A 72,089-nucleotide genomic window follows, 5' to 3' on the forward strand; every position below is an offset into this window, starting at 1 on the left:
ACCCGGCCACTGAAACTACAATTTTCTAATGTTATATAAAATCTGAGTCATGGCTATCCTTTACTCAAGAGGCTTATATCTTACATAACAACAAGGTAAGATCTCACAACATTACTTTTTTTTTTTTTTGCTATACAATGACGCAAACAACCTTTGTGACATCAGTGGACTCCATTTTTAGCATTGCTTTCAAGAGGTAATTGCTTGTGAGAGAACCTAATGTTAAAATCCAAGTTACCTCATTTAGTGTATGGAAACATGAAATCTAATTTTACTTTGGGTTTAAACTGAAATTACATGTGCATATAGAGCTGATTCTTCAAGATACTTATAATTTATGTATTGATAATGAAAATTGAGTGGTTATCAGATTTTTGACAATGTCCAAGGTGTTTCTACATTTGACAATGTTCATGACTGATGTCCATCAACAGGTGCCTATTAAAAGATTCCTTTGTTATTCATGTTCAAGTAGTAACAAAGGAATTTCAACCTTTTTCCTTTTTTTCGTTAAAGTTTCAATAATGTTTATAGATCTTTTTTATTTTTATTTTATAAAGAAGGTTCATAGTGCTTATGGATCCTTCAGAGCCATTACTGTTTGGAAATGCGAGCCTTGTTCATGCTATGTGATATTCAATGAGTCATGAGAAAGTGCTATTTCATCTAATGCATTCTACATCATTGTGATATACCATGACCAAATTCCATCTACACCTCAAGTTTCTTATCTATATGATTTTGTAATTCAGTTCGCATATATTTAGATGATCAATTGCATTAGTTAAATGTTGATGTGATGGAAACTTTTTTAAATGAGTAAATGAATTTTCTTCTTTTTCTGAAAGTTGTTTTCCTTGTTCTTATTGATAAAAAAAGAATAGCAAAAACAAAGAAAAATAGGAGAGGCAAAGAAGTGTTGTCCCCTTGTTACCCTTGTCACTCTAGCAGTCTAGCTTTGTGAATTTTAATTCATTGTTTAGAATCATATTTTTGGGTAATTTGAGCTGATTATTGTACTCTCATGTATCAAATTTGAGTCTGTATTCCCTTGATTAAAGTTCATTGCCATGTTTTGAATATATGTGATATTATTATTGGCGGTTTTATGTGTCCTTCAAAATTTAATGGCTGTAAGTTTCTCTGTAAGCTTCCAATAGTTGGCTCTTTACATAGTCGGTTTTGTCAAATTCTTTATTATATGATGATTGCTGCATAACACTTGTTTATGTTGTGGAGGTAGTATGAATACTGGCAAGTATGTTATTTTCATTGTATTATGTTTATGAGAATGAAGGAAGAAATTAGTTGTGGAGGTAGTATGAATACTGGTGAGATGATTGCTGCATCACATGTCCTTATAACACCTTTTATTATTGTGACATGTTACTTTATAGTTGCGACTTATGATTGTGATTTGTAAGTTAGATAATTAGTTACCCATTTGAGGATTTCTATGTGGCCATACATAGATATGGTGTGTTTTTGGTGGCATAGAAATTGCTCAAATTATCCCATTTTGGACAATTCAAGGTTAGATGGATAGTATGCTTTCATATAATCTATTTAAATGTTCATGCCTGATCCGTGGTCCATCTCCCCATTTCTCTCTGGATATGTTTCTTTCATTCTGTATCCAATGCCAAATATCTTTACATTGTTTTAGATATTTGACATCGAAATGTAATGTAAGATCAACTTATCTGGAGAGGCATGGGGAGATGTTGCCAGATTTTCAGCGTATACGTTTAAATGGGAATATGAAAGTATTACAATCTATCCAACCTTGGATGGGTAGCTAATTTAGGATTTAATTGAGTGGTGGTCCCTAGAAGGTGGGAACCGCTGTTATGACCATGACGAAGCTGTCCATTTCTTATAGACAACAATATGGGTGGCCTGGCCATTTGGACAGGCCAGCATTTATGTATTAAACATTAATGGATCAGACCCGGATATTCATAGAAGCTATCCAGATGTTGAGCGGGGGTCCTTGGAAGGTGGGAACCGCTGTTATGACCATGATGAAGTTGTCCATTTTCTATGGACAACATTGGAGTGGCCTAGCCATTTGGACAGACCGTGTTTATGTATTAGTTAGAAATTGTTAGAGCAGACCCCAGTATAACCCTAAACCTAAACCTACACCTAAAACTAATACCTAAAACTAAACATCATGGTGGGGACAGTGCCTCCGACCGCTGATTCCTTCCTGGGACCCACCATGGTGGTTATTTGAGATCCAACCTGTTGGTAAGTTCACACAGACCTAGACCTGAAGAAGGAATAACACATCAAAAACTTTTGTGGCACCAATTCGTTTCGAGGTCTACTTGAGCTTTGGATCTACACCAAAACCTAAACCTAAAACTAAACCTATTCTCAAATCCGAAAACCTATAACCTAAACCTAAACCTTAACCTAAACCTAAACTTATAACCATAACCTATAACCTAATCCTATAACCTATAACCTAAACTCAATTCCCTAAACCTTAACCTATAAACTAACCTAAACCTAAACCTATGACCTACACTTATAACCTAAACCTAAACCTATAACCTAAACCAAAACCTAAAACCTAAATGTATTCTCAAATCCCTAAACCTAAAACTACACCTAATCCTAATCTCAACTCCCTAACCTAAACCTAAACTTGAAAACCCAAACCTAAACCCGATCCCGAACGCAAACCCGATTTCCTAAACCTAATCCTTAACCTATTCTCAATTCCCTAAAGTTATAACCTATAACCTATAACTTATAACCTAAACCTAAACCTTAACCTAAACCTTAACCTATAACCTTAACCTAAACCAAAACCTATAACCTAAACCTTAACCTATAACCTATAACATATAACCTAAACCTAAACCTAAACCTATAACCTATAACCTAAACCTAAACCTAAAACCAAAATGTATTCTGAAATCCCTAAACCTAAACCTACGCCTAATCCTAATCTCAACTCCCTAACCTAAACTTGAAAATCCAAACCTAAACCCAATCCTGAACTTGAACACGATTTCCTAAACCTAAACCTTAACCTATTCTCAATTCCCTAAAGCTATAACCTATAACCTATAACCTATACCTATACCTAAACCTTAACCTAAACATATAACCAAAACCAAAACCTTAACCTAAAACCTAAATGTATTCTCAAATCCCTAAACCTAAGCCTACACCTAATCCTAATCTCGACTCCCTAACCTAAACCTAAACCGAAACTTGAAAACCCAAACCTAAACCCGACCCCGAACCCGAACCTGATTTCCTAAACCTAAACCTCAACCTATTCTCAATTCCTTAAAACTATAACCTATAACCTATACCTAAACCTAACCTAAACTAAACCTATAACCTTAACCTAAACCTAAAACCTAAATGTATTCTCAAATCCTTAAACCTAAACCTACACCTAATCCTAATCTCAACTCCTTAACCTAAACCTAAACTTAAAAACCCAAACCTAAACCCGATCCTAAACCTGAACCTGATTTCTTAAACCTAAACCTTAACCTATTCTCAATTCCCTAAAGCTATAACCTATAACCTAAACCTAAACCTAAACCTATAACCTTAATCTAAACCTAGGGCTGTACATCGAGCCGAGTCGAGTCGAGGTGGGCCAAGCTTGGCTTGACTCGTCCATGCTATACTCAAGTTCGAGTCGAGCTAGTGGTTTGAGTCGAGTCGAGTTTACCTCGGTATGGTAAGGGAAAGAAAAAGAGGGAATAGAGACGGGTAGGGTCAGGTAGGGTTTTTTAGTAAAAACTTTAAAGTTTTAATATATATTATATATACTTAATATTAATATATATTATTAAGATATATTACTCAAGCCGAGTCGAGCTCAAGCTCGAGCTTCAAGTCGAGTTGAGTCGAGTTGAAATACACCATGGTCGAACTTGGCTTGAACTCAACTCGAGCTTTAATAAACAACCTTGACTTCCCTTGAGTCGGCCTTTTAAGCCAAGTCAATCCGAGCAGAGTCGAGCCAAGTCGAGCGAGCTTTCGAGCTAGCTTGACTCGTGTATAGCCCTACCTAAACCTAAAACTTAAACCTAAACCTAAAACCCAAATGTATTCTTAAATCCCTAAACCTAAACCTATACTTAATCCTAATCTCAACTCCTTAACCTAAACCTAAACTTGAAAACCCAAACCCAAACCCGAACCCGAACCCGAACCCGAACCTGATTTCCCAAACCTAAACCTTAACCTATTCTCAATTCCCTAAACCTTAACCTATAACCTAACTTAAACCTAAACCTATAACCTACACTTATCACCTAAACCTAAACCTATAACCTAAACCTGTAACCTTAAGCTAAATGTAAAACCTAAACCTAAACCTAAAACCTAAATGTAGTCTCAAATCTCTAAACCTAAACCTAAACCTAAACCTAAACCTATAACTTACAATATTAACATAAACTTATAACCTAAACCTATAACCTATAACATTAACATAAACCTTACTTATAACCTAAACCTATTCTCAAATCCCAAAACCTATAACCTAAACCTAAAGGTATTCTCAAATCCCTAAACCTAAACCTACACCTAATCCTAATCTCAACTCCCTAACCTAAACCTAAACCTAATCCCGAACCCAAACCCGACTTCCTAAACCTAAACCATAACCTATTCTCAATTCCCTAAAGCTATAACCTATAACCTATACCAGAACCTAACCTAAACCTATAACCTAAACCTATAACCTTAACCCAAACCTATAACCTAAACCTATAACTTACAACATTAACATAAACTTATAACCTAAACCTATAACCTATAACATTAACATAAACCTTACTTATAACCAAAACCTATTCGCAAATTCCAAAACCTATAACCTAAACCTAAAGCTTAACCTAAACCTAAAGGTATTCTCAAATCCCTAAACTTAAACCTACACCTAATCCTAATCTCAACTCCCTAACCTAAACCTAAACCTAAACTTGAAAACCCAAACCTAAACCAAATCTCTAACCCGAACCCGACTTCCTAAACCTAAACCATAACCTATTCTCAATTCCCTAAAGCTATAACCTATAACCTATACCTAAACCTAACCTAAACCTATAACCTAAACCTATAACCTTAACCTAAACCTAAAACCTAAATGTATTCTCAAATCCTTAAACCTAAACCTACACCTAATCCTAAACTCAACTCCTTAACCTAAGCCTAAACTTGAAAACCCAAACCTAAACCCGATCACGAACCCGAACCCAATTTCCTAAACCTAAACCTTAACTTATTCTCAATTCCCTAAAGCCATAACCTATAACCTAAACCTAAACCTAAACCTATAACCTAGACCTAGACCTTAACCTAAACCTAAACCTTAACCTATAACCTATAACCTAAACCTATAAACTATAACCTAAACTTAATTCCCTAAACATTAACCTATAACCTAACTTAAACCTAATCTTATAACCTACACTTATAACCTAAACCCAAACCTAAACCTAGCCTATAACCTTAACCTCAACATAAAACCTAAACCTAAACCTAAAACGTAAACGTATTCTCAAATCTCTAAACCTAAACCTAAACCAAAACCTATAACCTACAACATTAACATAAACTTATAACCTACAACATTAACCTAAACCTATACTTATAACCTAAACCTATTCTCAAATCCCAAAACCTGTAACCTAAACCTAAACCTTAACCAATAACCAAAACCTATAACCTAAACCTAAACCTTAATCTATAACCTAAACCTTAACCTATAACGTATAACCTATAATATAAACCTATAATCTATAACGTAACCTCAATTCCCTAAACCTAAACCTATAACCTAACCTAAACTTAAACCTATAACCTACACTTATAACCTAAACCTAAACCTATAACCTAAACCTAAACCTAAAACCTAAATGTATTCTCAAATACCTAAACCTTAACCTACACCTAATCCTAATCTCAACTCCCTAACCTAAACCAAAACCTAAACTTGAAAACCCAAACCTAAACCCGATCACGAACCTAAACCCGATTTCCTAAACCAAAACCTTAACCTATTCTCAATTCCCTAAAGCTATAAATTATAACCTAAACCTAAACCTTAACCTATACCTATAACCTAAACCTAGACCTTAAACTAAACTTAAACCTATAACCTTAACCTAAACCAAAACCTATAACATATAACCTATAACCTATAACCTAAAACCTATAACCTAAACCTATAACCTAAAACCTAAACCTAAACCTAAAACCTAAATGTAATCTCAAATCCCTAAACCTAAACCTACACCTAAGTCTAATTTCAACTCACTAACCTAAACCTAAACTTGAAAACCCAAACCTAAACCCGAACTCGATTTCCTAAACCTAAATCTTAACCTATTCTGAATTCCCTAAAGCTATAACCTATAACCTATAACCTATACCTATACCTAACCTAAACCTATAACTTAAACCTATAACCTTAACCTAAACCTAAAATCTAAGCCTAAACCTAAAACCTAAATGTATTCCCAAATCCTTAAGCCTAAACTTAAAACCTAAGCCTAAACCTAAAACCTAAATGTATTCTCAAATCCTTAAACCTAAACCTACACCTAATCCTAATCTCAACTCCTTAACCTAAACCTAAACCCGATCCCAAACCCGAACCCGATTTCCTAAACCTAAACCTTAACCTATCCTCAATTCCCTAAAGCTATAACCTATAACCTAAATCTAAACCTAAACCTATAACCTAAACCTTAACCTATCCTCAATTCCCTAAAGCTATAACCTATAACCTAAATCTAAACCTAAACCTATAACCTAAACCTATAACGTTAACCTAAACCTATAACTTAAACCTAAACCTAAAACCTAAATGTATGCTTAAATCCCTAAACCTAAACCAACACCTAATCATAATCTCAACTCCTTAACCTAAACCTAAACTTGAAAACCCAAACCTAAACCCAAACCCAAACCCGATTTCTTAAACCTAAACCTTAACCTATTCTCAATTCCCGAAACCTTAACCTATAACCTAACTTAAACCTAAACCTATAACCTAAGCTTATAACTTAAACCTAAACACATAACCTAAAACTGTAACCTTAACCGGAGTGCCCTGGACCAGCCAATCCGCTTCCAACATATAATGGGTGTTTCCCTCACCAAAGGCCCACCTTAATGTACATGTTGCATATCTAGGAACTGTGAACATACTCGACATGTCTCGAAAATAATCAATGGACCCAATGGAATAACATCCTATCTAATAGCAATTTTGTCACGATCATACATCCAAATTCCAAAACCCCGAAAACTCTGTCTACATAGCAACTGATGTGCGAAAAATGATAAAATAAATTCTCTCCACCTAAGGATCACGATTTGTACTACTTACTCTTCCAGAATATTATTGTGTTGAGGCGTGAGAGATCATATCTTCAAGATTGAGGAAAGTACGATTGTCCTTGTACACAAAGTGACAATGGAATTATTGAGAGCAAATTTTGACCGATCAAGATTATTTATGTCTCATTGAAAAGGTGATCAAATGATCTTCTTAACGAACTTAAGTTTCCTCCAATTCGAGTTATGATGAGGAAGATTCGACTCATTTTCCAAAACCACGCATTGTCGAACGGACAAAGACGTAAAAATTCTAACTGCACTTTAGCCTAGTTAAATGGGATCCGATTGAAGAAATTTCATTTGCATTGAAAAACTTATCAGATGACATTTCCAATGAGCTTAAGATCATCGAAAATAGACCATCGATCAAATTATAGACAACTAATTTCATATACTGAATGATCGTACTTTTGACGAGTCAAATGGGGTCCAATTGAAGTGATTATAATATTGTTAAAAAACTTATCTGATATCTTTCCAACAAGAATAAGATTACTAAAAATGGACGGATAACAAACAATATATAAATATTTAAAAATTTTGTAGAAAAAACTAATCATTACGTTTTTATATATACCACACACATATATATAATAAAAATTAATGATTACTTTTATAAATATATAAAATTCATCATTACTTTTTAACTTATATATATAATATATTATATATTATATATTATCTTACTGTTTAAACTACTAGCGCCCACAACATAACCCTATGAGTTGCGGATGTTGGCAGTAAAATGTGGCTGTCAAAGCTTATATAAGGAACCCGATGAACGAAGGAAGGAGGAGACATAGAGGAACAAGGGAAGTGAGCTAGAGAGGTGTTCATAACCCCAAGTGTATGGTCACAATATAGTAATAATCTTGGTGAGACCGAGGTCAAATCCACAGGGACTAATCTCGTGTGTCGTCTGATAGCGACTAGAACTAGAACTAGAAGAAGATGAAAATCTAAGTCCGAAAATATTTGAGAGAGTAATTGTGATTACAATGATTAAAACTAACATATTCAAAGGTAGTAACTAGGGTTTCCAAGGATCCACTGGTAGAAATCAGGGAGATCTATGCTTAATTCAAGTCACACAATTGGAATCGGATTCCCATCCTATCAAATTGGAAGATACCTCAGTAAAATCAATTCTGAACTTCCTTTGACCTACTTCTCAATGGATGAGAGGTGCAAGAACTGGAAGTGATTCCATCACAAAACCATGCCCAGGAGACAAGGCAAACAACAGGATTTACCAATCTCATCACCAATGTGAGAGAATTGTGAAAGTTGTGAGACGATGGTGAACAACATGATTTCCTAAATTCACAATCTCAATACATGAAAAGAACATACTCAAAGCTATCACAGATCCATTGTAATTTGAGTCACAATAAACCATTAAAAACTGAAAGTATTCCTTACAATCAAACTATAATCAAAGAGAGTTCAATATAAATATGAATCAAAGCAATAGAAACATCTCATCACACTACAAGCTTCACCTCTTACCCCTAGCTAAGAGGTTTAGCCAACCATAGACATGATTGAACTAGAATCTCTTAATAAAAGCATAAAAACAACTAAGGAAATGAAGAAAAACTCTTGACGATGACTTCTCCACACTTTTGCTCCACTCCTTAAACCCTAGATAATGCTTAGGGGTGCCTTAGGGACCCCTATTTATAGTTCTAGGCCTTAGACTTTCGTACCGAGTGAAAATTTTTGGAAACCGTCTTAAATTTTCGCAGTCTACGCAAAAAATTACGTAACCCTCGACTGGTCGTGGGACACCCTCGACTAGTCAAGCAGGATGAAGAATTGAATGTTTTACTCACTGGAGTTCGAGTCGAGACACTACGACTGGTCGAGCAGAGTCCAGGATTGGTCGAGCCTATGCAGGACTGGTCAAGCTGAAGCCAGGACTAGTCGAAGATGGCCGATTTTCACTTCAAAACTCCAATTTTCTTCATTCTTGACTTGGTTTTCTTAGATCTTCAGTATGTACATTCTTCATTCTTGGTTTCATCAGACCCAATCTTGACTTTGGTGATTCTTAAGTGTTAAATCCATGCTTTTAACATCCTTTTCAATCCAGACTCTTAAATTTACCTTGTAACACAAACATGATTAAAATAAAACATTAAGCATTATCATGTTCATAAAACCAAGTAATAGATGGGATCCAATATGCAATATTTGACCCTCAACACAATCCTCAACAAGCATTTTGCTAGTCCCAAGCAAAGTATGTGAAAATTGAACCTTAATATGCAATGTTCAAACCTTTTTTCTGAAAATGATCTTTTGTGTAATCAAGTATGAATGAGTAGACTCAAGATGAGAAATTGAGATTTTGAAAACATAGAGTTGAGTCACATAAGCAATCAATCAAATAAGTCCTTTATCCATTAGGTCAAAGCATAGTTCGTATATCTAGTTTTTCAAAGTGCTCAGTGAAAATACTATCTTTTCATAATGTTAGCCATGCTCATCACTTCAAGATTGGTTGAAAACTCAAGTACTAATTCCGACCTTAACCCCTTTTCCTTCTTTTTTCAGTTTTTGATTTTATATCAATGGTCATTTGTATTTATTCAGTCTTTTGATCTTTTCCTTTTTTTTTCTTTTAGACATTACATCTTTTTCAAAGACATTTTTCATTCCCCTCAAAGACGTTATCATTCTTCATTCTTTATAGCCTCTTTGTCGATCTCTTATTTTTTAACTGGTTCTTTCTTCTTTTAAGGTGGATGAAATTCTTCAAACTCGGTTCTCAATATCTTTCAATGATCAGCATACTACAATCAGAAAATCTAGTATTATTCATAGAAAACAATTTGAATAACATACTATTTAAACTTACTCTTAATCAATTGAATGCGGGAACTTAAGTGATAAATTACTTAGATGACTAGACTCCAACAATTCAAAAATTCAATCTCTATCTTATCATCATACTCAAAACATTCTTAAATACACAACTTATCACTTTCCAAACAGATAAACAGTGAAATTTTTTTAAAAATTTTACAAATTTTACTCAAAACTGAGAAAATACTAATTAGGTTACCTAATCTCCCACCCCCAACATAAAATCTATATTATCATCAATGTAAAAGAAATAAGCACAATTTACATAAAAATAACATACTTGAAAGAGAGGTGATGGAAAGATAATACCTGATGAAGAAATTTTGAGGCGTTTTCCAAAGGATCTCAGCGTGAAGGTAGGTTATCACAAGAGTTAACAACCAAAAACAAACTATCTTAGAACGATGGAAGCAAACTATCCTAGAACGGCAAAAGTAAACTATCTTAGAACGGCAGAAAGCAATAAACCTAACTACACCTCTGTCAGACTAGGAGATCAATCTTGATAAACATGATCATTCAGAGGTATGAACATGTCCTCTGAATCAAATTTCTCAATAAATGGCTTTAATCGATGTCCATTCACTTTAAAATCATTGCCATTATTTAGATTCCAAATCTCGATAGCCCTATGAGGATAAACATTAATCATAATGAAAGGGTCTGTCTAATGAGATTGGAGTTTACCCAAAAAGAGATGTAACCGAGAATTATACAAGAGGACCTTCTGACCTAGTGTGAATGATTTTTGAAGAATGTGTTGGTCATGAAACACCTTCATCCTGTCCTTGTAAATTCTCACGTTCTCATACGCATCATTCTGAATTTCTTTGAGTTCATTCAACTGAAGTTTACATAGTGAGCTAGCGTTGTCCAGATTGAAATTTAAATTTTTGATCGCCCAGTAGCCTCTATGTTCCAACTCTACAGGCAAGTGGCAAGCCTTCCCATAGACAAGTCTAAAGGGAGACATTCCAATAGGGGTCTTAAATGCGGTATGGTAAGCCCATAAGATATCGGTCAATTGGATTGACCAATCCTTATGATCAAGGTTAACCATCTTTTTCAAGATGTGTTTAATTTTTCTATTGGAAATCTCAGCTTGCCCACTTGTTTGTGGGTGGTATGAAGTGGTCACTTTATGGGAGATGCCATATTTATTCATTAAGTTTGCAAATGACCTATTACAAAATTGTGAGCCCCCATCACTAATGATGTCTCGAGCTGTTTCGAATCGGGAAAGGATGTTCTCCTTTAAAAACTTAATGACCATTTGATGGTCATTGTTCCGGCACGAAATCGCTTCAACCCATTTAGTGACATAGCTACTGCTAGTAGAATGTATAAATTCTCAAAGGATTGGGGGAATGGTCCCATGAAATTGATGCCCCAACAATCAAATGCTTTAATGATCAGAATGGGATTTAAAGGCATCATATTTCGATGGGACAATGCTCATAACTTCTGACAACGCTCACATGCTTTGCAAAACTCATGAGTGTCCCTGAACATAGTGGGCCAATAAAATCTACACAACAGAATCTTGGCCGTGGTCTTTTTAGTAGAAAAGTGACCACCACAGGCTTGAGAGTGACAGAAGGAGATGACACTTTGGTTTTCATTATCTGGCATACATCTCCTTAAGATTTGGTCTAGGCAATATTTAAACAAATATGGATCATCCCAGAAGAACTTAAGAACTCGGTGAAAAATTTTTTCTTATCTTACATAGTCCAATGTGTCAGCGTGAAACTTGTGGCAAGATAATTAGCAATATCAGCAAACCAAGGTGAATGAGAGACTTTGAACAATTATTCATCAAGGAACATGTCATTTATATGTGTCATCTCAAGGGAATCAGAGAGATCAAGGCGGGAAAGATGGTCAGCCACCACGTTTTCTACTCCCTTTTTATCTTTTATTTCCAAATCAAATTCTTGGAGTAGGATGATCCATCTAATCAGGAGGGGCTTAGCATCATTCTTAGAAAGAAGATACTTGAGTGACGGATGATCTGTGTAAATGACGATCTTAGATCTGATCAAGTATGACCTGAATTTGTCCAAAGCGAACGCTATGGCTAAGAGTTCCTTTTCCGTAGTAGAGTAGTTCACTTGGGAAGGATTTAGAGTTTTACTTGCGTAATAAATAACATAGAGCTTTTTTTTTCTTTTTTCTAGCCTAAAATCGCCCCAAGAGCATAGTCAGACGCATCAGACATAAGTTTAAAAGGAAGACTCCAGTCGAGTGGTTGCATGATAGGTGTCGTAGTTAACATGCCCTTGAGTTTAGTAAAATCTTCCTGGCATTGCTCAGTCCACTTGAATGATGCATCCTTTTGAAGTAAACTACATAAAGGATGAGAGAGGTGACTAAAGTCCTTTATGAATCTCTTGTAAAAATCGACGTGTCGTAGGAAGGAATGCACGTCTCGTATGTTCCTGGGTGGTGGTAGGTTAGAGATAAGATTAATTTTAGCCTTATCTACCTTGATTCCTTTGGAGGAGATGATATGTCCAAGGACAATTCCCTTTCGAACCATGAAGTGGCACTTTTCTCAATTTAGTACCAAGTTCTTTTCCTCGCATCGCTTTAGCACATTTTTTAAAATTTTCAATCATTCGCTGAAGGATGGACCAAAGACCGAGAAGTCGTCCATGACGACCTCTAAATATTTCCCCACCATGTCAAAAAAAATACTCATCATACATCGTTGAAAGGTGGTGAGGGCGTTACACAATCCAAATGGCATCCTTCGGTAAGTAAAGGTGCTGTAAGGACATGTAAATGTGCTCTTTTCTTGATCTTCAAGGGCTATCTCAATCTGATTATAGTCCGAATATCCACCAAGGAAACGGTAATAGGAATGACCAGCTAACCTTTCTAAAATTTAATCAATGAAAGGCAAAGGAAAGTGGTCCTTCCTCATGACGATATTCAACTTCCTGTAGTCAATGTACATTCTCCAACCAGTAGTTACTCTAGTTGGCACGAGTTCCTTGTTGGCATTGGCTATGATGGTGATTCCAGACTTCTTATGAACCACCTGAGTTGGACTCACCCATTGACTATCGGATATAGGGTATATGATTCCCACATCCAATAGTTTAAGAACCTCGGCCTTAACCACTTCTTTTATGTTTGGATTTAATCTATGTTGTGGTTGTCATGAGGTCTTAGCATTATCATCTAGATGAATGCAGTGAGTACAAATCAAATGGTCAATTCCCTTGAGGTCCGCAATCGACCATCCAAGGGCTCCTTTATGCTCAATGAGAGTAGAGATGAGCATACTCTCCTATTCTTGCTCAAGGTGGGAAGAAATCACCACCAAGTACATCTCATCTTGACCTAAATAGACATATTTCAAATTAGAGGGCAAAGGTTTTAGGTCAATCTTCGGTGCCTTGAGGTTTGACGGTAGAGGTACTACATCAGTTTGGGGCAATTTTTCAAATTGTGGCCTCCAACGATTAACTTTAAGTACCGGCACATCATCAAGCATGACACTCATCTCCTTAATCATATCATCATTTAAATCATGGGAGTGGGCCAAGCACATCTATAGATGGTCAGAGGATAAGGTCAGAAGTGCTCTATCTTCCACGAAAGAATCAATTAAGTTAATATTGTGGAAATCGTCTTCATCCTCTAATTGTTTGCTTTTGTTAAAAAAAATATTCAACTCTAATGTCATATTCCCAAAAGACATAATCATGACTACATTCCTGCAATTAATGATTGCATTTGATGTGGCAAGGAATGTGCGACCAAGAATGACAGGAATTTGAGTGCTCACGTCCATGATGGGTTGAGTATCCAAGATGATAAAATCTACTAGGTAGTAGAATCTATCAACCTGGACCAACACATCCTCAATTATCCCTCTTGATATACGAATTGAGTGATCGGCAAGTTATAATGTGGTCCAGGTGGGTTTTAATTCACTTAGTCTCAATTGATCGTAAACTGAGTAAGAGATTAGATTCACACTCGCTCCCAAGTTAAGAAGTGTGTGCTCAATCCGATAGTTTCCAATTACATGAGCGATAGTTGGGCTACCGAGATCTTTGTATTTCTGTGGCATATCTTGCTTTAGGATGGCACTAACTTTTTCAGTTCAAAAGATTTTCTTTTAAATATTTTACCGCCTTTTGGTCATACATAAGTCTTTCAGAAATTTGGTATATAAAGGTATTTGTTTAACCACATCCAGTAGAGGGATGTTGACCTTCACTTGTTTCAACACCTCTGGAATGTCCGAAGAGTTACAGAGAGGTTTTTGTGCAACCAATCATTGGGGGAATGGGGCAATCGGATTGCCTTAAAGTTTCAGTTTCAATTCTTGTGGAGCAGTGTTAGGTCTATCATCATTGTACTCTTCCGGATCCTTAGGCTTTTTAGCCCTTACCAGAATAGATTTGTCAATTATCTTTCCACTCCTAAGAGTGGTGATAGACTTAGCTTGCTCCATTTGATTTGAAAAGCTTATATCACTTATTTCGTATTAGGGTTTAGGATTGGGGAAAGGTTGGGCTGGAAGAATTCCTTTTTCTATAACCATAATACGTGAATCCATCTCTTGCATATATTTTGTAAGTTCTCATATTACTTGAGTAAGCTCTTGAGTTTGTGTGAAATCTTGAACTGGTTCTTCTTGAGGTTTCACTTGATTTGGAATTTGATTAAACAAACCTTGAGGGGTAGCAGTTTGTCCATTCCTCCAACTGAAGTTTGAAGATTTCTCCAATTAGGATTGTATGTATTGGAAGTAGATCCATTGAAAGGTCTTTTGTAATTATTCACGGCATTGGATTGCTCATTCAACACCTCTTGGAAGGTAGGTATTATTGGAGAATTTTCAATTGTGTGAACGTTGCAAGTACAAATGCCACAAACAATTTCCTTAACCTTATCCTTCTTTAGTTCCATAGCCTCAAATTTTCTTATGATTGTAACGCCCTGAAATTCGGGGGTCGAGCATAACTCAGCTCCCGAGTTCCAAAACATCACTTATGCAACATATTCAATAATGGATGTATGTTGTCTGTATTAGTGCATAAAACATAGAATAGTTTAAGCCAAATAGCAAATATAATTCAGGGATAAGTGAAGAAAGCAAGTGGAAGACTTATAGAAATTTATGTGTGTACATGTGCAAATCCCTGAAGTACATATACATACCAGGTTGAAATGTAAGTGTTACTATCAAAATTACAAGTATCAAAATTACATCATTTAATTTCCAAAATAAATCCCAGCATCCCGCGCATTAGAACGAGGCTCACTAGAACCCGTCTGAAAACTGCATAAAAGAGAAAGCAGCCTCATCATCATCCATCTCCCGCTCTGTCTCAGAAGTCGCATCAACATCTGCAACATCAGAATCTAAGACAGAGTCTGGTGGGTGTTTAACACCGCCCCAGAACGTGGGAGTGAGTGATCAACTCAGTAGAATAATAAGGCACAGGTTAACATGTTATCAGTTCAATCAAGCAGTAATGATAAAGCAGAACAATTAAACATGTCCTAAGTATTCTTATTAATGCAAGGATGTATGCAAAATGATGCGTGCCCTCACGCGTACACCCTCAGCGTCTTCATCTTACGTTACGCATGACACCACCTCAAAGTGAGCCACATCTACAAAGCACATGCAAATGCGGTGCATGAACATGATTACCAAGTTGTTATTAGTCCATTTCATATAGCAGGATTGGGAAGCTAAAGTACCTTCCTCATATCACCATCCAAATAGTGATCCATTCTAGGGTCGTCAATCCTAGACATCTCATATGATTATATGGTTGTAGGTCGTTGCAAAGGGCTCGTCACCAATCAATGCACGCCTATCACACATTCGTTACTATACTAAGGCTCATCACCTCAATACGGTATCCAGGCATGCTCAAGGTCACTACAAAGGGCTCGTCACCAATCAATGTAGGCCGACAGCACGAATATAGTGTCCCATACCACCATAATCGGCTCACGAGTTTGGTTGCTCACTGGTCACTACGGGGAGGCTCGTCACCACAGCGTAGGCCGACAGCTCGACCACGGTGTCCCATACCACCATGTCCAGCTCATGAGTCTTTGCGGATCAAGGTACCATGGTTAATAGGATTTCACTGGTAAGTTCGGTACCCTAGATTCAAATAGTAGCGTCCATACATGGTGAACATACATCGGACAATCGGGTTACTTGACGAACTCGACTAGCACGAGCGCACGTTGGGTTGAACGACATAGAGTGCGCAAACACTCCGCATGGCCAAACCACTACCGACAACTCTAATACGACTCGGGTACGTCTAATACGCCCTACGTGGCGAAAGCAACCTCAGCCATGATCTTAAGGCCGATTACCAATTTCCTGGACTATTCATTGTCCCACACACATTACACTATAACAGATATTCGTATTGAATGTAAAACAGTAATGGAGCAACAACTCAAATCATGTGGTACACAAGCACTTGAAGAATATCGACTTAACATAAATGTAAGCATAAGTAAGACTTGAAATTAAATAACAAGGAATGTAACTTACATGAAGGAAATCATACGCATCAATAGGAGTGTTGAGAATCACTTCTCAACGCTCGCAAATAGTGTAATAAGTTACACTTTAGATCATTCAGGCATTTCAACAAACACTTAGAATAAATAGTTCAACATACATGACGTATGTTGAAAAACACACATTTGGAAAAATCCTTTTACCAAGGAGTTGTCGCACATACATTTAGCATAAGTATAAGACAAATAGTTATGGCAATCACAGGTTCATGTTTTATACGCATACGGTACTTTATACATACACATAGAATACACAAATCTCAATATATCACATGCATATCAGGAATGCAAAGTAAACATAACATTTGGCATGTGAAATCTCATCCATAACAGGAATAAACCATTCACTGGCATTGAAAGCCTTGAAAACCATAACCTATACACTTAAAGTCAGCACCTTAAGCCAGAAAAGAACACCGAACTGATTTCAGACGATATGTCTTCGTCAACGGCGACAGAATAACCTAAGGCAAGAAAAGAAATGAGATACAACATCACAAAGACTATTCTAAGCTCTAACACAGATTAGGGTTAGGTTAACTCACCCAAAGATGAACTCAGAATCGCCGGAATAACGATTCAAAGTGAAGGTTCAAGGATGAAGAAGAACAAGAAAGAATTTAAGATGATTCACCAACTTCTCTCTCACTTTTTCTCTTTCTTAGGTAGGGTTAGGAAATTTGTATGGAAAAGAGAGCTAGGGTTTAAGGACTATAAATAGGCCTAAAATTGATGAAAATAACCCCAGGGCCAAGGTATACTTAGGGTATAACCAAAACCAGCCTCTCACGATCCAACGAAGCACTTCTGGCAGGCCTATAACCACGAAAGGTCGGACTTAAGCTCACTGACTATGGATCTAGGTCAAGCTGAGTTTTCGTACCGACCAGATCTTCAAATCAGCCGTGGCGGACCACACTCAATTCAACGGTCACAGAATCTCGATCAGGTCCACAAGCACAAGGACATGCCTGGGCCACCTTCCCTGATCAGAGGGTGAAATTGGGTCAGAATCCAACGGTCAGATTGTTTAAAATCGTCGCGCAAGCGACACGACTCAGATTTCATAAAATCACATTTACTTTCCAACCGTTCTCAACTCTTCACTCCGAACTCAATCAAATCGACCCAGAACATCATCTGGACTTGATTTTCGAGGTGATGGTCAAGTCCAACATGGTGACCGCAACAGTCTAAGATCATCGTTATCGGACTTTCAATGCGCGGTCCAAGTCCGATCCAGAACTTCCAAAAATTCTCCAGAACAACTGGATTTAGCGATGGATCCCAGATTTCAGAGTAACATAGCGCTAGCTAATCTACAAGTTTTAAGCCATGCAGATACAATTTAAAGTGATTAATGCGAATTTCACAAGCAATCGAGATTAGCATTAATTACTCCAAAAACAACTACTAGGGAAAGATAGCACAAAATTTTCAAGGTCATTACAATCTACCCCCCTTGAAGAAAATTTCGTCCTCGAAATTCATACATTCTCATATTCCTCAAGGATCTGAGGGTAGCTCTTTCTGACCTCAGCTTCGGATTCCCAAGTAGCCTCTTCTTTACTATGATGCGTCCATAGCATCTTCACTAGAGGGATAACTTTGCTACGCAATACTTGCTCCTTCCTATAGAGAATACACGTCGGTCGCAGTACATAAGTGGCATCCTCACTCAACTGCACTCGCTCCCAACTGATAATATGCGAAGGATCAGGAACGTACTTCTTCAGCATAGAAACATGAAATACGTTATGCACGCCCGCAAGAGGTGTGGGCAAAGCAAGGCGGTATGCTACCTCTCCCACTCGATCTAGAACTTGAAATGGACCAATAAATCTCGGCGTCAGCTTCCCCTTCTTACCGAACCGCAAAACTCCATTCATAGGAGAGACCTTCAGAAAAACATGGTCTCCAACCTCAAACTCAAGAGGTCGACGCCTCGTATCAGCATAACTCTTCTGCCTGCTCTGCGCTGTCAGAAGTCGACGTCGAATGATGTCAACCTTCTCTGAAGTCACCTGCACCAACTCTGGGCCAAGAAATCTACGCTCACCAACTTCTGCCCAGTAATGCGGTGCTCTGCATGGGCGACCATACAGCGCCTCATAGGGACCCATGCCGATACTTGCCTGGAAACTGTTATTATACACGAACTCTGCATACTGAAGACAATCATCCCAACTGTCTTTGAAATCCAAAACACAAGCTCGCAACATGTCTTCCAGGACCTGATTCACGCGCTCCGTCTGCCCATCTATTTGTGGATGAAACGCGGTGCTGAACTTCAGTTTCACACCTATTGCTTCTTGGATACAAGTCCAGAAGATAAAAGTGAAACGCGTGTCTCTATCAGACACAATCTCCAGGGGAACTCCATGCAGACGCACTATCTCCTTGATATACAACCTAGCCAACTCGCTTGCAGAGTTTATGACTCTGATTGGTAAGAAATGCGCCGACTTCGTTAATCGGTCGACGATCACCCAAATAGAGTCATATCCCTTCCTCGTTCTCGGCAACCCAGAAATAAAATCTATAAAGATGAAGTCCCACTTCCATTCTGCTATGGGCATGGGCTGCAACAACCTACGAGGTCAGCGATGCTCTGCCTTGACCTGCTGGCACGTGAGACAACGAGAAACAAACTCAGCAATATGGACCTTCATATTGTCTCACCAATAAGATCTCATCATATCCTGATACATCTTCGTGCTACCTGAATGCATCGTAAGCTTAGAACTATGGGCTAACTCGAGAACCTCCCGTCTCAAGTCAGGGATGTCAGGAACACATAACCGGCAACGAAATCGTAGGCCCCCATCAGAACTAACACTCCAGTCGGAGTTCTCATCTGTACCAACCCACTTCCTCATCTTCACCAAAAGCTCATCTTCTGTCTGAGCTACAACGATCCTCTCATCGATAAGGGGCTGTACACGAATGTGTGCGATAACCTCATACGGTTCAACCACCATAAGCTTCTACTCAAAATCTCGCACAAACTCTAACATATCCCACTCTGCTATCATCAGCGGAGCCGCAAACTCAATAGCCTTCTTGGGACTCAACGCATCTACCACAAGGTTCGCCTTGCCCGGATGGTAAGAAACATCGAACTTAAAGTCCTTCAATGTTTCCATCCATCGGCGCTGCCTCATATTCAAGTCACACTGCGTGAAAATATACTTAAGGCTCTTGTGGTTGCAAGAGAGCTTGAACTCCTCTCCATAGTGGTAATGTCTCCAGATCTTTAATGCGAAAATGACAGCTGCTAACTCCAGGTCATGCGTAAGGTAATTCTCTTCGTGTTTCCTCAACTGACGTGAAGCATAAGCAATCACCCTGTCCTTCTGCATAAGGACACAACCCAGGCCAACGCGAGAGGCGTCAGTATATATAATATACTTAACCCCTTACTCTGGCAATACTAGCACAGGGGCGGACGTCAACTTGTCCTTCAGCTCCTGAAAAGCTAACTCCGCCTTCTCATTCCAAGCAAACTTCAAATCCTTCCGTGTCAACTGCGATAATGGTCTGGCAATCTTCGAGAAGTCTTGAATGAAGCGTCGATAATAGCCTGCAAGACCCAAAAAACTCCTTACCTCAGTAACTGAACCAGGCTGCTTCCAGTCCTGCACTGCAGCTACCTTGGCAAGATCGACAGCTATCCCTTCCTTGGACACCACATGTCCTAGGAACTTGACTTTCTCTTTCCAAAAATCACACTTCTTGAACTGTGCAAAGAGATGATTCTTCTTGAGAGTATCCAAAACCGCTCTTAAGTGCTCCTTGTGTTCTTCCCGACTCACCGAATAAATCAAGATGTCATTGATAAAGACAATGACGAATCGGAACAAGAATGGCAGAAACACCATGTTCATCAGATCCATGAACACGGCCGATGCGTTCGTAAGACCAAATGACATCACAAGGAACTCATAGTGACCGAAGCTAGTCCTGAAAGCGGTCTTCTGCATGTCCCCATCCTTGACGTGCAACTGATGATACTCTGACTGCAGATCAACCTTCGAGAAGTACTGTGCCCCCTTCAATTGATCAAACAGATCATCAATCCTAGGCAAAGGGTACTTATTCTTCACAGTTACCAGATTCAGCCTGCGATAATCAATACATAACCGCAAAGAACCATTCTTCTTCTTCATAAACAAAACAAGTGCTCCCCAAGGAGACACGCTAGGCCGAATAAAACCCAAGTCCAGCAAACCATCTATCTGCTTCCTCAACTCCTCCATTTCACTCGGAGGCATACAATAGGTGGGTAAAGAAATGGGCGCCGCACCAAGCATGAGATCAATAGCAAAATCAATCTCACGCTGAGGAGGTAATCCAGGAATCGACTCAAACACATCTTCAAACTCCCGAACTACCGGCGTGCTAACCAACGCCGATCAGCCATACTCTCCAATAGAGAAGAATAATAATCAATATGAAAAGGGTAGCTGACCTGAACTGAGAAAGTAACAGTCTCGCCCTCAGGTCCATGGATAGTCACCGACCTCGCTTCACAATCGATCTCAGCACGCATCCTCGTGAGCTAATCTATACCCATAATAACATCGTAATGATAAAGCGGTGCGACTAAGAAATCAACACGGATCGATCCACTTCCCAGATCGACCAAATAATCCATACAACGCTCACCCAAAGCAGAGGAAATCCCTGTAGCGGTAGTAAGTGTCACTCCTTGCATAGGAATAGATCTCAAACCAAAATGCCTAACTGCCGCATAAGATATAAGAGAAGTAGTGGACCCTGTATCCACCAACATAGAAACGGGAATACCTTCAATGTGCGCTGTCACCTCGAAGGACCTCGACACCAAGTCAGACATAGGCGCTTCAGCTGAGAGTGCATGAACTCGAGCCTGCTGCTGACGATTCGGCGAAGGAACCATGGGCCGCTTAGGTGGCCTGAAGCTAGGAACTGCAGGTCTGATGGATGGATGAGCTGACGCTGATCGAAGAGGTAGAGGAGAGATAACCTGAGGCATCGAACGGCTAATCCTCTGCTGTGGAGTAAAACCACTAGCCCGCATACGCGAAAAGTAAAAACGGTCCAAATGCCCCGTCTTTCCACAATAAGAACAGCGAACATCAACTCTCATCTGCTGAGCGGGCGGCGCTGAATGCCTAGGAGGAGAATCTGCTCGTGGCCTCTTTCCGAGGAAAGGTGCACCCTGAAAGTCCAGTCGCGGCCTAGGAACCATCGGTGCTCGCATGTGGGACGACCTATCCCCGTCCTGCTCTGCTCGCAAGGACATGCTCACCAACTCCGCATAAGAAGAAATGCTAGCACAGCAAATCTTCGATCAGATCTCAGGCCTCAACCCTCAGAGAAACACCGCATCCTCATCGGCTGATCGCCCAGGATCAAAGGAACATACCGACCCAGCTCAGTGAACCGGTTCTAATACTCCGTCACCGACAACCCTCCCTGGCCGAGGCGAAGGAACTCACTCTCCTTCTCATGTCGGTATGTAACCGAAAAATACTTCTCGTGGAAGCGTGTCTCAAACGCCTGCCACGACCACACAAAACCTTCCTCGACAGTGCGAAGAACACTGTCCCACCACAGACTGGCATCCTTCTCAAACATAAAGGAGGCAAGCTCAACCTGTTCAGCCTCTGAACACTGCAGTGGTCTCAGCATCTTAGAGATGCGGTTGATCCAATACTCGGCCTCCTCGGGTCTGTGAGAACCTGCAAATGTAGGAGGTCACAAGCGCTGGAATCGCTCAAAAGTGTCGCTCGCACTGGTGCTCCCAGATGGAGGCATAGGTGAAGTAGGTGGAGTCACCCCCACTGACTGAGCAAAGATGTCAGCCATGGAAGAGAGGAACTCTTGCTGGTGCTGCTACTGCTGCTGCTGCTGAATCTGCTGCACTGCATCAACAGCATCATCTGCTCAAACCTATCAGACGGTGAAGCAGACGAAGGTGCACGACTCGGCTCAGGAACCGAGGGTGTGATTGGAGGAACCATAGGTGTCGGCCCAACATTGGCATGAGACGGACCCGCCTGTGGATCCGACTGGCTATCGCTCAAGGGAGGAACCCCAGCAAGCGACTCAATCAAGGAGAGACGGGCCGAAGACTTCGAACCCTTAGGAGGCATACCCTATATTCAACAGAGGATGCAACCTGTCAGATTATACGTCACATAATCCATCCATACAGCATTCACAGCACAACTCCAAGGATAAACAACATGCATTCCATTAAATAAAATCGTCGCAATACAAGTAGTGCAGCATTACATGAATCACGACTAGGAAAGCATGTGAACTACAACATCTAACACTTCAAGCAACAACAAACAACTACAAAACAACTCCAACTACAAAGCCAACAACGGCTACCCACAAAAAGAAACAACAAACAAAGTAAAGGACGACTACAACAACAACTACTGGTCAGAATCGGGAGATGGAGGCGGGGCACCCTTATCCTGTAAACAACACAGGATAGACTTCAGAGTTCGAGTCACTTTCTTAAACTTATGCTTCACAAGGGCTCGAAGATCCACAATATCCTGGCTTAGAACAGCCTGCCCTTCTTCAAGCCGTGCGAGATGGGCATCTCTGGCAGTCTGATCTGCGCTCTGCTTTGGTGCCACAGGAGGAGAGCTCTCACTCGTATCCTGTGCCTCAACCTCTTCCTCGTCCTGCTCTATTTCTTCCTCAATCTCAGCACCACCTTCAGCATAACTCTCTTCATCATCGCTCTCTGACTCATCCTCGCTCTCTGAGGCGAGTCGACCAGAACCAATCTTCATCTACTTAAGGGTCCTTAGATTAATATGACAAACGGGGACCGGCTTCTCTGCTCCAAGCCTATAGCCAAACTCATGCGCAAGCTTACAAATGAGGCGGCCAAATGGAAGCGACTCGGTCCTCCTAGTCGAAAGAGTGATGAGAATAATCTGGCACAGGATGTACGTCGGCACACACAACTTCACTTCTTGCCCCACCTGATACAGAAAATCTACCATCAGGTGCGTACACTCGCTGCGGTTGCTCCACCTTGGGTATACATTGAACGTACACATGTGATGAAGCAAACAGAAGTCGTCCGTCATGTAGGTAGCCAGAAGACTCCTATTCGACTGCCATTCGACCAAACGACCACACAAGGATCGGGTGCGACGATCCCTCTCGCGCATACTGTTCACATTCTTCTCACTGGCATGCACCTCACCAAGTGGCACATTCAGGAGTCGGGATATCAAAGCAACATTGACTATAGCCTCCCGACCGCTACCACAAGGAATCTTGAACTGCAGAGGCTCCAGCGAAGGATCACGAATATTGGCATAAAAGGCTCGAACAGTACTTGCATTCGCGCGATACTCGCCCTCAAACAAGGGACACCAACCAGCCCCTTCCAAGCGCTCCAACAACAGAAATTCGCCATACAGCTGCGGATCAACATGAGCCTCAAAAAGGACTCTACGACCTTCATAGACTCCATGCGATAACTCCGCCAACAAGGTCTTACCAATAGGAGCTCGAGGATCGAGGTCCCGCTTGGTCTGAAATTCACGAGTGGCGGACGTGCTCGCGGCAGCACCTCTCGGCCTCCGTGCACGGGTTGGGCGGCTAGGCCCGGCTTCATCCACAGGCGCTCTCTTCTTCCCCATCAAAGAAAGAAGGGAGAAAATAGAAAATATGACCGTGATGAACTCAAAGAGGGCCATGAGAAATGAGAGAAATGGGAGAAATAGGAAGAAAGGGAAACTTCCACACACTTGGGATCCTAAAGATGGATTTGGGAGCCCAAATGAGAAGAAGAGGAAATGGAAACAGCAATGGGGTGAGGGTTTTGAGATGGGGTGATGGGGTTTACACGAAAATGGAAGAAGAAGAAGATTTGGAAGAGATTTGGAAGAGTTTGGAGAGGGTTTTCAAGAAAGGGAGGCTTGGGAGGAAAATTTATGAAGGAAGTAGGGTATAGGAGGTGTTTTAACCAACGAACCATGGAGGGGTGGGCCACATTAGGCCAAAAACTCGTCGGCCCGCGCCAGCATGCCCGGCCTGGCCCGCTGATCGGCGAGGCCTCGTCGAGTCGGCGATGGCATCGCCGGTCTATGGACCTCCCGGTGATGCCTCACCGTTTGGACAAGGTCCTCCTGGTCCCTTAGCTCTCAAATGATGTGGTTCCCCCCTGGACCCAACTAGAAATGCCCCGATCGGCCCCTTGCTTGATTTGACGCCTATCGGGCCATTCGGGCAGAAATCTGATTCAAACAGAGATTTCTTGAAGATTTAAGGGTTGAAATATGATGATAAACCATCTAAACTCATTAATAGATGGTCTAAGAAGGGTTTCGAGTCGCTGTGTGTGATCAGGAGAGAGCACAGACTCGATCTCGGCGAACGTTTTCAGTAAACTTTCGTCGATAGAAGCTACGGAACACAAACACACAATCTACGATAGACCCGCACCCAAATACACTAACGTGGCGACAATGTGCGGTGTGTGACCATAACTCAGGTCCGGTTTAATCCAGATCATGCTCTGATACCAACTTGTAACGCCCTGAAATTCGGGGGTCGAGCATAACTCAGCTCCCGAGTTCCAAAACATCACTTATGCAACATATTCAATGATGGATATATGTTGTCTGTATTAGTGCATAAAACATGGAATAGATTAAGCCAAATAGTAAATATAATTCAGGGATAAGTGAAGAAAGCAAGCGGAAGACTTATGGAAATATATGTGTGTACATATACATACCAGGTTGAAATGTAAGTGTTGCTATCAAAATTACAAGTATCAAAATTACATCATTTAATTCCTAAAATAAATCCCAGCATCCCTCGCATCAGAACGAGGCTCACTAGAACCCGTCTGAAAACTGCATAAAAGAGAAAGCAGCCTCATCATCCATCTCCCGCTCTGCCTCAGAAGTCGCATCAACATCTGCAACATCAGAACCTAAGACAGAGTCTGGTGGGTGTTTAACACCGCCCCAGAACGTGAGAGTGAGTGATCAACTCAGTGGAATAATAAGGCACAGGTTAACATGTTATCAGTTCAATCAAGCAGTAATGATAAAGCAGAACAATTAAACATGTCCTAAGTATTCTTGTTAATGCAAGGATGTATGCAAAATGATGCGTGCCCTCACGCGTACACCCTCAGCGTCTTCATCTTACATTACGCATGACACCACCTTAAAGTGCGCCACATCTACAAAGCACATACAAATGCGGTGCATGAACATGATTACCAAGTTGTTATTAGTCCTTTTCATACAGTAGGATTGGGAAGCTAAAGTACCTTCCTCATATCACCATCCAAACAGTGATCCATTCTAGGGTCGTCAATCCTAGACATCTCATACGATCATATGGTTATAGGTCATTGCAAAGGGCTCGTCACCAATCATTGCACGCTATCACACCTTCGTTACTACACTAAGGCTCGTCACCTCAATACGGTATCCAAGTATGCTCGAGGTCACTACAAAGGGCTCGTCACCAATCAATGTAGGCCGACAGCACGAATATAGTGTCCCATACCACCATAATCGGCTCACGAGTTTGGTTACTCACTGGTCACTACGGGGAGGCTTGTCACCCCAGCGTAGGCCGACAGCTCGACCACGGTGTCCCATACCACCATGTCCGGCTCATGAGTCTTTGCGGATCAAGGTACCATGGTTAATAGGATTTCACTGGTAAGTTTGGTACCCTAGATTCAAACAGTATCGTCCATACATGGTGAACATACATCGGACAATCGGGTTACTTGACGAACTCGACTAGCACAAGCGCACGTTGGGTTGAACGACATAGAGTGCGCAAACACTCCGCGTGGCCAAACCACTGCTGACAACTCTAATACAACTCAGGTTCGTCTAATACGTCCTACGTGGCGAAAGCAACCTCAGCCACGATCTTAAGACCGATTACCGATTTCCTGGACTATTCATAGTCCCACACAGTCCCACACACATTACACTATAATAGATATTCGTATTGAATGTAAAACAGTAATGGAGCAACAACTCAAATCATGTGGTACACAAGCACTTGAAGAATATCGACTTAACATAAATGTAAGCATAAGTAAGACTTAAAATTAAATAACAAGGAATGTAACTTACATGAAGGAAATCATACGCATCAATAGGAGTGTTGAGAATCACTTCTCAACGCCCACAAATAGTGTAATAAGTTACACTTTAGATCATTCAGGCATTTCAACAAACACTTAGAATACATAGTTCAACATACATGATGTATGTTGAAAAACACACATTTGGACAAATCCTTTTACCAAGGAGTTGTCGTACATACATCTAGCATAAGTACACGACAAATAGTCATGGCAATCACAGGTTCATATTTTATACACATACGGTACTTTATACATACACATAGAATACACAAATCTCAATATATCACATGCATATCAGGAACGCAAAGTAAACATAACATTTGGCATGTGAAATCTCATCCATAACAAGAATAAACCATTCACTGGCATTGAAAGCCTTGAAAACCATAACCTATACACTTAAAGTCCACACCTTAAGCCAGAAAAGAACACCGAACTGATTTCAGACGATATGTCTTCGTCAACGGCGATAGAATAACCTAAGGCAAGAAAAGAAATGAGATACAACATCACAAAGACTATTCTAAGCTCTAACACAGATTAGGGTTAGGTTAACTCACCCAAAGATGAACTCAGAATCGTCGGAATAACGATTCAAAGTGAAGGTTCAAGGATGAAGAAGAACAGGAAAGAATTTAAGATGATTCACCAACTTCTCTCTCACTTTTTCTCTCTTTTCCTTTCTCTTTCTTAGGTAGGGTTAGGAAATTCGTATGGAAAAGAGAGCTAGGGTTTAAGGACTATAAATAGGCCTAAAATTGATGAAAATAACCCCAGGGCCAAGGTATACTTAGGGTATAACCAAAACCAGCCTCTCACGATCCAACGAAGCACTTCTGGTGGGCCTATAACCATGAAAGGTCGGACTTAAGCTCACTGACTATGGATCTAGGTCAAGCTGAGTTTTCGTACCGACCAGATCTTCAGATCAGCCGTGGCGGACCACACTCAATTCAACAGTCACAGAATCTCGATCAGGTCCACAAGCACAAGGACATGCCTGGGCCACCTTCCCTGATAAGAGGGTGAAATTAGGTCAGAATCCAACGGTCAGATTGCTTAAAATCGTCGCGCAAGCGACACGACTCAGATTTCATAAAATCACATTTACTTTCCAACCGTTCTCACACTCTTCACTCCGAACTCAATCAACTCGACCCAAAACATCATCTGGACTTGATTTTTGAGGTCATGGTCAAGTCCAACATGGTGACCGCAACAGTCTAAGATCATCGCTATCGGACTTTTGACGCGCGGTCCAGGTCCGATCCAAAACTTCCAAAAATTCTCCAGAACAACTGGATTTAGCAATGGATCCCAGATTTCAGAGTAACATAACGCTAGCTAATCTACAAGTTTTGAGCCATGCAGATACAATTTAAAGTGATTGATGCGAATTTTACAAGCAATCGAGATTAGCACTAATTACTCCAAAAACAACTACTAGGGAAAGATAGCATAAAATTTTTAGGGTCATTACAATGATAATAGACACTTTAGCATTGATATCATCATCCTCTTTCAGAAGTTATAATCCACCCCTCCTTTGATTGAGTGAGTTAGAAGTGGTGCTTGATTTTGGGTAAGTGTCCTATAATTGTGCGTTTTCAGCAAGTCTCTCCAAGTAGTCCCACACATCATCAACATTTTTATTCATGAATTCCCCTTTGCACATTGTCTCAACCAATTGGTGCATGGAAGATGTCAATCCATCATAGAAAAAGTGTGTACTACGCCACGTTTCAAAACCATGTTGTGGGCATGAACTGACAAGATCCTTGAACTGCTCCCAACATTGAAAGAATGTTTCATCCTCCTTTTGGATGAAGTTCATAATTGACTTCCTAAGGGTGTTCGTTTTATGATGTGGAAAAAATTTCTTTATGAATTCCCTTATCATGTCATTCCATGTACCAATAGATCTGGGACGTAGTGAATGCAACCATGTCTTAGATTTCTCTTTCAAAGAAAAGGAAAAGAGTTTCAGTCTGACTGTGTCCTCAAACACGTTTGGAAAATATAAAGTGGCTATTGAAAAGGCCGAGCTATTAAGTCCTGGGGGGGGGGGGGGGTGAATAGGACTATGCCAAATTAAAAAAATAACAGCGAAATTTTAAAAATATAAAAATTGATAGCAATAAACAATCCCACAATGCAGAAATGTAAAACAACCTCAAGAGTACTAGTATTGAGAGGTTGATACAGGTGTTGTTCTAAGGACAACCTTACACCAAAAACCAAAGGTTTATGGTAGGACAACCTAATTCCTAGAACGGTCTATGTATCAAAAACTCAAACCTATACAGAGGATTAAAGAAATAAATAGCAAAGAAAATAACTAAGCTATTAAAACATTCCCACACTTGCATAAAAGAAATTACAACATTCTCCACAAATGCAAAAAGAGAAATTACAAACATTCACAAAAACAAATAATCAATCAACCACAAGACCAGAAATTATAGTGGTTCTCTTGTGTGTACACTAACTGTTTAGAAAAACAGCCACACAACTACTCCACTCCTAATATCCTCACACAGTGGATATTAGCGTTCACTATGAAAATAGGTTTTTCAAGGTTCACCTAAAACCCTCACAATTGTGTCTTTCAAGTGGGCTTACACAATTCAAAAACTCCACACTATGAGTTTTCTGGATCACCTCAGACAAACCAAAATAAAGAGATTTTTCTTGCACAATCTCAATGAAACCAAAATAATGAATTTATAAAACTGTAAAATACTTATCTAGATATTCTCCTTTTGATGCAGCCCGGTAGAACCAAATCGGAGTAGAAGTTCAACATAGAAGTTCAATGTTCACACTCTCTTATGAAATGATTCTAGGTTTTAAATAGATTTTAAATTAAAACACCTTGGGCTAGCTTGATTTGATTTTAATTCCAAGAAATGGGAATACCTCAATCCCTCTTTCAAATAAAATTAGAATATAGAATACAAAATCAAATGCAAAGAAAGCTAATTAAAGAGAATATAAAATGAGTACTAAATAGCTTAAGAATATCACTAACTTATCTCTCAAAGTGGCATATTGATTTAGCTTGAATTGGATATCAAAATCCAAAATTCGTGCTCTATTTATAGTTGCAGAAATCACACTCTCGACTGGTTCTAAGGTCGGCACGACTGGTCGTAGGACTAACAAACTTTTGAAAGTTTGGGCGCGATAAGATAAGGCCGTTCCACGATTGGTCATAGGGTCTGCTCGACCAGTCAAGTGGCCTCCACGACTGGTCGAGTCATGTCCACGACTGGTCGTGTGGGACCTAATTTAGTTGCTGGACTTTAAGTTGAGCCTGCAGGACTGGTCGAGCATAGGTCAAGCACTGTTCACATGACCGGTCGAGCAGTCTCCAGGACTGGTCGAGGCTTTAATAAAAATACTCAAAAATTAGTAACAAACTTAAGACTGGTCGATGAATTCTTGGACTGGTCGAACCAGTGCTAGGACTAGTCGAACTTAGTCCAAGACTAGTCGAGAAACAGTCTATATACTTATAAAGTGATCCAATTTAAATTATGTATTCAAAATGGCCTATCCTATGGTCAATCTAGGGTCATTCACACCTTATACATGATGTATGAACATTGAATATTCTTTTGCTTCAGTTGATAGATGTTCTTTAAAGTTCACGAAGCTTAGTATCTTGTCATATGATGAATCTTAAGCTTAAAACTTCTGAAGCTTGAATTTGTAATACATTGAAGCTTGAGCTTATAGATAAAATTAAAGAAACTTTGTCTTAACTTGGATGAAGCTTTGAAAATTGAACTCTGAAGCTTGAAAGATTGAAATCACACTTGGTGTTGTACTTGAACTTGAATATGTAATCTTGCATTTGAAGTTCTTGAAGTAAAGACCTTTGTCCTTATACATGAGATGCATTGTCTTGAATATGTAGATGTGCTACACAAGACACAGATTCCAAGAGGTTTTGGCACTACAAAATTTGACAATAATAGGATCTAGAAACCATAACACTTACAATTTCTCCTTTGTCAAATTAGTGATAAAACACACTTCATAACATAAGCATTATACGCACAATAAAGAATCATGCACCGGTTATCAATTGGTCACAACAATTCGCATCAAAACTCCCCCTTACTCTCCCTGACACAAAAAAAAATGTATACCTATCCACAATCCACATGCCATATATCACAAGCATGATAAAATTCTCCCCCTTTTTGTCACAATATGGCAAAGGAAGGAACCAACAAAAGGAATAGGAAGTAGATAAATAAGGAAGAATAAGAAGAGCAATGAGGAATAAATGATCAAGATATTAAAACAAGGATTGTTCAAGCATTACTATAAAATGATATAGAAAAATGGATAGACCTTTGATGAAATCCATGCATCACGGTGGCCCCTCTGAACCCCCATTCCTAGTAAGGGACTGGGGTAGACACCAAGCTCGATCAGGCCGTGACTGTGAGACCCGCCTTGATGTATGTGTTATATATCCACATCATACATTCATTTTCCAGGTCATTTTAGGGCATGAGCCCAAAAATGAGGCATATCCAAATCTTAGATGGATCACACTGCAAGAAACAAAGGTGATTGAATGCTTGTGATTTACAAAAGTTTTGGATCAAGCTGATATTTGTGTTTTCTGTTTATCCAGGTCTGTGTGACCATATCAATAGGTCAGTTGGCAAACAAACGTTAGGGTGGGTGCTAGAAAGTTTTTAATGTGGGCGTTCAATCACCATTGTTTCCTGGGGATGGTCCATCTGAGATTTGGACCCACTTCAATTTTGGATGCGTATCCTAAAATGATCTAGCCAAACAAATGGACGGTATGCATATGCAACACATATATCGAGGTGGATCCTTAAGGTGTTATTGTGGCCTTACCGAATCTGCTCCCGTGCCGCACCATCCATGTTGACCTTTAACTATCTCAAGGGAGGATCTTGTCATTTGATCCACATGTGTCGATCTAGAGCATGAACAAGTGATCCTTGGTCACAAGGTATAAGAAAACTGACATCACCTGAGAAGCAAAGTTTTGGATGGATCACTTTGCCATATTCTGAAACTTCTGTCGAATTTCTTACTATGATCAAATTCCGATTTAACTCCTTTGCTTGAAAAGCAATAAAACTTCAATCAAGACTAAAACAGGGAAAGATATATGTGCTCAGTTGAGAAATTGAAGACGTAAGACTAAGTTATTGTTAATGCAAACCATTTATATCATTGCTACTTTGAATGCAAGGAATCTAAGACGCACTACAAGAAAAGGGGGCTTTAGCCACAGTTCAAAATTGAGGCTAAAAAGGTTAAAAACTAAGGCTAAAGCCTTTAGCCTCAGTTTTGCCTCAGTTATCCAAACCAAGGTTGAAACCCCCGTGGCTAAAGGCTTTAGCCTCAGTTTTAGCAACCAAGACTAAAATGACTTTTATAGCCTCATTCTTCAAGTGAGGCTAAAAGACCTTTTTAGCTTCAATTTTTTCAAAATGAGGCTAAATCAAAATTTTAGCCTCCATTGTTTCCAACTGAGACTAAATCTAAATTTTAGCCTCGGTTGCCTCCAATTGAAGCTAATTCTATTTTTAACCTCGGTTCTCAACAACCGAGGCTAAAGCCTTTAGCCACGGGAATTTCAGCCTTGGTTCTCAACAACCAAGGCTAAATCCAAGCCTCGATTATGAATTGAGGCTAAAAATATTTAATTTTTTAAAATATTTATTTAAACTACTAATCCATTCATTCAATCCACTCATGAAACAATCAATCATGAAAGCCATAACACCAATAAAACAGTTAATAACTCAATCAAACAATCAATCTCACTTGTTTACTATTTAAAGTTTTCAAAACAAACTCAATCAAACTATTACACAATATTAGGTTCCACAAATAATACAAAGTCACAACGCAAGATTTGGGTATGACTTTTGCTTGGCTGATGAACAACTACAGCTTGTTTGGTTGTCTGAAAGCATCTGCAAAGAAGAACTAGCCATTAGCAATAATTTATAGTGGAGTCCACCATATCGACAGTTCAGATTTCTCCACTAGCATGTCCCTGGCTCCTAATTTTACTTTTAACAGCTCTAGAGGTTTCTTTCTAAGCATTTAAATGTCAAAAAAACATAGTTACCATATGAAGTCTAAAATAGACTTGTTTAACACATGTACAAGCATATGGATATCCGAGCAAAAACATATGAGAGCAAAAGAGAGAGAAACCTTCAGTGATCTTAAATTAAAAGAGTAGCAGAGAGCCAATGTAGGACAGACTTACTTCACACACAATCTCCATCGTCTCTTTAATTTCTTTTCTATGAGCTAAAATGAGAGCCTCTTCTTCCTACACAAGTGAAGCAAGAACACAGTTCCAAACTCAAAAAAAGAAAAGAAAATCCATTGCATACAGAAAATGCCTTATGATAACTGGCTACAGAAAAATGTTGAAATGACAGAAAAGAAGCTTGGAGTGAAAATAAGCCTACCTCATCAAGTATTGCATTCATTTCTCCATCGTGACTTGTACAAGGTTCATGCTCATATTGTTTTGGTGCAACATTGTTTGAGCTAGAATCATACATAGGCTGTTGCTTGTAATTGATGGTGGGCGGATCAGATATGCCATCTTTCTTAGTCCAATTGCTCTGCTTTTTAGAATTTTCTTCTCTTGAAATTTTTCTGCCAGGGGACACCTTCTACACTTTCTCATCCTCTGCTGTATCATATGAGTTTTGAGCAGATGAAAATGGTTTATTACTAATTGAACCTCCAAAGCCATTTTTCACATCAACCATCTCCTAATCTAGAGAACTAGAAGTTGCCCCGCTTTCCTCCCTTCCGTTAAAGGGGTAATTTGCTGGGAAGCTGGAAGAGTGTCTATCAAAGTCGGCAGTAGAATTATACGAGAAATTTTCTACAACTCTCCTACTCGGATCAGCCACTTTAACCTCTTGGTTTTGGTCAAAAGGATCCTCTAACCCCCCAGAAATAGGTAACAACGATGCTGATGAAGATTCCTTGCCAGCAGTGGGACCTAGGATTGGATCCTTTTTAGCATTACCACTCTTGGAGAGGCTTTTAACCCTATTTGCACAAATGTTGTCATTTATTAAAACTTGACTTCTACATCATCACTGTGAAAATATATTAAATTAGTTTTGGTTCAAAATTGGAATGATCATACCTATCAGCATATCTCAAGGTATCAAGTGTATGTTCATAGGAGCCTGCATTTGGGGAAATGCAAGAAATCATGAGTCCTCGAGTTGCCCACAAAAGAATCACGAAGCACCTCTGTGAGTTTGCTCCCATGAAATGGGATATGAATTTGATCATTGTCAAGAGCACGGATACATTCCTTCAGTGCTAGAAGGCTCTTATTGATCTCTGCTCCCTCAATTCCGCAACAAGAAATCAATAAGAACTTCTCACTGCCAAAATTCACTCCTAGCATCACATAAGACTCAATTACCCACACAAGACCTAAACATGCTCGTTGCTTCCAATTCAAGCATCTATGGTTGGCACAATCATTCACAGAACGTCTTGCAATAAGACAGAAACATCAATATTTACCATGCTAATTTCCTTCTCTATCTCAGCTAGAACAGCATCAAAATCATTCTCAGTGCACTCAAAGAATGATTCCAAATACCTACAGAAAAATTGACCAAAATAGAAGTAAAAAAAATATGACTTTCTAACTGGAGAATACAATGACCAATAACATGAATATTTAATCAACTGAAAGGTGGTCCTTAAAAAGTACCTCAATGAGTTGACATCAGATGAATCATCCACCAGTACTGGGGCTAGTATAAAATGAGTCCTCTCTTTGAGTTATAACAAGGACAACATCTTTGTAAAAGAATCCACATGCTTTGCTAGGCCCTCGGACTAAGAGAGAAATAAAACAATGTTATGAATTTGCTCATGAGAAACAGAAGCAAGCTTTGTACATAATTCCTCAATATGTGCCATGAAGAAATTTTGCCTTGGAAAAATGACCAAGATTTAAATGCAAAACACCATGGGAGAAAAAACAAATGCAATAGGAATCTTTGTACAAAGGTATCTTAGAACAGATGTTTCAAAACTTATCTCTAAATCAAGCAACTTAAGGAATGCTAAAAACACAACTCATGTCATACAAATACACCATGTCATTCATGGAGCGTGCGATACATTCCTCCAAGCAACTCAACTTACCTCTAATCCTGAAATTCGTATTTCCTGAATCTGACAGAGCAAGACCAACAACAATTTTCTCAGGTGTAGACAAATGCAATTGCTTGGAGAGACCTTCTAGAAATCCTTCACTCATCGCTTTACTTCTCAGTGCTTCACAGAAAACTGTGATGAAATTTAGTCTACCCAAAAAGTATCTAAAGATAGCTAATAGAAGATCTGGCTTTGACTGAAAGTCTTCGCTCTGAAATTTCACTTGATCTAAGCAGGCTTGGAGCAGTACAATGCTTCCCTCATTCCCATATTCAACAAACTACATAGCACAAGCAGATTATTTTACAACTACAGTTCTAGGAAAGAAATGAGATAGGGAAAATATTCAATGCCACTAAATATAAGAATTGGTCTAGATCACTAGTAGCACTATAACTTATAGTGCGAGCACTATAGCATCTCTCTTTTGTACCACTCTACATGTATGTTATTACTTATTACCCAACCAAGTAAGCTAGCTAGCCATGCATCATTCATGTATGCATGAATAAATTTGTATCCAACAGTAGACCAGCAGGGCTATCCACTAAAACAGAGTTGCAAGTACCCTCAAAGAAGTTAAATTGAAAGATACTTCTGCTCTACTGGTTTTAATAGCTGATTCTACATCTGATTGGATAATTATCAACTAGAGATATGTTGTAGGCATAGATTTCAAAAGATCCTAGCTTCATGTTCATCAATCAGCCCATAACGAGTACAGAACATAAATGGCAATGGCATGTTAGAAGTTATATCAAGATTTTCTTTTTTGGAGTTCCAATATGAGCTTTTCTTGGTGGAAAACCAAGTGCTGCATTGGAAATATTCCACTTTTTCCTCATATTGGTTCCACAAGAAATTCCAAAGTGCTGAATTTCAACAAGTACTCCACAAAATCTACCAAAATTGTTACAGGCTTAATGCAAGAAGTGTTGTAAGAACACAAAATTCGCACCAATCAGATGATTCTAACTATCAGATCAATTGCCCACAAAATGGATGGTTGGTATCATTTATTGAAAATAGATCTCATCAACAATTTGATTCATCAATTTGTAGGGGAGTATAATAGATCAGTTGCAGTTCTAAAGAATCAGTTTTATCAAACCTACCAAACGAACTAGATGGATTGCATCATCCAATTACTGTCGAATCTTCAATGGTAGCTTTATAGGGGAGAAAGGAAGGATTCTGTAACTAAGCTTTCGAAATATTGTCAAAAAAGAACATCAAAGCATCTGATTTATTAGACAAAATGCTTGTTGAATTTCCACTTCTCTGAAAATTCACCAGATGCAGCATTGCTTAAAAAAAGGCCAAAACCCTAATTTCCAAACAAAAGAGTCGAAGAGAGATATCCAAAAGGGGCCAATCTCAGAAACTCCAAAGTAAATTCATACAAATCAAACCACAACTCATACACAATACGCAAAAAATAAAACCTTTGGGTTTTCTCCCACATCTACTGCATCCAAAACCTAACTCTCCCTTACGAAGTCAAAAGCGATTTCCAGAAACTCAGCAATTTTGGCAAAAACACACAAAATGCAGGAAAAAAAAGGGCACAAGATTGAATTTTCTGAAACTTTTTCCCACGAAACGCATCAAAACCCAACCATTCCTACCAAAAAAAAAACCTAGCGATTCCCACCACAATTTCGAGAGGAACTGACACTCCAAGAGCCACGAAACCCTAGCGATTCCCTTCTTCAATCAGCGACAAATGGTCAAAGAAATGGGAAGAAATGACAGATTGCACGGTGAATAACACAGATCGAAGGGAGATTTGTACGTACCTAGCGATGTCGAGATCGATTGAAGATCAGATCTTTGATTTTTACATTTTTTTCATCTTCCTTTCTTTTTCTTGCTACGGTCTCTCCCTCCCTCTCTCTCTCTCTCCTTTTTCTTTTCTTCTTTTCATTTTTCTGGTTTCGTTCGGGTAAAAACCTACCGATGGCAAGTCTCTCGCTGTCTCTCACCAAGGCACGGTGAGTAGACTTTTAGCCTCGGTTCTAGGCAACCGAGGCTAAAAAGTAGGGCGCGGATCAAGTACTACCCCCTCCTGTTTTGAGCTTGGTATAGGCGGAGGCCCCACAGGCTACTAAGGGGACACCGTAATGTATTACTTTTATCCACACCGTTCATCCATTTTTCTATATCATTTTTAAACACCAGATCAAAAATAAGGCAGATGAAAGGCTTAAGTGGACCACACCATAAGAAGAAGTAGTGCTAAGGACACCCACCATTGAAACCTTTGTAGGGTCCACCATGCCATTTATTTTCCATCCAACCTGTTGATATGGTTATATATACCTGGATGAAGTGAAAAAATAAATATCATACTGATCTATAACTTCTGTGGCCCTGAGAATTTTTCAATGGTAGGAATTTAATCTCTATTGTGTGGTCCATTTAAGACTTGAATCTGTCTTATTTTTTTCTAGTATTCTAAAATGATATGAAAAAATGGATAAGCGGTGTGGGTAGAAGTCATACATCACGATGGCCCGTGGGGCCTTTGCCTGTCCCGATAAGTAGACTTTTGGCATCAGTTATATGCAAATGAGATAAAATAGTAGACTTTTGGCCTCGGTTCCCATGCAACTGAGGCTAAAAGGTAGACTTTTCGCCTCCATTCCTATGCAACTGAGGCTAAAAGGTAGACTTTTCGCCTCGGTTCCCATGCAACTGAGGCTAAAAGGTAAACTTTTGGCCTTGGTTCCTATGCAACTGAGGCTAAAAGGTAGACTTTTCGTCTCGGTTCCCATGCAACTGAGGTTAAAAGGTAGACTTTTCGCCTTGGTTCCTATGCAACTGAGGCTAAAAGATAGACTTTTGGCCTCGGTTCTTATGCAACTGAGGCTAAAAAGTAGACTTTTCACCTCGGTTCCTATGCAACTGAGACTAAAAGGTAGACTTTTCGCCTCGGTTGCTATGCAACTGAGGCTAAAAGGTAGACTTTTGGCCTCCGTTCCTATGCAAATGGGGCTAAAAGATAGACTTTTGGCCTTGGTTCCTATGCAACTGAGGCTAAAAAGTAGACTTTTTGCCTCAGTTCCTATGCAACTAAGGCTAAAAGGTAAACTTTTGGCCTCCATTCCTATGCAACTGAGGCTAAAAGGTAGACTTTTCGCCTCAGTTTCCATGCAACTGAGGCTAAAAGGTAAACTTTTGGCCTTGGTTCCTATGCAACTAAGGCTAAAAGGTAGACTTTTCGCCTCGGTTCCCATGCAACTGAGGTTAAAAGGTAGACTTCACCTCGGTTCCTATGCAACTGAGGCTAAAAGATAGACTTTTGGCCTCGGTTCTTATGCAACTGAGGCTAAAAAGTAGACTTTTTGCCTCAGTTCCTATGCAACTAAGACTAAAAGGTAGACTTTTCACCTCGGTTGCTATGCAACTGAGGCTAAAAGGTAGACTTTTGGCCTCGGTTCCTATGCAAATGGGGCTAAAAGATAGACTTTTGGCCTTGGTTCCTATGCAACTGAGGCTAAAAAGTGGACTTTTCACCTCAGTTCCTATGCAATTGAGACTAAAAGGTAGACTTTTCGCGTCTGTTCCTATGCAACTGAGGCTAAAAGGTAGACTTTTCGCCTCGGTTCCTATGCAACTAAGGCTAAAAGGTAGACTTTTTGCCTCGGTTCCTATGCAACTGAGGCTAAAAAGTAGACTTTTCGCCTCACTTCCCATGCAACTGAGGCTAAAAAGTAGACTTTTCACCTCGGTTGCTAAGGAATTGAGGCTATAAGTTCATTTTTCACCTTGGTTCTTATGCAACTGAGGGTAAAAAGTAGACTTTTCGCCTCGGTTCCTATGCAACTGAGACTAAAAGGTAGACTTTTCACCTCGGTTGTTATGCAACTGAGGCTTAAAGGTAGACTTTTCGCCTCGGTTCCTATGCAAATAGGGCTAAAAGATAGACTTTTGGCCTTGGTTCCTATGCAACTGAGGCTAAAAAGTAGACTTTTTGCCTCAGTTCCTATGCAACTGAGACTAAAAGGTAGACTTTTCGCCTCCATTCCTACGCAACTGAGGCTAAAAGGTAGACTTTTCGCCTCGGTTCCTATGCAACTGAGGCTAAAAGGTAGACTTTTCGCCTCAATCCCCATGCAACTGAGGCTAAAAAGTAGACTTTTTACCTCGGTTGCTAAGGAATTGAGGCTATAAGTTCATTTTTCACCTTGGTTCCTATGCAACTGAGGCTAAAAAGTAGACTTTTCGCCTCGGTTCCTATACAACTGAGGCTAAAAATGAACTTTTAGCCCCAGTTCCTTAACAATCGAGGCTAAAAAACACATTTAGCCTCCATTTTTTCAAATGAGGCTAAAAAATTGTGGCTAAAGGCCTTTTTTTCTTATAGTGACATGAACATGGATAACTGTAATTAGATGAGCCCAATTTAAATACAAGGACATCAAACTGACAGATCTCATAATCTTGGTGGAGATAACTAGGATGGTACCATTATGATATCTCCTAATGAACGAATTAGGTTACAGAAAGGCATGAATTGGGTTTTGGGAATTTTTTCTCTCTCACCATAGGTACCAAGCCCAAGTAAAGGATGGTAGCCAGTATCAAATTTCCACCACAGCTATTATCATGATGCTAACAATCCAACATTTTCAAGTTTAACCATGGTTCTCAATTGAGTGGAATGGCAGACCAGGGATTAAGTTCAGTTGCCAATCCAAGTAGATTGGACAATGATGATGATAAGGAAGTGATGTAAGACATGGCACAAATATATTCCTAGCATGGTTGGACTAAAAAAAGGTGAACCGAAAATTGGTCATAACTTTTAATCTGGGTATTGCTACTGGAACCTATCAATCTTTACTGTAACGGGCCATCGGAGGTGAATTGACCCACAAAATGGGTCTCGTCTATCCATTTCCCCAGAAAACATGCACTTTTAGATATAAAAAAATGAAAATTTAAGAAAAATTACTATATTTAGTAATTTCGATTTTTATAATAATTTCTTATTTTTAGAGATTTAGATTTTCTTCTTTTTAAAAATAAATTTTAATTATGCCAGGACTCTTCTATCAAAAGTTTATTTGAAATTTTTATTTTTAGAAATTAGGCTTAGAAGAGTTTTACTGGAATTATAATTTTTATTAGAATTAGAAATTGACTATTTTTGGTAATTATGAATTTTGGTTTTTTTTTCTTTATAAATGATGTAACATGGACACATATACATTAAAAAATTATTAATCAATTTATTTATGATTTATGATTTATTTAGAATTTATTTCTATTTTCTATTTCTTCTCATGGATTTGATGAATCTCTCTGAAGAGTCTAGAGAAACTCTGTGGATTCAGAGTAATAATCATTGAGGAAGATGGTGCTCAACCTCATCACGTCCATCCCTGCATCACCTTGGTATCAAAGCGAGACTTTCTCCTCGAATCTGTCTTTTAACGATGGGTCAGGCAATAATCCCATGGATAGTGCTCCAGGGAATTATCTGTCACGCCCCAAACTCGGAAACCGAGCCCACAAAATTCCTAATCACCGAATCCAGTGCTGACAGCCTCCGTAGTACCCCATTCTCAGTTCCCAGCATACATACGCCAGATTCCAATCCTGGGATCCTACAAGGAGGATTTTTCAGCATACATTTATCTCGTAATAAGCATAACCATAAGATTACCCAAATCACAAAGGCAACACCATCATCACATATCCACTAATATAATTATTTGAGTACAATGCTGAAAAGGGAAATACATAAATCAAAAATCAAGTGCCAGAAGACCGCTGTTGTGACCTAACGCCACCTACACGCATCTATCGTGCATAAGCTTATAGAAAGCTTAGTGGGTGGTGAAAGTGTGTGCATAAGGTAAGTGCCAAGTAAGCAATATCAGAGTAATCAGAGTAAGCGGAATACTAACAAGCCCATAAATCATACAATATCAGAAATACTAGCAAGTTCATAAATCATACGATATTAGAGTAATGCGAAGACATGCTGATAAGCCCATAAATACCATCAGCCTTAACCAGGCTATGCAATACAAAAATATAATAAACCAATATCATATACTGATGAAGCAATGTAGATCAGCTATGCAATACGGAGACAGTAAGCCAAATACTATGTGTTAAGGATGCAATGTAATATGCGATGCGAATGAAATGACCAAGCTGAAGTGTGAAGTCGGGATAATAGTATGTGGTATCGTAAGCTACGTGGTTTATCACAAAGGACTTCTATTCAAACCAGTCCTATACCTAAATTTAAATAGTCAGACCCAATGTGGTAGACTCCTGATCTCAGGTTAGTCGCGCGCCCAACCAAAATCATGGCTATGCGAAGGTACACAATAATTAGTTGCGCACCACCAACCTGAGTGGATAGTGAATGAAATGAATATATGAGTATGCAACTCCTATTCAATAAGTTCATATATCAGTACGGTTCCTCTCTGGGAAATCACTGGGGTCTATTACACTTCAAACCAGATTGTCACCCCATTGCGCGCAATAAGGTGAGTGGAAGAGACCTCACTATCTGCCTGCCAATATCGAGCCCAGCTCGTCGATAGCAAACTCATTCCTTGAGCTGGTCAGACTCAGCCTAGCATTGCCCCCTCCTCTCAGGCAGGTAAGGCCATACCCCCTTCCAACCGACCACGACACAGTGAGAGACGTGGCTTAACGGTGTATTGCCCTCATGTGCTCATGCATCCACTCGGTCTAGATGTTTGAGCAACCTCTAGAACCAAGAGGTTTAAAGACTTTCACCTAGGGATATGTATAGCACCCCATATAGAACAGATTTTCGGTGTCTCATCTGGTCATCCACGAAATACCTGTGGAGGTTACGACCCTGATGTTGCTAGGGCGTATGGTGGTCATGTCACATAAATGCAAGATGCATGAGTCACACAGTCCCATCATGCATCAATCTTGCACATACCGTGCGCTCATGTGGGTCAACTCCGCCTATCAGGGAATCCCATGAACAACCCGCCTTTGGCATTTGCAATGATCAATCACATCTCATAGCAAACATGTAGATGATGTGTATGGGCATGTATTATGTTGCTATGCTGTCACATACTCATAATCGGTATCAATAACCGGCCTCAATAATCGTCATTGACAATCGATCTTGATAATATGGACATTTAACCAACATTGCCCCCAAGGGGTGGCCCACATAGAGCCAACATATACTGGACCTATGGCCTCATATACAACACCATGGGCCTCACTCAAGAGCTTACGACACATCACGATGGGCCTTTCACATGGGCCTAACATACATCACAATGGGCTCCATTGCCTGACCCTTAAATGCATCACAATAGGACTCATCACATAGGCCTCCTATACATCACATTGGGCTTTAAACACGGACTAAATACACATCACAATGAGCCTCAAATATGGGCCGCATATACATCACACATGCCTAATACACATCACAATGGGCCTCAACTACGAGTCGCATATACATCACATAGGTTTCAATAATCAGCCTCAACAATCAGAATCGACACTCAAAATCGGTCTCGATACTCGGCCTCGACAATCGGAATCAGCCTCGATAATCGGAATCGGTCTCGATAATTGGAATTGGCCTATACAATCGGCCTCGACAAATCAGAATAGGCCTCAATACTCAGCTTCGACAAATGAAATCAGCCTATACAATCAGCCTAGATAATCGAAATTGGCCTCGATACTTGGCCTCGATAATCAAAATCGACCTATACAATCGGGATCGGCCTATACAATCGGCTTCGACAAATCGGCATATAAACAAGGCGGGGTCTATAAATGGATGGATGATCAACCATAATATAAAGATCAGACCACAGCCATGGTTATATCAAATCTGATGGTAGGGACCCATCCATCTATGGCGAATGGGGCCCACTTATTTGGGTTAACCCACTTAGAGAATGGTGCGAATGAGCTTAACAAGGCCTACAGGAAGGTCAAAATGAGGACATCTAACCATTATTGTCCATCAATGTGGACATCTAACCAACATTGCTCCCAAGGAGTGGCCTATATAAGGGATTCATACACGACGTAACGTCCACACATACATCACATTGGGCCTCATCCATGGGCCTCGAATAGATCACAATGGGCCACATCACATGGGTCTAATATACACCACAATGGATCGCTCACACGACCTAACATGCATCAAGTCGGACCTAATCACATGGGCCTAATGTGCATCGCAACGGGCCACTCACATGGGCTGTAAGACCCGTATCCTAGTCCGTATTGTTTCGTCAACTGTCACGATCCTTCCCGTCTAATTCCGGTAACCTACGACCTATAATCGAAATTTGCGCACGATCCTAAGCCATATCCTGTAGATTTAAGTCAGCTTAATCCGAGCCAAGTACCATTACGACCGTACCGTCACCACGGTTCCAACACCGTGTCTCGTGCGTCAACCTGACGCTTAAATCATAAGATGTGGATCGTGCATTATAATGGCTGTAGATCACATATTACGGGACCCACGCATCCCATGTGGCACCAATGTCTAGGTAATCATGAGGGTGATGGATGACATCACTCTAGCTATAGCCACCCTACCCTAGCTATAGCCACCCTACCTTAGCTATAGCCACCCTACCCTAGCTATAGCCACTCTACCTTAGCTATAACCACCCTACCCTAGCTATAGTCACCCTACCCCCTAGCCTTCTTACAAGCATTTATTGTTAGCCACCCTCTCTTACAAGTAATCATGGCCTACCTAAGCTACTCTCTCTCTCTTTACAACTCTCTCTCTCTCTCTCATTTCTCAAACCTACATTCCCAAGCAAGGGAAATCCCACGTCCAAGCCTTCCCATGGAGAGAAAAATGTGATTTGGTGGCCCACTTCCCATCCCAAAAAATCCTTCATCCAAGCCATCCACTTCTCATCTCCCTCCATCAAAGTGAAGCACAAGGAGATCCAACTGACCAAGAAGATCGACGGTGGGTGCTCATTAGGCTAGATTTTTCATATTTTGATGATGAGCCAAGTGAGGCCTACCGATTGATGGTATGGATCTCACTTTGGACCCTAGGTGTGGCCGATGGCCCACCTTGATGTTCATGAACATTCCATGATGGGGCCATTCTCCATGGAACCCATCATGATGTTTACTTTCCTTGCATGAAAAGAGGTAATCTAGACCATCCATTTTGAGTGGAGAAAGGATCTCTACCATTGAATCCTTGATTTGGTGGGCCCACATGTATTGGGACTCACTTGATGTATGATTGAATGCAAGGGAGGGCTCATAGTGGTGGAGCCCTCCATCACACGTGTCCCTCTTTCTCTCTTTCTCTCTCCCTCTCTTTTTATTTATTTATTTTTATGTGTGATGATATGGCAGTGTGGCCCACTTAGATGGACCCCACCATGAAGCATGTATTGGATCTAAGTCATTTGTAGGTGAGGCCCGCTTTATATATATTTTATACATGCTATCCATGATTTGGTGGCCCACCTGAGTGGGGCCCACCTTATATATATGTGTTGTGCCAAGCCGTCTAGCGTCCAGAGACGCTGGACGTGAACTGTAAAAAAAAAAAAGATTCTTTTTAGATTTTGGGATGGGCCACTCATTCAAGCCCCAGCTTGATGTATAATTTTAATCCAAGCCATTCATCCCCTCTCTTAACTCATTTTAGGCGATGAGCCGAAAAAAGAAGTCCATCCGATCTTTGGGTGGGCCATAACATGTAAAATAATAATTTCTACCATTGAAAGTCATCCTAACTTTTTTTATGTGCCGAAAAATATCAGTTATTGGACTCGTTTTGACGGTCTTGAGCCATAGAGTGCAATGGACGGGCTGGATTCAGCTGATGCGAGCCCCATACATGAAAAACCACAACAAAACTCATTTTTTTAAAAAAAGAATAAACCAACAGTAGTATTACTGCTGCTGCTGTGTCAGGCGCGCTACCATGTGGGCGGGCGGACAGCAGTGACCCACGGCCCCTGCCGTGGGCCCCACCCTGATGTATATTTACCATCCAACCCGTTCATATGGTGGACCACCTCCATCAGTGGGCCCCCTCCAAATTTCAGCCACATCCAAGACTCAGGTGGCCCACATCAGAGGAAACAGTGGGGTTGAACTGTTTGCCATTGAAACCCATTTTTTGGGTCCACAAAAGTTTTGGATCAAGATGAAATTTGTTTTCCTCTTCATTCCAGGTCCGTATGACCTTCTCAACGGATTGGATGGCTAGTAAACATAATGGTGGGCCCCACGTGGGACCCACAGTGATGTATGGGTTTCATTCACACCGTCCGTCCAGGGGACGGTGTGTGTGTGTGCGTGAGCGTGTGTGGGCGTGTGCGCGTGTGTGTGAGCGCGCGTGTGTGTGTGTGCGTGTGTGTGTGTGTGTGTATATATATATAATGTTATATACAACATTGTATATATATATATTATATTATATTATATATAGTATACAGGATGGTGGGCCTTCATGTGGACTCCCCCCCACCATGATGCATGTGCTACATCCAAACCATCCAGCCACTTTAAAAGCTCATTTTATGGTATGGGCTAAAGAAAAAGTCAGATCTAAAGTTCAAGTGGACCCCACCATTTAAGGTAGTGGACAATGACGTCCACCGTTCAAAATTTCTAAGGGCCATAGGAGTTTCCTATTAAGCTGATAGTTGTTTCCACTTCATCTATCACTATGTTAATGTATGAACAGGTGGGATGGGAAAAATATGTTATGGTGGGCCTTAGGAATTTTAATAGTGGAAATCATTCTCACCACTTATATTTGGTGCGGCCCATTTGATATACATAGGGCCCAATTGGTGTGGTCCATTTGAGATTCATAAAGCCCATGTGATTAGGCCCATTTTGATGTATTCTAAGGCCCATGGGTTATGGCCCATTGCAATGTACATAAGGCCCGTTGGTGAGGCCCATTAATGCGGCCCATTTGATGAATGTAAGGCCCATGTGATATGGCCCATTTGATGTATCTAAGGCCTAATTGGTTGTTCTTAGGGTCCATTGCAATGCGTGATTTCTCCATGGTTTGTGGCAGGCTATGCCTTGGGAGCAATGTTGGTTTGACGTCCACATTACAAGTATAATGTTGGTTAAATGTCCACATTACAACTCTCCCTAGGGCCCATTGATAGGCCGTACTTGTTGTGTGGAGGCCATCTAGGCCCATCTGTATTATAAGGATAATTCATCACCTTATAACATGCTTAGTGTAACTCTATAATTCATGCCCATACGCATCATATGTATGCTTGATCTGAGGAATGTTTGATCATAGCATAAGCCGTTGGGCTGAGACATTTACGGGACTCCTTATGAGACGGAGTGCCTGACATGATCGCGTGGTACACGCAGGATTGCTACATGACCGACGGTGTGACTCATGCATTTCTCATTGTGTGTCGTGATTGCTGCACGCCCTAGCGACATCAGGGCCATGGCTCCACAGACACATCATGGATGGCTGTATCGGATACCGAAAATGCTTGGTTTTAGCACTGTGGGCACTTAGAATGTCCTTGGGTGAAAGTTTCAGAACCTTTTTAGTACCAGGAGATGCTCTAACGTCTAGACTGGGTGGATACATGAGCACCCGAGTGCCGAATACCAGTAGCCGCGTCTCCCACTGTGTTGTGGTCGCTTGGAAGGGGGGTGGCCTTATCTGCCCTAATGAGAGGCTATAAGCTAGGCTGAGTTTAACCAGCTCGCAAATGAGTTCGCTATCGATGAGCCTGGTAGGTATTGGCAGACTACTGGTCAGGTGGATAGTGTGGTCTTTTCTACTTGCTTGACTATGCAACTAGGGAGGAGGCAGTCAGTGTGAGGTGTATTAGACCTCGGTGATATCCAGAGAGGAACTGTACTGATATGTGTACTTGATGAGTACTGGCATGCTTGCGTTGCATCTCGCATATGACATTTGGCTACGTAGGCCTCGCATCGCATGGCCTTGGTATGGCCGATAGCATTTATGCCTTGCATCACATCATTTTGGTATAATTGATTGCATTCGTGGACTTACCAACATATTTTCGCATTGCTCTGATATTGTACACTTGGCCCTTGCCTTGCGCACACACTTACACCACCCTCTAAGCTCTTGTAAGCTTATATACGACCGTTGCGTGCAGGTATCATTGGACAACAGCAGCGTTGAGGTAGGAGCGCGCATCTGATCATTTTGGAGCTTTTTGATCACCCTGTATTTTCCCTTTCATATTGTACTTCAAGTTTTTGTTATAGTGGATATGTGGTGATGTTGTTTTGTGACTTAGTTATGCTTGTGGTTATGCTCCATTACAAAAAAAAATTATACTGAAAATCCTTCTTATAGGATCCTAGGATCTGAATCTGGTATGCGAGTGCTGGGATCCGAGAATGGAACACTACGGAGGCTATCGGCGTCGGATTCAGCGACTGAGAATTTTGTGAGCCCGTTTTCTGAGTTTGTGGCATGACAAAAGTTGGTATCAGAGCATAACTTGGGAATACCTAAGGATCACATCACATATCTCTATGAATTTAGGGTGGAAAGGTTCCGAGTCCGAATAACTTAGCGATTTCTTGACCTAGACCCTTAACATATATGCCTTCGAGAATTCTCAAGATTGATAGGCCCTTGTTCCTTCCTTTAGGACATAATGGCTAGAAGATCGACCCGAGCGAATCCCGCTCCACCACCTGCGACTCCCGCTCCACCACCTGCTACTCCCGCTTTACCACCTGCGACTCCCGCTTCGCCACTGGATATCCCTGCTTTCAGCCCGAGGATGTCACTCCCTTACCTGAGACCGGTGCGGATCTGACCGTACCAGTGAGTGCCACCCAGGTGCAGCAGATGCTTCAAGCGATAACAGTTATTCTTCAGGGGCAGAGCAAGCGTCCCACTATGACACCAGCCGAGGCTGAGCAGGAGCGTGCAAGCGCCCTTCTCAAGGACTTTCGATAGCACGATCCTCCACGTTTCTGGGGCGAGCCTGACCGCAGCAGAGATATGGTGCTCCGAGGTGGAGAAGATATTTGACACCATGAGATGTACAACCCAGCAGCGAGTCCCATTAGCTGTATTCCTTCTCCAGGGTGAGGCTCAACATTGGTGGGCATCTATAGCCCGATTGGTAGCGGCTGATTTTGAGTGGACCTGTGAGGACTTTGTAGACCGGTTTGACCAGAAATTCTTTCCCGAGCATGTGTGACAGCAGCGCGCATTAGAGTTTGAGACTCTGATCCAGGGAGACATGACTGTATCCCAATATGAGGCTCGTTTCGTAGCATTGTCGAGATTCGCGACATACTTTGTTGATGATGAGGGGCAGAAGGCCCGTCATTTTGAGAACGGTTTGCGTCCTACCCTCAGGAGTCGTGTGATCGGGCACATGCTTCCGACATTTAAGCAGATCGTGGAGAGGGCACAGATTTATGAGTCAGATTGGGCCAGTTTACAGAGAGCCCGTGACCAGAGAGGAGATTAGAAAAGGAAGGCGCCCTCTGGTAGTTCCTAATAGCAGCAGCATCGTTCACAGCAGCGACACACGACCCGCCCAGCATTTCGAGCACCAGCAGTACCCCCAGCACCACCTCCGGGACCGTTCGCAGGTACTTGCTTTGGGTGTGGTAGGACAGGACATCACGTACACGAGTGTCCCCATCCACAGCGGCAGCAGCTGAGGACACCGCATCAGCCTCCACAACAGCCACCACAGCATTAGCAGCGACCACAGCACTAGCCTCCAAGGCCTCCCCCACAGCAGCAGAGGTAGCAGATCGGGCGGCCACAGTGGCAGTAGCATCAGTAGAGACCTCAGAGGGGACCTACACCTCCCCAGCAGGCCCAGGGCAGATTTTATGCTGCCCAGTAGGACCCTCAGTCATCAGGAGGGGTCGTTGAGGGTACTCTCCCTGTTTCTACTTGCATTGCACGTGTATTGTTTGACTCTGGTGCATTGCATTCCTTTGTGGCCGCTGATTTTTGTTGATTGACCGGTTTGCCGATGGAGTCTGCCCGTGAGGGTTTGTCAGTATCGACACCCTTAGGGAAGACTGTAGTATTAGACCGATTTTGCTCGTCTTGCCCCGTTCTGATTGGGGATATCTTTTTGCTTGCAAACCTATTCGTATTGCCGATGTCCGATTTTGATGTTATCATGGGCATGGATTGGCTCACCGAGTACCACGCCATATTAGACTGCTCTGCGAGGACAGTCACGTTCTGTATACCCGGCGTGCCAGAGTTCCAGTTTGTTGCCGAGCCTAGAGGAGAGCTGCTTTCTTGCCTATTATCGTGTGCTGTTGAGGAAGCAGCTGCTTTGAGTATCGAACAGCTACTGGTTGTTTGTGGTTTTCCCGATGTGTTCCAGGAGATTTCAGGGTTACCACCTCGTCGGCACACTGAGTTCCAGATAGATCTCATGCCTGGTACCGCGCCTATTTCAAAGGCCCAATATCATATGGCACCATTAGAGTTACGGGAACTACAGAAGCAGTTGGACGAGTTGCGCAAGTTAGGCTTTATCCGTCAGAGCAGTTCACCGTGGGGAGCACCGGTACTCTTCGTAAAGAAGAAGGATGGCTCGGCTTTGTGTAGATTACCGCGAGCTCAACAAGGTCATAATCAAGAAAAAGTACCTACTTCCGAGGATCAATGATTTGTTTGATTAGCTGCAGGAGGTGCAATTCTTTTCGAAGATAAACTTGCGGTCCAGTTATCATCAGGTTCGGGTTCGAGATGAGGATATCCCGAAGACAGCTTTTATGACGCACTATGGTCATTTTGAGTTCCAGGTCATGTCTTTCGGGCTGACCAATGTGCCCACAGTATTCATGCAGTTGATAACGAGGTCTTCTGTCCATATCTCGACTAGTTTGTTGTAGTATTCATCGACGACATTCTAATCTACTCGAGGACTCGTGAGGAGGATGAGCGGCATCTAGAGATTACATTATAGACCCTCCGTGCACACCAGCTATACGTGAAGTTGGAGAAGTGCGAGTTTTGGCAGGAGGAGGTGAAGTTCCTCGGTCATGTGGTGATGAGGCAGGGTGTCACCATGGACCCCTTGAAGATTGATGTCGTACGTCAGTGGGGCCAGCCCACGAGCGCATTTGAGATCCGCAGTTTTCTTGGTTTGGCGGGCTACTATCGAAGTTTTATTGAGGGATTCTGTAAGCCCCGTATCTTAGACCGTACCGTTCCTTAGACTTCCGCGATCTTTCCAGTCAAATTCCGGCAACCTTCGACCCTTAACCAGTATTTACGCGCGACCCTGATTCACATGCTATCAACCCGAGTCGACTCAACCCAAGACCTTTACCATAGCGACCGCGCCGTTACCGCGGTTCCGATGCCACAACTCGCGCGCCGAGGCGATACCGTGGTCGGGAGATGTGGGCCAGCGTTCGGTGCGAGGAAAATGCCGCGCGTTGCAAAACCCGAGAGAATCTCTACGAGATGTCACCTCAATCAATCAATTAATCCATCCCATCATGTCAAGTACACATCACCTTTCACCCTTTCCCAAGCAAGCCCCAAAGTCAAAAAGTTCTTACATAAGCCATACTTCTCTTACACCATTAGCCACAAAAGTCAAAAAGCCTCTTACACCCATCACTCACTACATCAACACATCCATCACTCATCCCTCTCTCTCCCTTTACAAGTCTCTCTCTCATTTTCAAACTCTCCCGAAAGCAAGAAAAAAAAATCTATACGTATGAGCCTCTCCAACTCTTCCAAGCTACAAGTGTGGCCCACCTTTCCATCCCTAGATCTCCCATCCTAACCATCCATTTCTCATCTTCCTCCATCAAAGAGAAGCATAAAGAGCTAAGGAAGCCAAGGGAGCAAGAAGATCAAGCAGTGGGTGCTTTGATAGGGTAGTTTTAATTTTTTTAAAGATGGGCCAAGTGAGGCCAACCGATCAATGGTTTGGATCTCACTTTGAACCCTGAGATGTGGCCGATGGCCCACTTGGATCATCATGATCATTCCATGATGGGGCCATTCTCCATGAACCCCATCATGATGTTTATTTTCCATGCATATTTAGGGTCATCTAGACCGTCTAATTTAGTGGAGAAGGGATCTCCACCGTTGGATTTTGATTTAATGGGCCTATGTGTAATGGGACCCACTTGATGTATGATTTAGTGCAAGGGAGGGCCCATAGTGCCGGGGTCCCTCCATCACACGTGTCCCACTCTCTATCTCTCTCTCTCCCTCTCTATTTCTTTTTTTATGTGTGATGATAATGAGGTTGTGTGGCCCACTTGCATGGACCCCACTATGAAGTATGTATTTTGTCTAAGCCGCCTATAAGTGGGACCCACTTCATGTGTGTAGTACCCACACCATCCATCATTGGTGGCCCACCTGAGCAAGCCCACCTTGCACGGCCAGACCATTCAGCATCCCTGGACGCTGGACGTTTGTTGAAAATCACAAATTTCATCTTGTTCCCAAAGCTTATGGGTGACCCACTCATCTGGGTCCCACCTTGATGTATGTCTTCAATCCACGCCATCCATTCTTTTCCCAACCTCATTTTAGGCATTCAACCAAAAAATGGTGTCAACCCGAGGTCCTGGCGGGCCATACCATATCAAATGGTGGTTTTCACCATTGAAACCTTCCCTGATTGTTTATACGCTGAAATATGCCCAATATTGGGCTTGTTTTGCTTATCTGGAGCCATGGAGGGCCATTGGACGGAGTGGATTCTCAAGAGGTGGACCCCACCTGTGAAAACCATAAAAAGAAAATAAATAAAAAAGAAAACACAACAGCACCAGCAGGTGCTGTGTCAGAAGGCAGCAGGCGCTGCCTGCGCACGGCAGACGGACTGGCCAGCGACCACGGCTCTAGCCGTGGGCCCCACCTTAATGTTTATTTGTTATCTAACCCGTTCATGAGGTGGGCCACTCCCAGCAGTGGGCCCCCTCCAAATTTCAGCTCCATCGGCAGCTCAGGTGGCCCACACTGCAGGAAACAGTGGGATTGAACCTCTACCAATGAAACCCTCTTTTATGGGCCACAGAAGTTTGGATCAAGAGGAAATTTGTGTTTCTCCTTTCACTCAGGTCCACGTGACCTCATGAACAGTTTGGATGGGAAATAAACATTACAGTGGGCCCCAGGCCCACCTCCAGGTCCACCTGACCTTATAAACAGGTTGAATGGTAAATAAATATTACGGTGGGTCCCCCACCCTGGCCGTGTGACCTTAAAGGAAATAGGTTGGGTGGCAAATAAATATTACAGTGGGCCCCCAAGGTCCACCTGACCTTATGAATAGATGGGATTGCAAATAAATATTACAGTGGACCTTAGGCCCATGTGACCTTATGAACAGTTTGGATGGAAAATAAACATTATGTTGGGCCTAGGTCGGGTGGAAAAACGAACATTTTGGTGGGTCCTACTTAGGACCCACTTATGTATGTATTGTGCCCACACCTTTCATCAATATGGACCTCCACCATGGAGTATGTGATTAATTTATACCTTCCATCCCTATGGGACCTACCACGATGCATGAGTTTCATCCAAACCGTCCAACCATTTTGGAGATTTGTATAAGGCCATTAGTTGAGGCCATCTTAATGTATTTGTGACCTGTGGTTGAGGCCCACTTTGATATATATATATAAGGCCCATGGGTTATGGCCCATTGCAATGTACATAAGGCCCATTGGTGCGGCCCATTGATGTGGCCCACTTGATGAATATAAGGCCCATATGATATGGCCCATTTGATGCATTTAAGGCCCAATGGGATGCACCTAAGGTCCATTTCAATGTGTGATCCCAACATAGTTTATGTGATGATGTTTACGACGGACTATGCCTTAGGAGCAATGCTGGTTTGACGTCCACATTGTAGATATAATGTTGGTTAAATGTCCACATTACAACTCTCCCTTGGGCCCATTGGTAGGCCCATACTGGTTATGTGTAAGCCGTCTAAGTCCATCTTTGGTGTAAGGATAGCTCATTACTTTATAACATGTGTAGTATTGTAAGTGCTATAGTTTATATCCCTGTCTGTTGTCAAATTTGTGGTGCCAAAATCACTGTTATGTTATATATAACTTGCATAAGTGAAGCTCTCTCAAGGATCAACATTCATGAACAAGCTAAGCTCACAACAAGCACTGCTCACAAGACAAGACTCAAGCTGCAAGACTTCAAGAAGAGTACAAGGCAGTTTGTAAAGAACTCAAGACTCTTTCAAGATTGAGCTACATCAAGATTTCAAGATTGATCTACATCAAGACTTCAAGGCTCATACTTCAAGGTCACTTGTTCCTAATGTTTCAATGTCCATACTTCATGATTGAGGTTTGACTGACCATAGGTTGACCTTAGAAGTAGGTCATTTCGGATACATAAACCGAATGTTTATTTTACATGAGTTTGGTCTGTTCTTCGACTAGTCCTAGGCCTTCTTCGACTAGTCCTAGACTTGCTTCGACCAGTCTAAGAAATTTCTCGATCAGTCGTGAGTTTGTTACAAATTTCGGATAAAATCTGTTAGGCTTCGACTAGTCCAGGAATTTGTTCGACTAGTCGTAGGAACAGTGTCGACTGCATCTTCGACCAGTCGAACATCTTCGACTCGAATTCCAACGATGGTTAATAGTTTCTTCGACCAGTCGAAGGAAACCTATGACTAGTCGTAGGTGACCTACGACCAGTCGAAGGTGACCTTCGACCAATCGTAGAACGGTCAAAGCATATCCTGCCAGATTTTTCAAATATCTGTTGTTGCTTCGACTAGTCGAAGAGCTCCCTAGACCAGTCGAAGACACGATCTGTTCACCTATAAATAGTGCACGAATCTCAGAAGAAATCATCGAATTAATTAATCTATTCAAGCCAATCTTCGTCGAACTTCTGAGAGATAATTCTGTGCTCCATCTAAGCTAAGTGTGCTTATTTAATATTCTCTTTCCTTAGCTTTATTTTAATTAATTTTGTTTCTGCTATTCCAATCTGATTTGATAAGAGGAATTATTATTCCCTTTCTTTGGAATCAAAATCAATTAAGGCAAGCCCTATTCAGTTTAATTTAAAATCTATTAGAATTAGAACCATTGTAATTGAGTACTGGACATTGAACTTGGACATTCAATCATCTACTCTGATTTGGTTCTACCGGGCTGCTACAACGAAGGAGATAATTAGGTATTTTACATTTAATTGTAAATTCCTTTCTGTTTTGGTTTCTTTCAAGATTTGCCAGAAAAATCTTGTTGTATTGGTTTTCTGAGGAGAGCCAGGAAAACTCAGAAGTGGGGTTTTTTTAATTGTGTAAGCCTACATACAAAGACACAATTGTAAAGGTTTTGGGTGAACCTGGGAAAACCTATTTTTAGTGAACGCTAATATCCCCTGTGTGAGGATATTAGGAGTGGAGTAGCATTTTGTGTGGCTGTTGTTTAACAGTTGGTGAACACACAGGCGAACCACTATAAACCCTTGTGTTGTGGTTGATTGATTTATTCTTTTAATCTTTAATTATTTTTTTATGGGATGTATGTATGGTGGTGAATGTTGTAATCATTTAATTCAACCATTGTGAGAATGTTACAATAGTTTAGAATTTATTTTCTGCTATTCCTTTATCAGCTTGATATTTAATTTCTTTTGAAAGTTGTTCCAGCAAGGTTGCCCTGCCATTTTTATGGTGTATGGCTGTCTCTAGAACAATACATTTGTAATTACAAGTTATTTCAATTCAGTTTGTATTTAATTCTGTATTCCTCTTCGATTTGAGATTTGATACAAAGACCTTTCTAGAAATAAGGTTGTCCTACCATAAACTCTGGTTTTTGGTGTAAGGTTGTCCTTAGAACAACATTTGTATCAACCTCTCAAGATCTGAATTTTGAGGTTATTTATCTTTTCTGCATTGTGATTTACTTTGGCTATCATATTCTATTTAATTTCGCTGTTTTAAATTTTATTTGGCATTGTCCTATTCACCCCCCCCCCCCCCCCTCTAGGACATATACCTAGGCCTTTTCAAGTATAGCTCCATAACTTATAATCATATGCATCATATGTATGCTTGATATGAGGAGTGACTAATCATAGCATATGCCTTCGGGCAGATTGTTTAGGGGCTCCTAGATAGGGGGTGTTGCCCTACATGAGCGCATGATAAACGCAGGATTGCTGTATGACTGGATAGTATGACTCATGCATTCGCATTGTGTGATATGGTTACTATACGCCCTAGCGACATCAGGGCCGTAGCCTCCACTGACGTATCATGGTTGGCAGGATTGGATACCAAAAATATTGTTCTACATGGGGTGCTATAGATATCCCTGGGTGAAAGTTCCTAAACCCTTATGGTACCAAGAGGTTGCTCCAACGTCTAGACTGAGTGGGTGCATGAGCGCCGAGTGCCGATTACCAGACGGTTGCGCTTTTCACTGTGTCGTGGTCGATTGGGAGGGGGTGCGGCCTTACCCGCCCGAGAGGAGGGGGCAATGCTAGGCTGAGTCTGACCAGCTCAAGGAATGGGTCCGCTATTGACGAGCCGAGCCCGATATTGGCAGGCGGATAGTGAGGTCTTTTCCACTCACCTTATTACGCGCAATGGGGCGACAATCTGGCTTGGAGTGTACTAGACCCCAGTGATATTCCAGATTTTAAGCCATATTGACATGTGGACTTAGATGAGGATTTGTATGCTTGAGTTGTATTTCGCATTGCATGGCCTTGGTATGGCCGACATTATTCATGCTTTGCACCGCATGGCCTTGGTATGGCTAATGGTATTCTTGGCTTTCATCAGCATGTTCCGCATTACTCTGATACTGCATAACTATATTACCACCTTAAGCACACACTTTCACCACCCTCTAAGCTTTCTATAAGCTTATGCACGACTGTTGCGTGCAGGTGACGTTGGATCGCAGCAGCGCTGAGGCTTGAGCACGTGGCAGATTATTTTGGAGTTTTGTTCATCACATTGCATTTCCCTTTATGCTCATTGTGCTTGTAAATTTTTGATCATAGTGGAAATGTGATGAAGTTTTTGGTTATTGTTTGTGGGTTGTGCTGTTGGTTATGCTTATTACGAATCAAACTGATGTTAAAAATCCTCCTCGTAGCATCCCAGGATCGGAACCTGGCGAATGGGCGCTGGGAGCCGAGAATGGGGTTCTACGGAGGCTGTCGGCGCCGGATTCGGTGATCAAAAATTTTGTGAGCCCAGTTTCTGAGTTTGGGGCGTGACAGATTCTCTCGCATTGCAGCCCCGTTGACTAGGTTGACCTGGAAGGGTGCCGAGTTCGGTTGGAGCAACGCTTGTGAGCAGGCATTTATGGAGCCGAAGGACCGTCTCACGTCCGCTCCTATCCTCACTCTTCCCTCTGGGAGTGATGGATTTGTTGTATTTACCGATGCCTCGCGAGTTGGTTTGGGTGCTATCCTGATGCAGCACGGGAAGTCGGTGGCTTATGCGTCTCGTCAGCTCAAGGTCCATGAGCTGAACTACCCCACGCATGATTTGGAGCTGGCGGTAGTGGTCTTTGCACTGAAGGTGTGGAGGCACTATCTTTATGGGGTGAAGTTCGAGCTCTTCTCGGACCACAAGAGCTTGAAGTATCTGTTCTCTCAGTCCGAGCTGAACATGAGGCAGAGGCGTTGGATGGAGCTCCTGAAAGACTATGATTTTGATCTCCAGTACCACCCAGGTAAGGCGAACGTGGTGGCAGACGCCCTCAGCCGTCAGCCATGAGGCCTGGTGGCGCACATGATGATTCGGGAGTGAAGAATGATCGAGGATATAGGAGAGTACGACTTCGAGTTTAGTCTGCAGTCTTCTATCGTTCAACTATCGAGCCTATCGATTCAACCCTCTCTTGTCGCTAGGGTGATCGAGGCTCAGCAGACATATGAGTCATTACAGAATTACCGAGAAAGGAAAAATATGAGAGTCAGACAGATTGACAGATTGGGTCTGATGGTGAAATTCGCTTCAGAGGCTGATTATGTGTCCCGGATATTCCTGAGTTACGCCGAGATCTTATGACCGAGGCACATCGATCACGATTTTCTATCCACCCTGGCTCGACGAAGATGTATCGCGATATGAGGCGTCAGTATTTTTGGTCAAGGATGAAGCACCAGATAGCCAGTTTTGTGGCCGAGTGTGACATGTGCCAGCATGTCAAGGCCGATCATCAGAGACCCCCTGGTCTATTGCAGCCGTTGAGCGTCCCGATGTGGAAGTGGGAGCATATATCTACCGATTTTGTCATGGGTTTACCGAAGACACAGTGCGGTCATGACGCCATCTGGATTGTCGTGGTCCGTCTGACGAATTCGGCATATTTTCTTGCGATTCGTGAGACTTGATATACAGACTGGCTCGCCAAGACGTTTGTTGATGAGATCATTAGACTACATGACGTTCCTGTCTCGATCATTTCAGACCGAGACCCGAGGTTCACGTCTCAGTTTTGGAGGAGCTTCCAGAGAGCGATGGGCACTAATTTGCAGCTCAGCACCGCGTATCATCCGCAGACCGATGACCAAACCGAGAGGGTTAACCAGATCCTTAAGGATATGCTTCGGGCCTACGTGATTAATTTATCGGGTAATTGGGACGAGCACCTGCGATTGGCTGAGTTCGCGTACAACAACAGCTATTAGGTGACCATTGGCGTGGCTCCTTTTGAGGCATTATACGGCAAACCATGTAGATCTCCTAGTTGTTGGACCGAGGTTGGAGAGCGGCATCTCCTAGATCCCGAGCTTATGCTGTAGACGTCAGAGACTATTGACATCATCAGGCAGAGGATGCGCATAGCTCAGAGCCGGCAGAAGAGTTTTGTTGACCATCGGTGTCGTCCCTTGGAGTTTACTGTTGGGGACCATGTGTATCTCAAGGTCTCACCCATAAAGGGTGTGGTTCATTTTGGAGAGAAGGGCAAGCTTGCCCTGAGATTTATAGGACCCTTCGAGATCACCGAGCGCGTTGGCACCGTGGCCTATCGGCTTGCCTTGCTGTCTCAGTTATCTGGCATCCACAACATTTTTCACGTCTCTATGTTGAGGAAGTGTGGGTCAGACATGGTGCCTGTTATTGATTGGCAGCCGTTGGAGGTTCATGAGGACGCTTCTTACGTTGAGCAGCCAGTTCGTATCCTCGATCGAAAGGAGCAGGTCCTGCGGACCAAGGTCATTCCCTTGGTAAAGGTGCAGTGGGGCCATCATAGTGTGGATGAGACATCTTGGGAGCGCGAGGCGGAGATTCGCGAGCGCTATCCCTATCTTCTCGATGTTTGATTGTATGTTGTACTGTGTTTTGATTATACATGATGTTATGTTTTCTATTTCCTTATGAGTTACGGTTAGCTGCGATGGTAGTGCAAATTTCGAGGATAAAATTTTTATTAGGTGGGGAGAGCTGTAAGACCCGTATCCTAGTCCGTACTGTTCCGTCGACTATCGTGATCCTTCCCGTCGAATTCCGGCAACCTGCGACCTATAATCGACGTTTGCGCGTGATCCTAAGACATATCCTGTAGAATTGAGTCAGCTTATCCAAGCCAAGTACCATTATGACTGCACCGTCGCCGCAGTTCCAACGTCGCATCTCATGCACCAACCCGACACTTAAATCATAAGATGTGGACCGTGCATTATAATAGTCGTGGACCGCATATTGCAGGACCCACCCATCCCATGTGGCACCAATCTCTAGGTAATCATGAGGGTAATGGATGACATCACCCTAGTTATAGCCACCTTACCCCAGCTATAGCCACCCCACCCTAGCTATAGCCGCCCTACCCTAGCTATAGCCACCCTACCCTAGCTATAGCCACCCTACCCCTAGCCTTCTTACAAGCATTTATTGCTAGCCACCCTCTCTTACAAGTAATCATGGCCTACCTAAGCTACTCTCTCTCTCTCATTTCTCAAACCTACATTCCCAAGCAAGGAAAATCTCACGTCTAAGCCTTCTCATGGAGAGAAAAATGTGATTTGGTGGCCCACTTCCCATCCCAAAAAATCCTTCATCTAAGCCATCCACTTCTTATCTCCCTCCATCAAAATGAAGCACAAGGAGATCGATTTTCCAACGGACCAAGAAGATCGACGGTGGGTGCTCATTAGGCTAGATTTTTCATATTTTGATGATGGGCCAAGTGAGGCCTACCGATTGATGGTATGGATCTCACTTTGGACCCTAGGTGTGGCCGATGGCTCACCTTGATGCTTATGAACATTCCATGATGGGGCCATTCTCCATGGACCCCATCATGATGTTTACTTTCCTTGCATGAAAAGAGGTCATCTAGACCATCCATTTTAAGTGGAGAAAGGATCTCCACCGTTGAATCCTTGATTTGGTGGGCCCACATGTATTGGGACTTACTTGATGTATGATTGAATGCAAGGGAGGGCTCATAGTGGCGGAGCCCTCCATCACACGTGTCCCTCTTTCTCTCTTTCTCTCTCCCTCTCTTTTTATTTATTTATTTTTGTGCGATGATATGGCAGTGTGGCCCACTTGGATGGACCCCACCATGAAGCATGTATTGGATCTAAGTCATTTGTAGGCGAGGCCCGCTTTATATATATTTTATACACACTATCCATCATTTGGTGGCCCACCTTATATATATGTGTTGTGCCAAGCCGTCCAGCGTCCAGAGATGATGGACGTGAACTGTAAAAAAAAATAAAAATTCTTTTTAGATTTTGGGGTGGGCCACTCATTCAAGCCCCACCTTGATGTATATTTTTAATCCAAGCCATCCATCCCCTCTCCTAACTCATTTTAGGCGTTGAGCCGAAAAATGAAGTCCATCCGATCTTTGGGTGGGCCATAGCATGTAAAATAGTGGTTTCTACCATTGAAAGTCATCCTATTATTTTTTATGCGCCGAAAAACATCGGTTATTAGACTCGTTTTGACGGTCTTGAGCCATAGAGTGCAATGGACAGGCTGGATTCAGCTGATGCGGGCCCCATGCACAAAAAACCACTGCAAAACTCATTTTTAAAAAAAAAAAGAATAAACCAACAGCAGCATTGCTGCTGCTACTGTGTCAGGCGCGCTGCCAGGTAGGCGGGCGGACAGCAATGACCCACGGCCCCTGCCGTGGGCCCCACCCTGATGTATATTTACCATCCAACCCGTTCATATGGTGGACCACCTCCATCAGTGGGCCCCCTCCAAATTTCAGCCACATCAAAGATTTAGGTGGCCCACATCAGAGGAAATAGTGGGGTTGAACTGTTTGCCATTGAAACCCATTTTTTGGGTCCACGAAAGTTTTGGATCAAGATGAAATTTGTTTTCCTCTTCATACCAGGTCCGTATGACCTTCTCAATGGATTAGATGGCTAGTAAACATAATGGTGGGCCCCACGTGGAACCCACAGTGATGTATGGGTTTCATTCACACCGTCCGTCCACGGGACGGTGTGTGTGTGCCCATGCGTGTGTGCGAGCGTGTGTGTGTGTGTATATATATAATGTTATATACAATATTGTGTGTATATATATATATTATAAATTATATATTATATTATATATAGTATATAGGATGGTGGGCCTTCATGTGGACTCCCCCCCACCATGATGCATGTGCTACATCCAAACCATCCAGCCACTTTGAAAGCTCATTTTATGATATGGGCTAAAGAAAAAGTCAGATCTAAAGTTCAAGTGGACCCCACCATTTAAGGTATTGGACAATGACGTCCACCGTTCAAAATTTCTAAGGGCCATAGGAGTTTCCTATTAAGCTGATAGTTGTTTCCACTTCATCTATCACTATGTTAATGTATGAATAGGTGGGATGAGAAAAATATGTTATGGTGGGCGTTAGGAATTTTAATGGTGGAAATCATTATCACCACTTATATTTGGTACGACCCATTTGATATACATAGGGCCCAATTGGTGTGGTCCATTTGAGATACATAAAGCCCATGTGATTAGGCCTATTTTGATGTATTCTAAGGCCCATGGGTTAATGTACATAAGGCCCGTTGGTGAGGCCCATTAATACGGCCCATTTGATGAATGTAAGGCTCATGTGATACGGCCCATTTGATGTATCTAAGGCCCATGGGTCGAGGCCCAATGGGTTGTCCTTAGGGTCCATTGCAATGCGTGATTTCTCCATGGTTTGTGGCAAGCTATGCCTTGGGAGTAATGTTGGTTTGGCATCCACATTGCAAGTATAATGTTGGTTAAATGTCCGCATTACGACTCTCCCTAGGGCCCATTGATAGGTCGTACTTGTTGTGTGTAGGCCGTCTAGGCCCATCTGCATTGTAAGGATAATTCATCACCTTATAACATGCTTAGTGTAACTCCATAATTCATACCCATAAGCATCATATGTATGCTTGATATGAGAAATGTTTGATCATAGCATAAGTCGTTGGGCTGAAACATTTACGGGACTCCTTATGAGACGGAGTGCCCCACATGATCGCATGGTACACGCGGGATTGCTACATGACCGATGGTGTGACTCATGCATTTTGCATTGTGTGTCATGATCACTGCACGCCCTAGCGACACCAGGGTCGTGGCTTCACAGACATATCGTGGATGGCCGTATCGAATACCGAAAATGCTTGGTTCTAGCACTGTGGGTACTTAGGATGTCCTTGGGTGAAAGCCCCCAAACCTTTTTGGTACCAGGAGATGCTCTAACATCTAGACCGGGTGGATACACGAGCGCCCGAGTGCCGAATACCAGTAGGCCGGATCTCCCACTGTGTCGTGGTCGGTTGGAAGGGGGTGTGGCCTTATCTGCCCGAGTGAGAGGGCTATAAGCTAGGTTGAATTTGACCAGCTCACAAATGAGTCCGCTATCGACGAGCCGGGTAGGTATTGGCAGACTACTGGTCAGGCAGATAGTGTGGTCTTTTTCACTTGCTTGACTGTGCAGCTAGGGAGGAGGCAGTCAGTGTGAGGTGTATTAGACCCCGGTGATATCCAGAGAGGAACTGTACTGATATGTGTACTTGATGAGGACTGGTATGCTTGCGTGGCATCTCGCATATGACATTTGGTTACGTAGGCCTCATATCGCATGGCCTTGGTATGGCTGATAGCATTCATGCCTTGCATCACATCATTTTAGTATAATTGATTGCATTCATGGACTTACCCGTATATTTTCGCGTTACTCTGATATTGTACACTTGGCGCTTGCCTTGCGCACACACTTACACCACCCTCTAAGCTCTTGTAAGCTTATGCACGACCGTTGCGTGCAGGTGTCGTTGGACAGCAGCAGCGTTGAGGCAGGAGCGCGCATCTGATCAATTTGGAGCTTTTTGATCACCCTGTATTTTCCCTTTCACATTGTACTTCAAGTTTTTATTATAGTGGATATGTGGTGATGTTGTTTTGTTACTTGGTTATGCTTGTGGTTATGCTCTATTACAAAAAAAAATTATACTGAAAATCCTCCTTATAGGATCCTAGGATCGGAATCTGGTATGCGAGTGCCGGGATCCAAGAATGGGACCCTACGAAGGTTGTCGGCGCCAGATTTGGCGATCAGGAATTTTGTGAGCTCGTTTTCCGAGTTTGGGGTGTGACATGGGCCTAATATACATCACTATGGGCCGCATCACATGGGCCGGAATATATCACAATGGGCCTCGAATACATCACAATGGGCCTCAGCACATAGGTCCTAAATACATCATATTGGGCCTCATAATATGGGCCTCGTATGCTACACATCGGGCCTCATTATGAGGGCCTCATATACATTAAAATGGGCCTCACTTATGGGCCTCATGAAAGGGCCACACATGCATCAAGGTAGGCCCCATGATTTGGATGGTTTGGAGAAAACACATACATTGCATAGGTCCCACCGTCCATACCTGGATGGTGGACTGCATGGATGAACGCATGCATCATGATAGGGCCCATCGTCCAGATCATGGTGGGCCACGACCAAGAGAAAGAGAGATGGATGAACGGCTTGGAATAAAACACATATATCATGGTAGGCCCCACATGGTACCATGGACACATGGAGTGGATACAACACTTCATCCAGGTGGGCTTCACAAGTCTTGTCCAGATGGACATCGTGGATACATGATACATACATCAGAGAGGGTCCCACATGGACGGTGGGTATAAGACACATGCACCATGGATGGGATCTCACCGTCCTGCACATATGGATGGTGAGGATGGGACCATGCATCATGGCCTGGCTCCACATTGCTAGGATGTAACACGTACATCAATATGGGGTTCCACACCACCGTCCAGGAATAGATGGACATTGTGGATATACAATACATACTATAAGGTGGGTTCCCACCCACATGTGTGGGGTGGCCATGTCCTCTAGATAGATGAACGGTTTGGGTATAAAACATGCATTACGGTGGGGTCCACCATCCTGGCCAATGGACGGTTGGATGAAACCATACATCATGGTGGGGCACACAGCACTTGCTGACGTCAGTCAGCTATATAGCTGGTGCGTGGTAGCCTAGGCAATCCGTTTCCACCATGAGTGGGTCCCACGTGGGACCCATCATAACGTTTATTTTCCACCCAATCTGTTGGTAAGGTCACACAGACCAGAATGCAGAGGAGAAACAAATTTCATAATGATCCAAACTTTTGTGTAACCCAAAGGGTTCAATGGCAGACGTTCAATCCTCCACTATTTCCAGTGACGTGGGCCACTTGAGTTCCAGGTACGGCTGATTTTGGGGGTGGGGCTCAGAGTAAAAAGGGGCCCACCAAATGCACGGTGTGATGTTCAACACACATCACGGTGGGGCCCATGTAGGGGAACCATATCCCTGCCCGTCCATAGCGTAGAGGACACTGCTGCGCCATCCATTGGACGTGCAGCAATAGCAGCATCATCTGTTGTTGTTTATATTATATTTTATTTTATTTTTTGAAAAAATGTTTTCTCGGGGTTTTTCCTAGTTGGGGTCTGCGTCAAGAGAATCTGACCCAGCCATTAGATTCTATAGCTCAAGACAGCCTGAATGAGCCCAATATTCGATGTGTTTTGGTGTACAGAAATATCAGAGTAGATTTTAACGGTAAAAACCACTGTTTTCTATGCTATGGCCCGCCAGATAATCAGATTGGCTTCATTTTTCGGCTTAACTCCTAAAATGATCTGGGGAATGGGATGGACGGTATGGATTAGATCAATGCATCAAGGTGGGGCCTGTATGAGCAGCCCTTCCCAAAAGCTTTGAACCAAAGCTAATATTTATGTTTTCAGTTAACGTCCAGCGTCCCTGGACGCTGGACGGTTTGGGCACACCATGTATATAAGGTGGGCCCTACTCAGGTGGGCCACCAAATGGTGGATGGTGTGGATACAACACATATATAAAGTGGGCCCCACCTACAGATGGCTTGGATAAAATACATGCTTCATGGTGGGGTCCATCCAGGTGGGCCACACGGCCACATCATCACACACAATAATAATAATAATAATAATAATAATAAAGAGAGAGAGAGAGATAGACACACACGTGTGATGGAGGGACCCCAATACTATGGGCCCTCCCTTTCAAGCATTCAATCATACATCAAGTGGGTTCCAAAACATGTAGGCCCAACGAATCAAAAATCAACAGTGGAGATTACTTCTCCACCAAAATGGAAGGTCTAGATGACCTCTTTAAATTTTAGAAAAGTGAACATCATGATGGGGTCATGGAGAATGGCCCCATCATGGAACGATCATGTGAATCAAGGTGGGCCATCGGCCACATCTAGGGTCCAATGTGAGATCCATACCATTAATCGGTAGGCCCCACTTGGCCCATCATCAAAAGAATGAAATCTAAGCCTATAGAAGCACCCACCTATGCTTCTAGGTCCGATGAAATTCCTAGCTCCTCGGCTTCGACTTTAACGAAAGATGATGAAAATTGGACTGTTGGATGGTGGAGATGGGAGGTAAGAAGTGGGCCACACAAAGCTCTCTCATGGAGCTCTCATGCCTTGGACGGTTGCTTGCTTGAAAATGGGGAAGTGAGAGAGAGAGAGAGAGGATGGGATGTAAAGAGAGAGAGAGGGATGGGTGTGAGTGATGGGTGATGTGTACTTAACATGTAAGAGATGGGTTTGTAAGAGAGAGTTGACTTTAGGGGAGGGGTGGTTGTACTTGACATGATGGGATTGATGGGATTGATTTGACATGTTCTCTCTTGGGTTTTGCAACTGTATGGTGTTTTCCTCGAACTGAACGCGGGCACACATCTCCTAGCCTAGATATCGCTTCAGTGCGCGAGACGCAGCGACGGCACGGTCGCACTGGTACAAGTCTGGAGTCAAGCTGACTCTGAAATATGGGATATGACTAGGGGTTGTGCGCAAATGCTAACTACGAATTGCGGGTCACCGAAATTCGACCGGGAGGACCGTGGAAGCCTATGAAACAGTACAGTCTAGGATACGGGTCTTACATTATCATTTAACAGCGGTGACTTTTGAGACGGCTTTTGAAGCAGTGCAACGAGAGAATCGACAAGTCATACAAGGGCTGCAATTGTCATTAATCGCATGACAAAGGCCCTAGGGCAACTCCGTGTCCAATACAGTGATCCACCGCTAGTAGGTGCTGGAACTCATAATCATACTAATCTCATGATGGTGCTGGCAGTGAACCACAGGATCAGTCCTAAGAATGTGAGATCCAACGACATCATTCCACAACATCCTGAACAAGCCATTGATCGGATAGATCGAGCGAATCAAGAATTCAAGATAAAATTTGATCTTCCTAATTTCGATGGCCAACTCCACTTCACGAACTTCTTCGATCAGTTGCTTGAAGTCGAACGTTTCTTCGACTACATGAACATTGTGGAAGAGAAGAAAGTTAAACTTGTGGCTTACAAGTTGAAGGGAGGAGCATTGGTTTGATGGGAACAACTTCAACTCGAGCGGACGAGACAGATGAAGGCGTCAATCCACACGTGGTCACGGATGAAACAGTACTTGTTATACATGCGATTTCTCCATAAAGATTATGATAAAGTATTATTCCAACAAAGCCAAAATTCTTGGTAGGATAGTCAATAGTAAGGGATTATGCAAAAAAATCTCATTATTTTTCGGTGACATACAACCTCATCAAAACGAAGTCGCGATAGGCCATAAGATTATCAGTGGCAGATATGTGACCCCTATGGGAACAGAGAACCAACCCAATACTTCTAAAGTGGAGGGATAATTTATTATAACTAAACAGCATTTTGTTAAACAATTTGAGGAAACAAGAGATGTATATGCATTAGTTGAAAAAGAAAAATATATAGAACATGTGAACATTCTAGAGGATTTGAAACCAGCTGTGTTGTAGGAATTTAAGGTGATCGTGCTTAATGAACTCCCTAATAAATTGACTTCCATATGATATATACAAAACCACATTGATCTTATCTCAGGGAAAGATTTGCCTAATTGCTCACATTATTAGAAAGAATGTGAGATCTTTGCAGGCATAATTGAACCGATCTACAATGGTTAAGTCAAGGAGAGCATTAGAATATGTATTGTGTCAGCTCAAAAGCCTAATGCAAAGTATAAGAAAAAGGCTAACAAACATCGACATCAGAAATTAATTAATTACATGAGTGAAGTCCCTTAAGTAACTCGAGGATGACTTTTTTTCAAGTAGAGGGGTCTGATGTAGGATGTGGCACAAATACATGCCCATGGTTGGACCAAAAGACGGTGAACCATAAATTGGTCATAATTTTGATCCAAGTATTGTCATGGGGCGTACAACCTATCAATCTTTACTGTAACGGACCATCCGAGGTGAGCTAACCCTCAAAGGTGGGTCGTGTCCTTTTCAACAAAAAAAAAAAGTGCAATTTTAGTTCAAAAATGAAATTTTAAGAAAATTTACTATTTTTAGTATTTTCGATTTTTGTAATATTTTCTTATTTTTAGAGTTTTAAATTTTCTTCTTTTTTAGAAATAATTTTTAATCATGATTGGACTCTTTTAACAAAATTTTATTTTTAGAAATTAGGCTTTAGAAGAGTGTTACTAGAATTAGAATTTTTTTTTTTTTTTTTTTTGAATTAGAATTTCGCTACTTTTTTTAATTACGAATTTTGGTTTTTTTTTTATTCTATATAAATGGTGTAACATGGACACAAATACATTAGACAATTATCAATCAATTTATTTTTGATTTGTTTAGAATTTATTTCTATTTTCTATCTCCTTGCAGATTCGAGAAATCTCCGAGGAATCCATAGAAATTCTGTGGATTCATAGTAGTTACCATTGAGAAAGGTGGTGCTCGACCTCATCACGTCCATCCCTGCATCAGGAAGTAGCTAGGTTCCATATGCAACATAGGCATTGATCAAGAGAAATCAAGAACTATAGTAGTTAGGCCAACCGGAATTTATTTTGCTGACTTGGTGGTTGAGGATCCCGTCATGTGTCACTCTGGTAGACTCTCAGGAGTTTCAACACCTGGTTGAGGGTTCAAGTACCCCATAGGTGGTGAAATCCCACCATGGCGTGATTGTGTGGTGGTGTGTGTGCGTGTGTAAAAAAAAAAAAAAAAAAAAGTCCCGTGATCAAATGAACGTAACGGTTCATGTTCTAATTGTCATTCTATATAGGCCATTCTAAAAGACTGATGATGAAAGGATAATTTAAATAATCACTAAATGTTGATTAAATAAGATCATAGAAAGGAAATATATATATATATATATATATATATATATATATATATATATATATATATATATTCAGGGTTCACATCTGATTCCAAAAGTAAAAGGTAATGATCATCACTGAAGTTATATTATTAGGCTATTAGTTAGTTATGGTAGCATGAAAAACACAGACTTCAAAGCATGGGACCGTATCAGCATGTGCATGCCAATGGAGTGGGACATAACGGTGATCTTGGAACCATTTCGGCGTCCTGTTTGGGATCCCGCCCCTGCTGCCCCATTCCCTGGAAGTTAGGCTTAACCAATGGTGGCTTCACGGGCTGGGCGAGATTAGCAATGCAAAATTTAGAAGGTCGGTTCCCAGTCTCATTATTTGGGAAATTTGGAGGGTGAGGAACTCCATGCGGATGGGGTTAAGGCTGTCTCCAGCGTGGCCACCATTGCCAGAGTGAAATGGTGGTTGGACTCTCTTTGCTTAAACAGGTCCAAGCATTCGCCGAAAGTAGGCTTCCAGGTAGTAAGGTGGGCCAAACCGCAGGTGGTTTGGGCCAAGTTGAACATTGATGGGTCGGCGAGAAGCAGCCCGGGCCCATCTGGTGGTGCTGGGATTTGTAGGAATTTAGGTGGAGACCTCATCTTTGCCTTCTCGATGGGGTTTGGGGTGGGCTCTAGCAACAGGGCGGAATTACACTCCGTTTGGCAATGTCTCTCCATGCGTAGAAGTCCGGGCCTCTCCAAAGTTGTGGTAGAATCTGACTCCAGCTTTGTGGTTGATCTTGTGAATAGGACCGCTATCCCGAGCTGGGCTTGGGACCATTGGCGTAAGAGAATTGATGAGATTACTATCAGTGGGTCCTTTTCTTTTTCCCACATTCCGAGGGAGGTGAACGGTCCAACTGATGGTCTAGCTCGGCTAGCTAGTGCCACCCAAGGCAACTCGGCTTATTTTGTCTGGGCTGATCTCCCTAGAGATATCAAAGGCTTAGTTTTGTTAGATAAAACAAGGTTAGGGGCGGTTAAAGAGATACCGTAAGGGCTATCTTGTGGGTCTCTTTGTTTTGTTTAGTCATATGATAGGCTCCCTTATTTCGTGGGAGCCTGAAGGTCTCAAGCGTCCCTGTATAGTCCTTTTGGAATGAATATATCGTCTGTTTTTTTTTTTTTTTTTTTTTTTTTTTCAGTTCTAAACAGTTTAAAAGGTGGATTCCACCGTACATGCCTTGTGACATGAAATGAAGATGATCTAATACTACATTTTTCTTATCGTATTAATTAGATTAAATACCCATTGTGTTGTGAGGGTGGGTAAAAAAAATATAAAAATTTGCTAGATGAAATAACATTTGGCATGCACTTTTCATAAGATCCAAGATGTTCATAGGTAGATCTTGCTCTTAACATAGCTGGTTAGGCCATGTCTCACACATGTATTACAAAGATACGTTTACGCACACAATCAGATTAGAGCACTTTCCTGCATAAATCATTAGATCATAAGAAATATATACCATGCATCTGTTTTCTCAAATAGTTACCAAGACAAATGTCTCTTGAAACCAAAATAGTAAGAAAAATGAATGGTAGTGAGTAAAGAGCTCTTCCTCAGCTAGCCTTATGTTCGTCTCTCTTTTCCTTTCTTATTTATTTAGTTTTTCTTATTTATTTTAATTTTAATTTTATTTATTTATTTATTTTTGTTCCGGTTTCTTTCTTTGTACTAGCAAGGCTTACGACACTCATACACACTACAATGTATCTACCAGCTCTACTAAGGAGTTAAAAATGCCTTGTCTATCCTCTACTTTCCTCTGTATGGATACTTCATACGCACTTGGCCTTGCAACTATGATTGACTGCCTTCATAATTAATGTTGAATCAAGGGCCATGAGACCTTCTTAATCTTCACAGTTCGTGGTGGAGACCCGAGTAATCTAGACAACGGTTTGCTAATCAAGATGTTTAAAACCTTTTTTTTTAAAAAAAAAAACTATTGATATTTTAAAATATTATTGGCTTCTAAAATTGGTTTCCAACTAATTATACAAAGGGTTAATGTGGTTTGGAGTTACTAAAGGATGAAAGGTGTAGTTTTCTCTGGCTATCTGGGGATTGGAGTCTATAAAAATTGGGATTAACAGCCTCATTACAACACACCTGAGAAAATAAAAAATTCTAAAAATAAGTAAATACATAAATCCTAGGGAATGGAAGGGTATGCCACCAAAGTGAATCTCAGCCTCGTGATACCGTTCTCCCTAGCAAATGGATAACAGAGTGTCTAAACACCAAGATTTTTAAGCTTATATAGCACAACTACCCTTTGTCCTACATATTAACGGTTGGTAAGGGATGCATGGAAAGTTTATGCATCCACAATCCTGTTAGCATGCACAGGAAAAGATAGTTTCTTTCCGAGAGCAACAGAATCTGTATGAATAAAAAGCAAAAGAAAAAGAAAAAGAAAAACATCGATTCTTATGAGCCTGGCAAGCATACTGCTGGAAGTCCTTATGCATCCTTTCTTCTTCTTCTTCTTCCCAACATGTATATGTAGTCCATACAGTTGGTCCACATCGTGATGACCGCCTGGAATGAAAATCACGCCCATCGACTCAACAAGAGGGGCCACAGCATGTTAGTCAGTCAACAGCTAAATGATATGACTCTCTGTGGCCCACACAGAAGGTGGATCAGCGTGATTTTCAAGGCTTGGATTTATTTATTTATTTTTTTACCCACACCGGCACACCCCGCACACTCACACCACATGCGCACTTGATACGGGTCTAGTGATGAAATACCACTGAGCCATGGAGCCGGAACCAGCTTGGATATTCTACAGACAAGTCATGATGGCAGGAAATAAATTGGCCCAGTATTCGGGCCGATCAGTTTATCAAGTAGTTCATTTACAAAAGAAACATACGGCATCTAATAATTCTAAATGGAAGGGTTCTACGTGATCAGCCGCTTGGATCGCATATACTTAGGCTATGTTGGCACGTTCCAGAGGCTAATACCGATAAAATGCACTCGCTCGAGTGAACTTCACGGAAGCGAATTGCGTCCTTCCCCATCTTGTACAGATTCGGTCCAGGCAGGGGCTCCTTGGTGCCTAACGTGATGTATAGATAATATCCACGCCGTCCATCAAATTTTCCAGATTATATTAGGTTATGGTCCCAAACTTAGGGACATCTAAGGGTCAAGTGTATCACACCACATGAAGCAGAAACGATAATGATGGACACTGTTGAAATCTTCTGGCTCCTACGGTGATTATTATTTTCCATCCAACCTGTTCAAAAGGTCATATAGACGTGGATGAAGTGAATTGACAAATATCATCTTGATTAATACTTCTTTGGCCCCTAAGAATTTTTTAATGGTAGAAGTCAAATTCCCCACTGTATAGCTCACCTGAACCTTGCATTTGCATCATTTTTGGGTTAACAGCCTAAAATAATCTGAAAAATAGTTAATGACGGCGTGGATAAAACAAGTACATTATTGTGGGCCCCACAGACCCCCTGTCTGTTCTGAATCTGTACAACGGAGGCTGGACACAACCGCTTCCGTATTTCACGTTCCTCGGTCCAAACCGCGTTAAAGCCGCGTTCTGCATCGGGCTTCGACGAAATAACCAACTACTTTGAAGAAACGTGTAGAAAACATCGAAGCAACCGCCAATCCAAATCTAACGAATCTGATTCTTCCACTTGTCACATCCATATCTATAAAGGATCAACCACTCGCCCAGTCCAATAAATCTATTCTTCCTACGGATTGCAAGCAGAGTTTTGCCATAAAAGCCTGTTTTTTTCTTGAATCCTTTGTAAACAGATTCTCTTGAATTTCTTTCTTATCAATTCCTTTGAAAAATATGGGAAAGAATTTTTTCAGTCTAAACAAGAAGAACAAATCACACCAAAACAGTTCTAAATCTTTTTCTGAATCTTCGAGTTCCGGGGGCGCGGCGGATTCTTCACCCTCTCCGTCCATCGCCATCCGAATCCAAGACTCCAACGACCTTCGCAACGTCTTTGATAGGTATGATACCAATGGGGATGGGAAGATCTCATCCTCTGAGCTTGAATCAATGCTCA

The 72,089-nt window shown here is 41.7% G+C and overlaps 2 protein-coding genes, 1 long non-coding RNA gene, 1 other non-coding gene and 1 pseudogene across 4 annotated transcripts in view; 3 read left to right on the forward strand and 2 right to left on the reverse strand.

The window, feature by feature from the left end:
* The first annotated feature begins 28,743 nt into the window (after nt 1-28,743).
* Nucleotides 28,744-28,850, forward strand: LOC131228299 (small nucleolar RNA R71). The gene has a single exon (XR_009162809.1). It is a non-coding gene; the product is annotated as a small nucleolar RNA R71 (small nucleolar RNA).
* Nucleotides 28,851-32,801: 3,951 nt separating this feature from the next.
* On the reverse strand, nt 32,802-34,457 carry LOC131226922 (kinesin-like protein KIN-13A; annotated as a pseudogene).
* A 136-nt stretch (nt 34,458-34,593) lies between these two features.
* On the reverse strand, nt 34,594-37,240 carry LOC131227946 (uncharacterized). Its single transcript, XR_009162641.1, has 3 exons — nt 37,024-37,240; nt 34,773-35,504; nt 34,594-34,658 (listed from the first exon to the last, which is right to left on the reverse strand). It is a non-coding gene; the product is annotated as an uncharacterized LOC131227946 (long non-coding RNA).
* A 27,951-nt stretch (nt 37,241-65,191) lies between these two features.
* On the forward strand, nt 65,192-69,015 carry LOC131226923 (uncharacterized). The gene is made up of 2 exons (XM_058222623.1): nt 65,192-65,229; nt 68,466-69,015. The coding sequence occupies exons 1-2, from the start codon at nt 65,192-65,194 to the stop codon at nt 69,013-69,015; spliced, it is 588 nt and encodes a 195-aa protein (XP_058078606.1).
* Nucleotides 69,016-71,741: 2,726 nt separating this feature from the next.
* Nucleotides 71,742-72,089, forward strand: part of LOC131227777 (polcalcin Cup a 4-like) — a 749-nt gene continuing 401 nt past the window's right edge. Inside the window, exon 1 of the mRNA XM_058223589.1 lies at nt 71,742-72,089. This exon is cut by the window's right edge and continues 401 nt beyond it. Within this exon, the coding sequence (XP_058079572.1) occupies nt 71,867-72,089 (223 nt within the window). The 5' untranslated portion in view covers nt 71,742-71,866.

This window comes from Magnolia sinica, chromosome 15 (genome assembly GCF_029962835.1).
Source record: "Magnolia sinica isolate HGM2019 chromosome 15, MsV1, whole genome shotgun sequence".
Classification (NCBI taxonomy): Eukaryota; Viridiplantae; Streptophyta; class Magnoliopsida; order Magnoliales; family Magnoliaceae; genus Magnolia; species Magnolia sinica.

Excerpts from the sequence above, each read along its gene's own strand:
- LOC131226923 (XM_058222623.1), top strand. The coding sequence starts at position 65,192 with ATGATGAAAATTGGACTGTTGGATGGTGGAGATGGGAG. Across the intron at positions 65,230-68,465 it reads TTGGATGGTGGAGATGGGAG|GTCCAAGCATTCGCCGAAAG; the intron begins GTAAGAAGTGGG and ends TTGCTTAAACAG.